The 72,089-nt window shown below is 35.9% G+C and overlaps 1 protein-coding gene across 1 annotated transcript; it reads left to right on the forward strand.

The window, feature by feature from the left end:
* Nucleotides 1-3,199: 3,199 nt before the first annotated feature.
* On the forward strand, nt 3,200-50,870 carry AHR (aryl hydrocarbon receptor). Its single transcript, XM_030822184.1, has 11 exons — nt 3,200-3,917; nt 14,528-14,715; nt 27,703-27,809; nt 32,979-33,068; nt 35,156-35,279; nt 35,957-36,087; nt 39,114-39,316; nt 40,093-40,202; nt 40,873-41,014; nt 43,666-44,914; nt 47,620-50,870. The coding sequence occupies exons 1-11, from the start codon at nt 3,853-3,855 to the stop codon at nt 47,761-47,763; spliced, it is 2,553 nt and encodes an 850-aa protein (XP_030678044.1). The 5' UTR covers nt 3,200-3,852; the 3' UTR covers nt 47,764-50,870.
* The last annotated feature ends 21,219 nt before the right edge of the window (nt 50,871-72,089 follow it).

Here is a 72,089-nt window from a genome sequence, read left to right on the forward strand (position 1 = left end):
TCTTAATGGGATGTGCACATTGGGCACTTCATAACTTCTCAAACTTTGGAATAAACTTGGAAACCGCTACCCTCATTCCTGTTCTACAGTAATTTTCCCATAGTCCTTGTGTTTTATTACAGCAATTTACAAAAACACAGCCTCACAAAGATACAATGTCAAAAGGAATGAAGTACAATTTAATGTGTAGAAGTTCTGAACTACCTCAAGATAGTGGTTTGCATGGTGTCCAACTGATGTCACTGTGTTGGCCTTGAAAATTTAAAATATCCCATGATAGTGCCCCTGTGAGTTTGTTGTGGTGCTCCTGGGGTGCCTCAGTACACAGTTTAGGAAGCATGGACTACCCTTTGTAAAATACTTCATATAGCTACAATGTCTGTTCTAAACTGTAAAAGACAATTTTGAGGGCCTGAAATAAGGAGCTGCAGAATTGAAGAGGAGATTAAAAAGTGATACATGTTCAGTCTGCATGAAATACCCCTTCCTCCCCAGGTCACCTATAAAATGCCTACCTATGCCTCAAAACTCAGCTGAAGCTCCCTCAGGGTAACCTCCCCTTACCAAGTCAAATCCACCTATTATACATTCTCAGAGTATTCATTTCACAGTACTTGTCCCAGTTGTAATTATACATTCATTTGTGTAACTATCTGGTTAATTCTTGTCTCTCTCATTAGAATGTAAGCTCTAAGAGGAAAGAACATGTCTGATATCACTACTGTAACCCACAGTGTCTGGTATATTATAGGGGCTAAAATCTTGCTTAGTGAAATGAACTGTGATAGAATAGGTTTAGCATTCATTTTCATTATTTTCTTTTATTCAAGAACAGCTGATATTTATAATAGCATTCCTAAAACATTTTTCTCATACTATTTCGCAGGAGAAAGAAACCCATACACATACAGCTGCATCTGAAACCTCAGAAAGTAGGCTCAACCCAGTTGATTAAAAGGATGTTCTTTGCATAAGGTAATCAAATGTTCACTGACTCTTATAGCCAAATTGTTATGAGAAAAAAATTATGTAACTACAAAAAAAAAAAAAAACTGCTAACAAAAAAGTTTTTAAATCTTAGCAGATGGCCACAAACCATACTTTGAGAACCATCTTCCACAGTGCCCATACAGGAAGTTTCTAGATAATGGCAGCTCATTTTTTTAAAAATGGCACTACACTATACTGTATTCACATGCTAGCAAAACTGTTAAGGTAAGTTCATGTCACTATTAAAATAAAATGAATTCTGGGAATTTTGTTGATATTCAATTTTCATCTTAATTATGCAAAGATCTATTACTTAACTAAGACTATGTAACATAATACAGCATATGACTTCTGGATAATGAAAATAATCCTAAAGTTAAACATAAAAAAAAAAAGGGTATGAAAGTCAAAATAAGGTAGACAATGACTGTACCAAATAGCCAACAACCTTAAAAAGGGAAGGATTTTTTTAAATCACTAAATTAAGATTGGTTCATTGCATTTAGTATATCTCTTTTATGAAGAGGAGTTATAAGCTACAGAATCAATAAATTGTTTTGATATAAATTTTTCACCCTTAAAGTTCCTAGCTAGGAGGAAATTATTCTTTTACACTTACACGTTTTAGATAGAATGGCTATGAGTAAGCACAGATAAATGAAGAAATTAAAGAGAAGGGAAAATGGAGATGGTTGATTCTGCCTCTGCAACTGCTAATTCATAAACATCAAACTTTCCCAGTGTACACTGTCTTCTTTGGGAATTTGCTCCATCTTTTTCCTTAAACTGAAAGCTGGCTTACTGAGGCTATCACTTTCCTATAAGTTCTCCCCAATACTGCCTAATTATTTTCTCTTATCACACACCCAGGATATAGGGTGGGTGTCCATCTACTTCCTTGTTGTCACTTCCCAGATCACTTTTACTTTATGCTCTTCTAAAATTAAAACAAAGATCATCGACCACAAAACACAGTTGTTCTTTTGTAGCTCATGCTAGAATACCCTCTTTATTACATCTCCTTCATCTTTCTGATCCAAAATTTAGTAGCCTACTATTATCTCACCCACCGTCCTTCTTTCCTCCAGCTATGGTAGAGAACTGCTCCTCCAACTCTGTGTACATTTGAATCACCTGGGAGTTCTTGTGAACTTCGGGTTCTGGTTTAATAAGGACACCCAAAGAGTCTGCATTTCTTGTAACTCTCATAAGAAGCTGTGGAGTACTCTGAATAGCAAAGCACTGTAAGTGCTGTTTCTGTTAGTATCTAATCTATTAGTCCTAATCTCCCATTTATGCTTCGGCACTCATTCCCTCCTGCTTTCACTATCTTAGTATCTATCATTCCTTCACTGTTCCCTCAGATTCCCTACATAGTTTATCTCTACCCCCTCTAAGCTGCTCAGTATCGCCCATTAAAGAACTAAACCAAAACTAGAAAACCCTCATTTAACCCTTCACTCCCCCTACATACCATCTGATATGTCTCTCATCCACAATTAAACTTGGAAGAAGAATTGTCTGCTTGAGGATGCCATTTCGTCATCTTCAACTCAATCCTGTACCCATTTCAATGTTATTTGCAGGCCCGTTACCCCACCAACACTGCATTCATGAAAGTCGTCAATGACTACACATTGAGAAGACAAGAATGACATTTTCAGTTCTCATCTAATTTGAATTTCTCAACAGCATTCAATATTGTTAATTACTCCCAATATTTTTCCACATGGTCCTCCATGACACAACACATAATAGTCCCCTTATTATCTATTTTCCTGTCTATTGTAAAGACTTCCCCCACTCCCCCCCAAAAAGGTCAAGGAAATTCCTAGCCTTCAAGTCTCAACTCAAATCTGGCCTTCTTAAGTCTCCCCAACTAGGAAAATATACAGTCCCATTGGTTGTCTACCAGTTAATTGTAATCCTTAGCCACAAGTTAGCTGACCCACCGTCTCTCAAACAGGTGAAGTTAAGCTCAGTATTTGGCATATCTTGATATACTTTGTACAGTCTAACTACAATGAGTTTGCCTATGCACGAAGATGGCTACCGGCGGGGGGCGTCCTTACGTCCTACGTCATCACGTGCCGGGATGAGGGTGGGGCCCTCAAGGAAGATGGAATGGAATCCAGATGGGCGGGGGCAAGCAGGACGGGGCGGGGCTACGCGGGATCTGGGCGGGGCGGGGCCGGTGAGGGGTCGGGGGTGCTCCTGCTATTCAGCCGGTGCGCGCGGCGGCGGGAGGCAGTGGCTGGGGAGTCCCCTAGACGCTCTGTTCCGAGAGCGTGCCTCGGACCGCCAGCTCAGACCAGGGGCAGCCGTGTAGCCGAACGGAAGCTGGGAGCAGCCGGGACTGGTGGCCGGCGCCCGAGCTCCGCAGGCGGGAAGCACCCAGGATTTGGGAAGTCCCGGGAGCAGCGCGGCCGCGCCTCCCTCACCCAAGGGGCCGCGGCGACGGTCACGGGGCGCGGCGCCACCGTGCGCGACCCAGGCCAGGATTCTAAATAGACGGCCCAGGCTCCTCCTCCGCCGAGGCCGCCTCACCTGCGGGCATTGCCGCGCCGCCTCCGCCGGCGTAGACGGCACCTGCGCCGCCTTGCTCGCGGGTCTCCGCCCCTCGCCCCCCCTCAGTGCGCCAGGCCCAGGCAGCTCACCTGTACTGGCGCGGGCTGCGGAAGCCTGCGGGAGCCGAGGCGCCGAGGCGCGGCGCCCACGCCACTGTCCGGAGAGGACGCAGGTGGAGCGGGCGCGGCTTCGCGGAACCCGGCGCCGGCCGCCGCAGTCGTCCCAGCCTACACCGGGTTCCGGGGACCCGGCCGCCAGTGCCCGGGGAGTAGCCGCCGCCGTCGGCTGGGCACCATGAACAGCAGCAGCGCCAACATCACCTACGCCAGTCGCAAGCGGCGGAAGCCGGTGCAGAAAACGTGAGTGTCCCGAGCGCGTCCTCATCGCGGGGGCTCGGCGCTCAGGCACGCGGGTGCAGGAGGCAGCCCCACCCCGCCCCCAAATCCCTGCGATCCTGGGATTAGGTCCATTCCCGGCACTGCCCGTGGAATCGAGATTTGGAGGCCGGTTGGGAGACAGAGGACTTGGATTCTCCCGTTTTCAATGATTGCACTTTAAAAATTGTCCTCCCACCCATCCTCTTCCCCCGCACCAGTGCATACACACCCTCTCACATTTGCAACTTTGTTCTCTCTGATTTGGCCCTGATTTGTTGACAGCTCTGATCTGCCTTGGGCTAATGGATTAGTTAGTATAAACCTGTCTTGAAATCTCCTTCCACTTTTAATATCCGCATGGGTTAGGTTAGAGGACGGTCTTAATTCTCGTTCTTCGTAGAGTTTGGTAGGGCGAGGTGTTTTAAAGAGCTAAACATATGCTGACTTTTACGAAGGGGCTGAGTGCCTCTAAAGGTACTTTTTGGTCCCCACCCACTGGCTTTGTGTTGCGCTCTTATTTACTTATTTGGCAGCAATTTTGTAGCGTTCATCGTGACCATATCGGTAAAGTGGATAGAAGTGGTAGCAGGTGGGAGTGGATGCAACGGACAGGATACGGTGGAGGATTTGTATTCTTCAGACATCTTTTTCGGAAGCTTGCCTATCACTTCTGGGGTGGCTTTAGGGTCTGTAAAATAAAAGATTTAGAACTGCATTTGAGAGAGGTTTTCATTCTTAACATCTACCTCTAATTCTTTTCCCCTTCAAAGTTTTCTTCTAGTTGAGTGAGTACAAACTTGCTTTTGTCGTTGTCGGTTGATTTTGGTGGAATATTTGTGTGAGATGGCAAATTTTTTGTGCATGTCAGAAAAAACTATCCGTGCTCAAAACATTTCCTGTTGTGAGGTGGTTGTATTCATGTGTTTATTCCAATTTTTTTATTTCTAGATCTCTGAGTTACTTGACCTACATGTGTTTCAAGTTTTCATAAACAATTTTAAGAACTCTTAAACGTCCTCAGACCAAATCAGAAGTGTGCATTTTGCTTAGACTCCAACTATCACTAATGGGAACCAGAAAAATAACACTTTAAGATTTATATTTAAAACCAGTTATTGGTTTAAAGTTTCATTCTAAAATTTTAATTTCCTTTCAGAATTTCAGTTATCATAGTTCTTCAGAACTATACTTATGAATTGGCATTAACAGAGGATGATAATCTATAAATAGACTGATTAAAATTTGGGAGTTTTATGGTACAGTATGTCTTAAGGGAATATTGTCAAACCAGCAGTTTTCTACCTTGGCAGTTTGAGACATCGGTTTATAATACTTTTAATTTTGTAGAATGGTTTCTTATATTAAAGTATGTTTGTCTTATTTGACATTGTCCTTGATGGTTAAAGTTGGGAGGCATCCCAAATGTCTGTTCTGTGTGTTTATTAATACAATCATACACTTAGCATCATATATAATAGGGATGTCATGGGTTTTATGTGTATGATGACAAAACATGACGATCTCCCTGATGTGTTTTTAAGATACTGGGTTTCAGTTAGGGTGTTATCAAAGGACCTGGATGGCTTTGTAAACAAAAACAAATGCCATAATTTTGTATTCATTCTACAGTTTAACATTTATGGATTTTAGTTATTTTGTGTAAAATGTACTTTTTATTAGATTATCCTAATATTATACTTACTTAGTCTTTAATATACTTGTATTAATTCCCTATAATATAACAAAAGTATTTTTTCCATTCACCCACATTTTATTTTGTTAGCGTAGATGTTTATCAGATCTCTACTGAGCACCGTATATTGCTTCTAATCATACAAATGCCTTAAATATCACCAGCTTGCTCTGAAAGAAAAGGCTAGTGCTGGCATTTTCATTATCAAGTGAAAGTGTTTATATAAATTATTTTTACCTGAATGAAAAATTGTTAACTTTATAATGCAGTTAATCAAAGTTTATTTTAGAAATGAAGTCATTAAACCTGATATTAAATTTGAGTTTTAAAATTAAACTACCAGTTTCTGGCCTAATGAGCCCCAAAACATGCCAACATTGGGGAAAATAGATCTTGTTTTGAGCTGAAAATGCTATCCAGACCTACTTAACTTTGACCTCTTAAATGAGAGCCATTTTATTTTATTTACAGATGAAATATGCTGTAGCATTATTATAGGACTGTTTAAGAAGACAGCCAATTAAATATAAATTTTATGGAATATAAGTATTCCATAAAATTTTGGAGTAAAGTAGGTGACAATTGTAACCTGAAGCTCTTTCAATCTTGAGTTGAATTTATTAAGAAAAATCAACCCCCCCTAGTGGCGGCTCTCACATTGAAAATTATCTTTATTAGTAGGAAATACATTTTAAATGTGTTCAATTTAATCCCACTGAAGTATCTCCAACATAGTAGACTCTCAGTAAATGTTTCCTGTCTTTTTGGAGTAATGAAAGTTGGGAAATTAAAGGCTCTGAAGCAACTTTACATCCAATTCATGTTCCTACCTTCAAGAAGAAAATATCAAAGATAACTTTCATTAAAGAATCTACTATAACTTTGCTTAGACTGTTGCCCCGTACTTAGTAACCCTAATCAGAAAAAGAGAACAAATCCTGTGTTTATTTTATTCTCTTTGGAAATGAAAGTGTTTATTTATTTTGTCTCATGAAGAGAGTCGAAAAGGCCATTATAGAATTAAATAGAATGTTTTTCCCTAGTGATAATTTTGGATATGTTTGTGCATTTTTAAGGTTTTAATCATAAAGAAAAAGTTGTAATGGATTTCAGCTTACCTGTACATAGAAAGTTAGCACTGAATGTTGGCAAATAATAGGTGTTGAGAAAAGGGGATCTACACTTTAAAATGATACCAGCTGTAGTGGTGATTAAGCCATTATGAAGTGTCAGAACTGGAAGTCACTTCTGAGCCTTAGCTGATCCCTCTTTAAAATACATACTGATAAAAACTTTTACTTTTATTAACATATTAATAATAATATATAAAAGCATCGTCTGTCTTGCTATTCATTCTTTTTAAATGTCATGAATTTCATATATGTAATACTGAATTGTATTACTTACATCATACTCATTAAATGTTTTATATAAATTTATGGTGCCATTTTTAAAATAGCATCTAAAATAAAAGAATGGGTCTTTTCATTTACACAATTATTTCTCCATCATTTTTCTTTCCAATAACTTGATTTAGATAGCATATACATAGTAGTTATGGACACTTGCTTATTAGAACTATGAAATGAAGTAAGTGAAAGTGTTTAGTTATAGGTAACATTAAATGGCAAAAAGGGGAAACAGGTATAAGTTGAAAGCACTGGATCTAAACTAAAAAATGAGGTGTAGTTTCTTCACTGTGTTATAGATCTGGGCAAGTTTCTTGACCAATAAAGCAGGACAGTCAGCACCTGTACTGCTACTCTCACAACTAAAACAGAACAACAACAACAACAAAAATATATATATATATATATAAACTGTGAAGACTGCTAAAGGTATAAATGAAACAGAAAGATAAATTCTATTCTTTTAGCTTACGTTATCACAGAACAATCAATTCTCCCGTGGAACAGTAAGAGGCAGTATACGATTATGTTGTCAATTACGGCTACAGCTGAAATATGCTACTTCACTGGTGAATAAATTTACATAGTACGTGCTTACTCATGTATTTAATTAAGACAGTTACTTAGAAGTAAATACCATACAAATCTTTTACAACAGTACCTTTCTACTTTTATGCTTCTTTTAAAATTGATACTTTGCTAGTGGCTTAATATGACAAAAGATGACTGTTTATTAGCACTTACTCTGATACAAGCTTGCCCAGTTCTTTACATCATTTTTTTCATTTTTATAATAGTACTAAAGAAAGGTAGTATTATTTAAGTTTATAGATAGGGAACTGAGATTCAAATTCAGAGTTGCTCAGGTAATGAAAAAGAGTTTGGATATTGGATCCCAGGTCTTTTTGCTTCAAAGCTTGTGTTCTTACTGACTTGTGTTCGTACTGTCCAGGTGAACAGATTCAGTGATGCATACAGTACAGCCATATCCTAGGGATTTTCGCTGTTTCTTCTCAGTGTTATGGCTGAAATAAATTATTTGTTATTTCCCATACATAATTTGTACTTGCTCATCCCCATACTTGTGTTTTGCGTCCTTTCCTCTTAGAGTCTTTTCTCCTGTCTTACTGATTTGCTACCTACCTCCCTTCCTCTTTAAAACATTGTTTGTTTTTAAAGGCTGCATAATACTCTGTTGTACTAATATTCTATAATTTATTTAACTGTTTTTCTTTTGGGAGGAAATTTTATTCCCAATCATTTAATACTTTAATATTTCAGAGAATACCCTTGGGACATGTAAATTTTTATGCAAATTTATTTTTTTAGGAAAAAATTCCTGTAAGGGAATTTTGGGATAGAAAGTATGTGTTGTTTTAAGGTTGAACCAAATCATACACTCCAAGAGACAGTATCAAATTAAGAAAAATTTACTGATTACATTCCATCATCAATCTGGGGATGTGACTATATCTTTGCATTTTTGCTTTAAAAATATTATTGTCAACTTCATAGGCAAAAGTGTGGTTGGTGATTAAAGTTATATGTTGGGATTGTGGTTATGTATAGGAGAAGCACTTGTATTTGCAGATTTTCTACTTAGGGTGTCCTTTACGTATTCATTTGTTTTGTCTTACATTTTTCAGTCATCTTTTAGTTTGTTCTTTTTACTTCTTTCTATTGAAATATTGTTTTAAAATGTATTCCTATTAAATAATACTGGCAGATTTCAAAAGTCAATTATATATGTGGCACATCTTAAGTATAGCATGTGAGGCCTTATCTTTTGATGTCTTACTGTGGTAGTTAGGGATTTTAGTGCTCTCTTGTCTCACTTTAACCTTTTTCACCTTCCTCCATCCTCCCAATATATTTTATCACAATTTTGGATTATATACACATTAGCGTTGTATTATTTTTGACTGTATATTGTTTACTGTTTAGCTAAGTAATATACTGTGATTACATTTTCCTTCCTGTTCTATGCTATTATTGATTTCTTTTCTACCATCTTCCTGTTTATTTGCATCTGGGTTTAGCTGTCTCTTAGGTTCATCGGAGACAGAGTTTGTGTTTCTGGCTCCTGCTTTTCTCGTTTTGGTGTGGTTTTCTGGAAGAGAAGGGTAGTTGCAGAAAGCTAGGGATTCTACCGTCACAGAAACAGAAGTGTCTTGCCTGTATTTAAGACCTGGTTGAGATGCCACATCTCCGTGAACTCTTTTATAGCAGCTGTGTTACTGAGCAATATATTATGCTTGATTTTGCCATGTTACAAAATATATTTCCTTCTAGTAGGAAAAAGAATGTCTTTAAAGATAGGACTATCATTTGTCTTTGAAACTACCAGAGCTTCCCAGTACAGTACCATGCACTTAGTACATATTTGAGATGTACTAATTTAACAATTAACTACCACTTAAAATTTTTTTGGTAATGTTTTAGTGATTCTGGTAAGGCAGATACATTTTATGCGGGTTCAAGGGAGAATAAAAACGTGTATTTGTGTAGAAGAAGGGGGAAAGGGAAACAATGAGTTTTTCAGGATTATGGAACTAATAGTGGTTTCTAGGCCATATTTCATTTTCCTGATTTTCCCTGCTAATGTCTTGTGCCAGAAACTATGCTGTTTATATCTCATCATCTCTCCTCAGGTATAGCAAACAAAAGGGAAAGGAAAGAACTCATCACAATTATAGGGCAGCAGCAGGAGGGTGGCAGAAGACTTCTGACTCATTAAAAGTGGCTTCCAGCCAGAATTCGCAGAAGTTTTTGTAGATGTTTTTGACTCATATAGGGAAATAAAATATCCAGCTGTGTTCAGCCTAACAATGAAGTTGGGATCTATTTGTGCTATGTGTCACCTCCATTACATTAAGCTCATAGTTTATGACTGTAAATATTTGAAATTTATATTCAGAGATAAATACGGATGCACTGAAGCTGGGGGAAGGAAATGAAGAATGAATGGGGTCAAGAGTTGGGCTTTATTGGGTGTAGGTAGTATGGTAGGGGGATTTTATTGAGGAATACTTCGGATTTCCTAGCTGTTGGATGGAGAGTAGCACCATAGTTAGTGCTGAGAAGCGGGTGCCCAACTCCAGGGGAATGTGAATGAAAGGGCAGTCAGGTACAGGGACTGGAAATAAAGATAAACAAGTTATGGGTAAGTAGACCAAAGCAGTAAGAGTAGATTAAATCACCCCGAGGAAAAATCCGATAGAGCAAACTCAGTACTGTGAGAGGTAATCTCTTGTGAAAAAATGTCACTTTAATCTCATAGGATTACTGAAACCATATCTTTGCATGTCATTTTGAGGTTTTATAATGAATATTATATAAAACAGGTATATTTATGAGTAAACTTGGTTAATTTTTTCAGCTTTACTTCAAACACTGGCTACAAATGATGAGCCTTATAGACTTTTTTGATGGAGATGTTAAAAAGGCCTTCAAGATAGCATTCAAACTGGCATTGGGCATACTGTTGGGCCTGGTACCACCAGCAGTTAAAGCTTGCAGGGCTTCTAAACAGAAGCATGGCATTCAGTCAGCTGGAGTCTTGATTTCATAACAATTTTGATTACAGATTGGGACAAGATTTTTGAGGTAAAGGTTTCAAAAAATAGTAAGTTACTCCTTTGCCTGACCAACATCATACGGTCTATTTCAGGAGATGTTTGAACTCCAGAGCTCCCAAATCCAATCTTACAGGGATGTTTATTTATATTTCAAACTCTTTTCCTTAAATAATGGTTAGCAGTGTCCTTTCTTATAGATTCGAAGACAGTACAAAAGTAAAAATATTAGCATAATCCAAGTCAAGTGTAGTTAATGTAAGATTACTCTATTTTTAATTGTTCTGTGTATCTTCAAGATGTATGGACAGATATTAAATATTTTCACAAAATCTGTACATTTCTCACAAAATCAGTGAAAAGGTGGTTCAAATGCGTTACCTTTGTTAGCTTTAACAATCTGACATTTTAAAAGCTTCAAATCCAGTACATCTGAATTGTTAAGTGCAGAGGGTACTTCTTAGCCCTGACCTTAATTCCTCTATGTATTTGACTTTCTTCTGTGACCTCCAAAATATTCTACCCTGGTTTTTTTCCTATCATTTCTCCTCTGTGTCTATGCCTCTTCCATAGCCCTATACCTAAATGTTGGTATTACTGAGGTCTATCCTCAAGCCACTTTTTTCCTTTTCTGGTACAGCTGTCATTAGGAAGTGTAGTTGTTCTTCCAAGCTACAAATCGCAGAACCATTTGCAACCTTTCCTCACTCAATGGTTTCCTCTTCCTTACTTCCTATAGTGAGTTAGTTTAGTTCAGTGAACATTTGAGTCTGGCTTAAATCTCTCTTCAAGACAGTCCTTTCTTAGCCTCACTGTCAGTGCCTTTGGTCAGGTTGTGATCATTTCTTTTTTTGGCACTTTTGGTCAGCAAACATTAATTGAGAGTCCACTCTGTTATGCTGGGCATTAAGGATACAAAAATGATTTAAGCTTACATAGAAATAAGGGTGTTAGGCAAACAAGTATAAGCAATTATGTTCCTTGACAATGGAAATTTGCTGTCATATTAAACATTTTACAAGACACATAGTAATACATTGGAAATGTAGACAATTTTGCATTATGAGAAGCAAGCCTCAGAATCTAGTGTGAGGCTGAATATTGCAAAGAGCCAGCACAAGACAGGCAGCAGTACCACATAGAGGGATGCCTTTATGTTACTATTAGTTCTCCCTATGTCATAGCATGTTGCCTTGTTTCAGTGTTTGTGTCACTCTCTTCTCTCCAGTGTTTCATAATCATTACTGGAAAGCTACCAAGAGTGCAGGACTGGATTGTATACACATTTTCTATTTATGTGAAGTTGTTTGTATGGAATATTCCTTAATGGAATCATTATATTAGACATTTGTATAAGAAGTCAAATGGGGCAGAGTTGCTAATCGATTGTGAGGTACGTCTGGGAGGACTTCATGAAAGTGATCTACTTGAGTGGGGACTTGAACCCAATGGGACATAACAAGGAGGTTGTATGAAAGCACTAAACCACATGTTGTAACTGTAAGTAATTTCTTAGCTCTGGGGTAGAATAGACAAAAACGGCTTCGATAGAAGAAATGAAGCCAGGGGTAGATGAAGCTAGAAAGATCATGAAGGATTTTGTGTGCTAAGCTAAGGAACATGGACAGTTCAGAGCTACTGAAGGATTTTAATCAGAGGAGTGACATAGTCAGATTTATGTTTTAGAAAGAAGTTCCTGGCGTCCCAGAATCCTAACTTCAGTGAACCCTGCCCTGCTTTCTGTATTCTCTATCACCAGAGTCAGCTTGGTGAAACACAGGCTGATCTTGTAAATCTCAGCTCACCACTTGAGAACAGATGCCTAAGTCTGATTTCTACCGTTACTTTGCTGTCCCCTCTATCTTGAACATTTTTGCATCAGACACCCACATAGCTCACTTCATTTTACTCATGTCTGCCCTGAAACATCACATCAGAGAGACCTTCCTAGGCTATCCAAACCAGCATCACGTCTGTCACCCCTTAGTTTCTTACCTTGCTTTATTTTTCTTCTTAGCACTCACTCGCCCTAAAAGTTATATGTTTATTTATTTCTCCATCCTCCCGCTAGAATGTAAGCTCCATGACAACATGAGCTTTTGTATATTTTGTTCACCTGTAAGTGTTCTGTGCTGGGCACTTGATAGGTGTTCAGTATTTGTTGAAAGAATGTGGCCCCAACCGTCTTTCTTCTTTTCTCTCTTTCACCCTGTGCTTCTCCCTTCAGATGGGGGAGTTCTTACAGTTCACCAATCCTTAGTTATGCCTCTTCATGAAACGCTGTCCCTCACTCAAGATCCATCTCAGATACCACCTTTTCTGTAAAATCTTTTTTCAAGCAGTTGCTGCTTCTGCTTAGCTCCCATAACACTTTTTGAATAGTTAGGAGAAAAGTGTTTACCTGGGCTGTCCAAGATGTGATGGATATAAATAAATACTTGTCAGCAAGTTATTAATTAACCAGTAGAGAATTACACAATGAGGTAGACAAGCATTATAGATAAAGTTTGAAATTCGTTGGTTAAGTGGAGAAATGAACTAATTAGGTGTGACTTGAAATTTGTTTGTAAATGCAGTATGATTAGGGGAAAATAGCTAGGGGAACCATCACCAATTTCTATTATATACACAGTTGTACAGACAATCTGGAGACGGTATCTGTTGATACATACATAAACACACACACACACACACACACACACACACACACACCATTTTACTGATGTATTACCGTTTTTGTAGAAGTATTTACTTTTCATCTTCTTTCTGCCTAAAGTATTACTTCTCCACATACATCATTGAAAAGAAATTATCTAGAAATGTTTTGATTGGGTCATATTAATAGCACTATGCCCAGGCCGATTTCTACTTTACAAAAGCTGATATAATTCCATTTGAATTGTCAAAAATGTCTTTGTTGTAAGAAAACGCTGGGTAATTACTTTTCTGGCTAACAGGAAGGTGTAGAGGTATAAGGTATAAATTACTTTGGTTTTCCAGTTCAGCGTGGGTATCTGATGATCTTTAAATTCACTTTAAGTGATTAATGTCTGCTGTGAAATCCTGGCTGGGGTCTTCGTGTGAAGTTATTCAACTTTTCATTTCTGAACTCATGTTCCTCTTTGACCCATAAGTGTCTTTCTTCTCAGGTGAAAATCATGCTAAATTGTTTAGGGTTTCATTGAACTTTCTAATTGAGACACAAACTATGAAAGCTAATAATGAAGTATAATTATTGTCTACATGTAAAAGCAAAAGTTGCCGGTAATCGCCATTAACCTCCAATATTTGCCAACAAGAAATGTAAATAGGAAAAGTCAAATTTATTCTTCTTTTAATATTTGAGGACCACATTAGATGGCTGGAGGACCATCTGCAGGTGCCAGAGGGGCTTTGGGACATTATCTCTAATGAGTTGAAAGTAAATAAATACAGGAAGCTGGTGATATGAAGATGAATACTTTATTTAGGGTTGTCCCTGTTTATTGACAACATCAGTGATGCTGAGATGCTTCCTGTGGAAGATAGCAAAGGAAGTATGATTTTCATATAATTTATCACAAATTTCTCTTTTTTTTTCCACCAAACAATGGCTAATGCATTTGAGAGGGGAAAAAAATCCCAGTAGATCTGTTAATTGGGAATCACTATGCTACAAATGCATGAAGTATAAGCAAACATTTTCCTATGATGAGTTCATAAGCTTTTTAATGAAATATTAGGAAGAATTTAACCCATTCCCTTGTTTTTTCTTAAGATGTGAAAGGAAGATTTTAGAAAGACTTATGTAAACTTTAAGTAGACTTTAAAAGTTTGTTGTGTTAGAGAAATATTTGAGGAGATGTTATAATGCAATAGAAATTTTTGCTTTATATTTTTTAAAGGATTTTTTATGGTATTTTGTTTGTTTTTCAGAGTAAAGCCAATCCCGGCTGAAGGAATCAAGTCAAATCCTTCCAAGCGGCATAGAGACCGACTTAATACAGAGTTGGACCGTTTGGCTAGCCTGCTGCCTTTCCCACAAGATGTTATTAATAAGTTGGACAAACTTTCAGTTCTTAGGCTCAGCGTCAGTTACCTGAGAGCAAAGAGCTTCTTTGATGGTAAGACAGAAGGGTTTAATTTGTCTACAATAACTTATAAAAAATACTTGTATTAAATATAGCTGTTTCTGTGTTAATAACTACAAAAATTAGCCATATTTGGAAAATTTATTGCTGTATAGTAAAACTTCAGTGGCAAAGCCAGATTTGTAAGTCTTAAAAAATCAATTTTCCAGTTTTATTCACCCAACAGATGCAGCCACTGAAATGATGCATGGTATCATTCTTTGAAAATCATGTATTTAGAAGTTACGCTCAAATTGATTATGTCGAATTCCAGTTTCCCTTCTACTTCAATATTTAAAAGTCTCTTTTTTAAAAAAAAAAAAAAGAAAAGATAAAACACCATCTTGCTGGATTTTCTGTGTTTTCATAGACATGTCATTTTATTTATCCCTCCAAACTTATGTATAGTTCTAATCTTTTTTTTTTTTTTTTTTTTTTTGAGGCAGATTTTTGCTCTTGTTTCCCAGGCTTGAGTGCAATGGCACGGTCTTGGCTCACTACAACCTCTGACTCCCGGGTTCAAGCAATTCTCCTGCCTCAGCCTCCCAAGTAGCTGGGATTACAGGCGCCCACCACCACGCCCAGCTAATTTTTTGTATCTTTATTAGAGATGGGGTTTCGCTGTATTGGCCAGGCTACTCTCAAACTCCTGACCTCAGGTGATCCGCCCATCTCAGCCTCCCAAAGTGCTGGGATTACAGGCGTGAGCCACTGCGCCTGGCCTATTTCTAATATTTTACATTAATTGTATACCGACTGCAAGAAATATAATTAAAACATGTTTTTCACTAGAAAGAACATTTGATTGTAAGAGTCAATAGAATTTGATTTCATTCTCTATTGTGTCACTGAAAACTATTTGTCATTAACTAAACCAGGTAGCATCCCCGTAGCTCAGTTTTCTCAGCAGTAAAGGTTAGGGTTTTGAGCTAGGCGGCTGGATGATATTTGTTACCTTTAAATTGCAATGGAAGTTTTTGTTTGCAAATGATGTTTCAGTGTATTTTCTCATGTAAAATTAATTTTTGATTTATCTTTTATCGGTCTATAAGGCAGAAATAGATTTTTTAAGGAAATGGTCTTTTTAAAATGTCGTATAATTTTACTAACCATAGCAAGTTAATGATAAAATCTCAGTGGGCTATGTCAGTCAATGCTTCTCATACACTAATGTGCTTACAAATCACATAGGGATCTTGTTAAGATGCAGATTCTTGTTCAGTAGCTTTAGGTGTGTCCCTAGATTTTGCATGTCTAACGAGCTCCGAGATGATGCTGATCCTGCTAGTCTAGGTCACTAGGAAGTGCCTAGACAACACGTTTATAGATATTCGAATGGTAATTTGTGTTTAGAATATTGCAACAGTTAATTTCCCTTTAGATTTATGTTTACATAATCTGATGTGTTTCGTCTGAGCATCTTTTTATTTATTTGCTTGCTTGCTTGCCTGTCTTTCTTTTGGATAAAAGCTATTTAGTTTAACAGTTGTGGTCTGGGCAATATACAGATTTGAGGATAGTGATTTCAGGAAAGAGTATATATTTCAAAGTTTCATAGTACACAAATTTTCTCTGACCTATATAAAAAGTGTTTGAATTTTCAGTTGCCTCTGTACCAAACCCTTCATGTTGGGAGAAGAGTTACGCAGTATTCAGTGATGGTCTGTAAGTATGTGTGTATTAGCTATAGTCATTTAGCTGACATAGTTGGAACTAGAACTCAGGTTTCTAGATTCCTTATATTGTTTTTCCTGACCAAATAATACCTATTTTTTTCTGGGAACCGTTGCATAGCAAAGCACTGAGGATTTTTTCCTAGACCTGTGGTTCTTAAAAGTGTGGTATCCAGACAGGCAGCATCAGCATCACCTGGGAACTTGCTAGAAATGGTAATTATTGGGTCCAACCCTAGACCTATGGAATCTAAGGTGGTGGGACCCTTGGTGATAGGGCTAGATGCATGTTGAAGTTTAGGAGCCAGTGCTGTAGATTGTAACTTCAGGCCTCCTCCCAGCTTCACGGAATGCTGTCCTGATCCCTAGCATTTACTCACATGCTGTGCTTAGTGCTTGACCATGTGGTGGCAGATTCTGTGATGTGTAGGAAGACATGGTTGCCACCCTTAGAGATTCTGGAGTCTAGAAGCCAAGGAGGCATTATTCCCTGACTCTGATAAAGCTTTATTGACTCGAGTCATTTTACCTTTCCATTTCTTGTTCCTTTGTAATGGGGAATCAAATTATATATGTTAAAAGAAAAAAAAGTATAGGTTTTTCCTCTGTTTAGAAGTAGTACATATGTGTGTATCTAGACAGATAAATATAAATGTGTGTGTGAAACACACATATATAAACAGATATATTTCTATATTTAATGTCTACATTATGTGTGTATGTGTGTTCATGTATCTATACACACAGACACATACATGATTAGATATGAGTCCTATTATTCAATGCTTCAAGTAAAGGAGATCTCACAGTCTATCTTATAAAGAATGTCATAGTTTAACACAGGGTTCATCACAGAATTGTTAAAAACTTTTTTCTCAGCTCTTCATTAATGAGTTTGTCTATTTTTTATTCTGGTTCAGTGTATTTGACAGTAGGATCTTATTACCTATTTGCATGATTCCTTCATCAACTACATTATCATTATCTTTAACGTTAGATTCTTTTCAAACTGCATTGTGCATAAGAATTACCTAGAAAGCTTTCTAAAATGCAAATTCGGAGGCATGCCCCTGCTGATAACAAGTAAGTTCTGTGTAAAACCCAAGAATCAGTATTTTAACAAGCATGTTACAGAGTCTGAGGCAGTGATTTAGCCTAGCCTTGCTTATGCCCTGAACAAGTTAATTTTTGTTTCTTTGCCTTCAGAATGACAAATGCAAACATACAAAATTTAAAGAAGTCTATAAATATTTTTGCTTGTGTTTTAGTGGTGTACATTCAGCCTAAGCAGTTTCTTAGATTGTTTGATACAGAAACATACAGTTAGATGGAAAATGAAAATAATCAAGTTTTTTTTTTAATCCCCAAATTTCCTCCAGACTACCAGTGGTCTGGAAAGGCAATGCAACATTTCAGAGCACACAGAGAATGAAATTATAAGGGTAACCCGTATGAACTGAAAAAATGGTAGATGCAAACGAAGAGATTTGAAACATGCTAACAACAATGGTTAGGATTTTTGTGTGCAGTTGGACCCACTCTCCCACTATTAGGGAAACAGTATAGCGAAGCGAAGGGAAGCTCAAAGTGAATAACAGGATGCAAACAGGGGGTGTGTAAATTCCTGCGGAAAGAACAATATAAACGAGTAATCATACAATCTTGTTAGAAAGGAAACTCAAGTTTTACTGTAACAATAGATATTTTTCCAAGAAAATACATCTATTTATTGCAAGTTTAAATAATCCAACTTGGATGGATCTTCTTAAAGTTTGGAACCATGACTATACTGCTGCTGCTGTCTGAAAAGCAACACTAAAGTTTTAAGTACTACATTAATATTTATCCATTTCTAATTAATTAAAACATTTTGAAATATAACTTTAAAATACTTTAACAAGGCTTAGCAATTTTTCAGTTATAAAGTTGAAAATAGTTTCTGTGACATGATTTAAGCATTACATTTAAATATATTATCGCTGAGATGGAGGGTATTTTAAAAATTTAAATAACAATGATTACAATCAATAATAGTTTATTAATAGAGACTAGGATTTGGGTGGTTACAATCTAATCTTTGGAACTGGTTGATGTGAAGAGAAAGGATTGTTTCCTCCTATATCATGTCTCTCAGAATTGTTAAACAGTGTACATTGGGCTTGTTGATCAATCTAATCAGCATCATAATGTTTCATTCCTAATTTCAGCATATCTTTAATACAATTTTTAATGAGATTTCCTTACTATTTTTTGAAATTCCCATTATTATGTAAATATTTTGTTCAAATTATTCTGTTTTTATACAGCTACCCCGAAATTAAGAATTCGGGAATGACTACTTTTGTTTTCTGTTTACATACAAATGCCTAATGAGCCTGACAAAATGGAGCTTAGGGATCCGAGTTTCTGATTTCAAAGTCTTGCATTTGCAGCTGTCATAGGGAATAGTATTATTCTAGTTATTTTTAAAACAAGGTAATGTTAGGGAAAATCTAAGTCTTGAATCATTATACACGCTTAAAATAATCACCATTTTATAAAATGTAGAATTATTTACGTGTTAGAATATTTTCGTTCATTAAGCCTAAAAATGCTGTGGGAAGAGAGGATAATAGTTATATTATGTGATGATCTAACATTTATTTGACCCCATTGTTTATCATGGATCTTTCTTGACTTTATTTTAAATTAAAAATTACAAGTGCTCTGTTCTTGGTCTTCCTTTTGCAGATGCCTTAACAGTTCATTCCCAGTTCATTAGGTTTTCGAAAGAGAGCTATTGTGTTTATTCATCTTCAGCTTGTGCATTTCTCCGAATTTCAGTTGTTTGGTATCTCTCTAGACCAGAACATTATTCTTGAAAAACAAGTATATGTACATGTGTATATGCAAAGAACAAGCTTGAACAAGCAGTAAAAATGAATTAAGTAATGCACTTTTAAGTGTTGATGTTTTATAAAATCTAATAGATTTGTATGTCTGCTTTTTCATTCATGAGAATTCTATAATTTCATCTGCTTTGTTGTAATTTTAAAATTTCTGTGTGTCAAGTAATTTACCAAAGTTTCAGTATCATAGTATCATAGCAAATGTTATTTCTTAATTCTAGGACTATCCAAAGTAGGTTTGTTTGTGTAACAGTTTAGCACATTTGAAATCACCAAATAAAGTATTTGTTGAATTTGATTTACCCATGGCGTTATCCATCTTACATGGTGATTTAACTGTTATCTTTTTTCCTAATTCACATTTTAAAACATGAAACTCTAATTACAATATTCATGATAACTTTCATAGCTAAAACTATATAAATCTAGGTTCTTTTAAAATTTTAATTTATGGACTTCATACAATAAAACCCCCGCAGATTTAAACATGAATAAATACAAAGAATAGTAGCGCATTCTTATTGAATGAATATACAAATCCTGGCTCTCATTTAATATGTGACCTCTTTGGTTCAGGAATTTAATCTCTCTTTTCCTCAGATATCCCAATTTATAATATAAGATTTATTAGGTTATATGAATAAATGTAATACGATAGAACTTTATATAGGATACTTTTATCTCTGCTTTTGTTTGCTTTGACAAGTATTTTGAAGAACACAGTGACAAATATCTGAGATTCAAACAATCTAAACTCATTGCATCATATATTATGTATTTTGCTGCTTTCCTGTCTCTTTTAAATTTACTGATTTAATGGGTTTCTCTTTGATCATTACCTAGTCTTGCATGGCTCTAGAATCCTTGCTTATTTGGCCATGAACAGGTCGTTAGTCATGAATTTTTTTCTTTTTAGGGAGACTACCATGGGCTAACATTAAAATCACCAACTTTCAGCAATTTTACTTTTTTTAGAAAATTTTCAAATACAGACATTTAAAAATCTGTAGTTAAGTCTTAAGATATTTCGTGAGGGTTTGTGATCTGGTTAATGGAAATGTACACCTTCATGTTATAGTGTTTTATAAAACATATTTACATATAATATTAATTACATTGAAGTCTGAAGAAATTTTTATTTAGTAATATTTGTATATTATTTTTAAATCTTGCTCTTACAGCCTTTTGACTTTTTGATCAATGAATTTTAATGAGTAACTCAAATTCGTTTATTTGCTTATGGCTGGAGATTTAGATTTTAGAGTCATTATATCGTCAGAATAACATTTTAAGCCATTAAAGTGAATAAAATATTCCAGGGGGAGAACATGTAGAATAAGAGGAAAAGTACCAAAGATAAGATGTTTTAAGGATGAGCAGGGGTGGTAAAAAGTGAAATCTGTGGAGTATGAACGTATGCTAAGGTGATAATGAGTTGACTTAAGATACCTTCATTTGATGTGTTCTTAAATTGGAGAACCAGAGAGAAAACTGTACATGAAAATGAAAACTGAAATGAAATGAAAGTGTAAACTGAAATGAAATGAAAGTGTAAACTGAAATGAAATGAAAGTGTAAACTGAAATGAAATGAAAGTGCAAACTGAAATGAAATGAAAGTGTGTACAGAAAAATAATAACACTAGAGAAGGTGATTTCCGTTCCTTGTTTGTCCATAGAGGCCAAAAAGCCATTCATTTGTTAGCAGTGGGAGATTAAGAGGGAGACAAATATCTGGGCTCCATGGCTCATGCCTCTAATCCCAGCATTTTGAGAAGCCGAAGCAGGAGGACGGCTTGAATCCAGGAGTTCGAGACCAGCCAGGACAATGTAGTGAGACCTCGTCTCCACACAAAATAAAAAATTAGCTGGGCTTGGTGGTGCACTTCTGTATCCCAGTTACTCGTGAGGCTGAGGTGGGAAGATATTTTGAGCCCAGGATGTCAAGGCTGCATTGAGCCGTGATCGTGCCACTGAACTGTTTCACACACACACAAAAGACGGAGACAACTAGTCTGATGGGATTGGTTGACATAAAGAACCTTAATGAATTGTACATACTGAATTCTTCGTGTATTTTCTAGCCTGAAATTTTCTCACACAATTGTCATTTTTATAGAGCATTCTGTTGTCAGCTGGATTTTTTTTTTATCGTGTCTAATTTCTGTATTATGGAGACATTTCATCTCTTTATCTCAGCATGGTAGAGGGAGATTGTGTTTTGTGATTAAAGCACTGACAGCAGGAGCTGTGGATGCTAGTTCAGTTAATGAATCTTGTGTTTTTTGATAGACTTTAACCTCACTGTTCCACAGGGTCTTCCATCTTCTCAGCATGTTTGGTAATGATGCTTGCTTTCCCTGCTGTATTAGGTTTGTAGTAAATTAATCCTAAAAATGAGAGATCTGTGAAAAAATTTTATAATTAAAATTGTTACTGTTATGGAAATCATAGTTATTTCCTGCAGAATCCTGATATTTCACTTGTTTTAATGGAGAATTTTCTGTTTTTTTTTTGAATATGCATAAGGGCCTTTACCGACCTGGTATTAATATCAATTGAGAATCCCTTTGTTTAATTAATTTCATATTTTTGATTTAGAGATGGAAATTTGTTAATAAACTGTTTTTCCCCTTTTGATATAATACATAATAATTTACTTACGTATACTGTTTTCTTTTTTCGAAAATGGTACATATTCCAAATTTGGACACTTGGAAAAGTGTGATGGCTTGCTTTGGTGAGGATAGAAATTTTGGGCATTGTATGCTACTTGCTGTATTGGGATACATGTCAAATTTTGTGTTACTGTGCTATGTCTTAAGATAGGTGCTTCAGCTTTTGTGTTTGTAAAATTGTTATTATTTCCTGAAGACATTCACAATAATAACTGTGCTTAACAGCATGGAATGATAATTTTAAGAAGTATGAGGGAATTCAATCCAGAACATACGTGAGTTATTTTCTAAATCCTAAGGTTCTAAGTCTCTGTTTCTCAAAGAGTGGCACCTCATTCTCAGCATCACTGGGGAACTTGTTACCTATGCAAACTGTAGAGCCCTATCCTAGACCTACTGAATCAGAAATTCTAGAGGTGTGCTAAGCATTGTATTTTAAGCCTTCCAGGTGATTCTAATGTCTGTGAAAGTTTAAGGATCACTGCCCTCATTGGGTATTTACATTATGTTACTTAAAATGCAATTTAAATACTACCCTTGTATATATGAAAAGCTAATTGCAACTCATTCCCCACTGAAAAGGTCAATTAACTGCTCTTGTTCCATTAATGCAGAGATTTGTCATATAGTTATAGAGGAATTGTATAAAACTGAGTGCGTACCAATGAGTAACTGGAAGAATGTTAAACATCTTTGGAAGTCAGTTTTCATGTAAGAGTTTGGATAGAACAAACTTTTAAGGACTTTTTGAGCTGGAAAATGATGTTTCCTAGATTTGCTAAAAGTACAGTAACACTAGTTTCTCAACCTACAATCATAAATATATAAACTAACATTTGCATTTTAAGAAAATTGAATATTCTTCCATTCTACCATGGTGATTAGAAATTTGTAGGCAGAAAAACAGTAGTCTCTCAGTATAATTAGAAGCTACTAGACCTTGTAGACCTAATCTCTGTTTCCTAGGAATTTAGAATATAACATAGTTTTCTTTAGTTTCTTCCCTCCTTCCCTCAAAAGAACGCTTCTTTTACAAAAGAAAACAGTGTATTGGAGTGATACATGTATGTTTTACCAGTAGGTATGTAGCAGAAGCTCCTTTTAGGGTACACTTAATATATTATTTGGAAATACCCATCATAGCAGACTAAACTAAACTGGGAATGTTTTTCTTAAATTTAAGAAATACTGCATTACTTAACCCTTTCTAATTTATAAAAGTTTATGTGGTTGGTTGGATTTTATAAGTCATCGCTGTGCTCTCCTTTATGTGTACGTGAATATGGGAATGGAATTGAATTTTCCCTGCCAAAGTAGTAAAGGGGATGGTAAATATTATGAAATTAATTGAATTTATAGCAGCAGTTAGGGACTAAAAGGGGATATGCTTTCCCTGGCAAGACTTTTATCATGTCATCTTTCTGTTTAAATGCAAACTATAGTAACAAAATACAAAATATAGTTTACCACTATTCGGTATTCCTCATGAATTTTTTTTTCCTTGACCAATTCAAAGCATGTGGTATGAAGAGATTTGGCATTAGCGAGCAGGGGAAATCTGAGCTTAGATGTCTAAGGAAGGAAAGTACCATATTAGGAAACATGGATATGGTTAAATGCATGTGGGAATAAAACTTGAGTCATCTGGTATGACCATTTGATAATGCTGTGATGTATTTGCACTCTAAATTCCATCATTTGTTAGATTAAATTCTTATTTGTATTGTATGACTCCTTCATAGATCTTTCAATGAGGAAATAGTGGAAATATTTTGGTGGCTTACTATCTTAACATTCTACTGAATGTTCAGAGTCTGATTCTCACACTTTGGAAAGTGGTACGTATCCTCACTGATGGGGAAGATTTTAACAAATGCCCATTACGGTACAGCAGATACTTCCCAGCTGGTGACCTATTTTCAGATACTACATTTTGTTTCTGTGGACTGTCATAAATTTAATTCCAGTGGTGTAATGTTTAAAGTGTCATTATGCATATAATTTATGTAACAATTTACAGTTTTGAAGTATAGTTGACCCTTGAACAATGTATTAATAACATGAACAGCCGATTAATGTGTCTTTTGTGTATGTATTATATACTGTATTCTTAAAGTAGGCCAGATAAAAGACTAAGAAAATCATAAGGAAGAGAAAATATATTTACTATTCATTAAGTGGAGTGGATCATCATACAGGTCTTCATCCTCATTGTCTTCATGTTGAGTAGGCTGAGGAAGGGTTGGTCTTGCTGGCTTGGGAGTGGCAGAGGCATGTAAGTGGACTTGCATAGTTCAAACCCATGTTGTTCAAGGGTCAGCTGTACTTTCAAATGTGTCATATAGTTATCATAGTAATCCTATTAGATACTAATTACTGCTCTCCACTTAAAGATGATAAAAATACTCAGTTACCTCCTCAGGGGCACTTTAACTGTAAGTTTCTCATCATGGTTTGAGGGTGTATAAAGTCAGCATAGACTTTGTTACCTCTGTCCTTGATTGTCAGTGATTGATTCCAGGCATTACCCTGTTATTCTACATGTTATTTTAATCTTCACAAGAATTTGTCTCAAGAGGTAGCATTGTCCTCATTTAGAGATGAGGAAACTAAAGGTCAAAGGTGGTTAGCAAAGTGGGCGGTGGTTAATAATAGCTCACACACTGAGGTCTGGCTACCTGAGTTTTTGTCTAAGCTCTGCCACTTAAATCTCTATGACCCTGTGAACATTTTCTCAATCTCCCTAAGTCTCAGCTTTCTAATATATTGAAATAACAATGTCAGTCTCATAGAACTATTATGAAGATTAAATAGGATATAATACGTGGAAAGTGCTAGGTGTACAGTGTGTGCCCATTATCACATATGATTACTAACTAAGGTCACTCCAATGGTAGGAAGCAGCTCATGTGACAGTGTCTCATGTCACTTTCTTACTCATTGCTTTCTTTCTAATCAGCGCAAGCAATATATACAGGAAAATGAGTAGTATTGATAGAGCCTCTAGTAATTTACTAAAGTAGTAGTAGGCATGAGAGCAAGAAATAGAAGAAAAACTTCTTGCAGGGGTAGGCATTACATAGTTTAGGCTGAAAGGCCGTGACATAAAATGTTTCCTGAAAAAGCACAGCAGTGTTTTTTAAATGATTTTAAAAGTCCACTCTTCTCGGACTCATCTTTGCACAATATTTACTTCAGTTATTTACCAGTGATTAACCTTAAACACAAGAGCAACAGAAATATTTGCATATTTGTTTTTGGTAGAAACCTCCAGTGATCATTCCCCCAAATGAACTTGTCACTTTTCTTACTTATGTCGTAGTTATACTATATTAAATATCATCCTTCCAACATTTGGAATTATAAGCATTGTTGTTTAGAAAGAATTTGTTCTTTTTATTTTTTCTCTACTTCAAGTTCCTGTAATACTTTAATTAAACTCTATTCTGGTACTTAGTATTTTTGACATTGTTTTCTAGTTATTTCCATAGCTTATATCCCCTACTTAAAGACAGGGTCTGACTCAAGTGTCTAATTACATTGGCTAATACCCCCAGTTCAAGCCCAAGAACAAATTATAAATTACTCTGAGATGAATGGTCTCCTTCATTGCCTAGTCATCTTCTCAGTGATCAAGTAGTTATCTCTTAATATTTATGTTTTTCTACTGCCAATGACTGTAGGTGGAACTGATATCAATTGTGTTGATTAAATATTAATTTTAAGAGATTCCGAACAATAATTTAGATATATAAAGTCTGACACTGTTATTGTCTGTTTTTAGGCTTATTTCATAATGTAAGGGTTTGGCTTTGTTGTTTTCTTTTTAAAAGCAAGTGTTACTGATGCTTCATACCAGAGCTTTTAGAAAAGTAACAGAATATAGTTGACTCTGACATTGTATGGTTTTAGTGCATTCAAGCAAATGTGACCATTAGTAAGCAAGCAACAACATAACTTACAGAATAGAAAGGGAAAAAAGGCCATTCTCTCTTCTGCCATTCTCTCTGTGTACAGATTAAACATTTCTTTTGGTCTTGATGAACCGTTAGGTCAGTTTACCTCAAACTGTTTTTTGGCCTAAGGAAATCTGTTCTCTGGCCTTTTGAAGTTATATTCAGAGACCGTGCTTTTGGCTGTTCCTTGCAAAGAGATATGTTTTAACTTCTGCAAAGGCCAGAATGGCATGAGATTCTGGTGTGACACATTCACTGATGATTTACCAGAAAATACACTGCAAATCTGAAAGACTGCAGACAGGTTTTGTATGTGGAACTCTGCTCAAACTGAGAGAAAGTCTAGTTATTAGTAAATCTCTAGTTTTTTCACTGAGCTGGATTATTTTGTCACATAAAAATATAGTGAAATAAGTGTTAAGAGGACTGCCAGAGTCAGTTTTATTTAATGGTTTCTCTTATTTAAATATCACAGGTTAAAAAAAGGTCAGAAAGTGGAAAGTATCTAAAAGATTATACTTTACAACCAGGCAATCCATAAGCTCTGAGAAATATTTCTACTAATTAAAGCTACTGTTTGTTGAACTACTATTGATCCACTATGTGTCAGAAACTTTACATATATCCTCATTACTCTTCACAACAGCCCTGCAAGATGTGCTTTAAAAAAATATTTTTAATTACCACCTCACATATTAGGAGACAGGCTCAAATAACTCCCACTTTTAGTAAATGTCAGAGGTAAGATTTGAGCCCAATTCTGTCAGTTACCAATATCCACATGCTTTTAAGTGAGATAATATTTGAAAGTGCTTGGCAAAATGTTTTAAGTGGTAGCTGTTATTATTTCTATTCAGCTGCACTTCCTCTCAGACTATAAATACATACATACCCCCCACACACACACACACTGAGAAAAAAAAAAAGAGAGAGCATATAACATGACACCTCCAATAGTAAGCATCCTATCATGCCATCAGACTTTCCTTCACATATATAATCCACAAGCAGTTAAAAGCTATACTGGAGAAGCCACTTTACAAGATATAATACCTAGGAGTAAATATAAAAATACCTGTGCACATCTTTTTTGTAGACAACTTTAAAACATTCTAGCAGGACAAAATATAGACTTGAACAAATGGAAAGAAATGTATGTTCTTGGATAGAATGATTCAAGATTATAAAGACATTAATTCTCCATGAGTTAATTTATAAATTTAACATGAACCTATTAAATAGTAACAGTAATTAACAGTTTTTACCCAAATGCTGGACAAGAATATCCCAAACATCAGAAATCCGTCTCTTAATAAGGTGCATAGTTGCTTTTTTTCTCTTCACCACCACCAGTTCCCTGATATTTAGATAAATAGATAAAAATGTTGGAATCATTTTTATAGGTTACATTATGGAGAACTTTAGTCTCCTAAGAAAGGAGGTAGGAATGGAGAGGAGTGTTTGTAACAGTGTTGTGCAGTTCTTTGAAATGCCTAAGTTTTGTGACAAAATTATATCGTGAACTCATCAAAAATTATTTTTAACAATCTGTCAGCTGACAACTTGACTAAATCCTTCAGTTTTGTTACTAGCATAGAATAAGGAACTATCCACTGGCAACAGGATTACTTACCTAGTATTTATTATACCTTGTTTTACCCAATTACTAAAAATACCAGTAGATGCTGGTATTTCAAATTGTCTTTGTTTGGTATTCAGAAGTTTTCTATTATAGCTCTTTACTCTTGCTTACTTTTAAAATCATTGTTTTTCCTTTTTTTCCGTAGTTGCACTAAAATCCTCCCCTGCTGAAAGAAATGGAGGCCAGGATAACTGCAGAGCAGCAAATTTCAGAGAAGGCTTGAACTTACAAGAAGGAGAATTCTTATTACAGGTAAATTTTAGTAAATATAGTTTCTTACACTAAGGACAGTTGTAAATGGAAAATGAATTAATAAGTCTTTTAATAATTCCCAGTTTAGTTAGGATTTGCTCAATGTTTTTTGCCACTTTCATCTGAACTGCGATAGTGAATGATGCTTAATACATGAAAAAATTGAATTATAGTCATGCACCATATAATGATGTTTCAGTTAACAACAGACCACATATGCGACAGTGGTCCTATAAGGTTATACCGTATTTTTTACTGTAATTTTTCTAGTTTAGATACAAAAATGCTTACCATGTGTTAAAATTGCCTACAGTATTCAGTATAGTAACATGCTGTACAGGTCTGTAGCCTTGGAGCAATAAGTTATACTGTATAGCATAAGTGTATGGTAGACTATACCATCTAGGTTTGTGTAAGTACACTCTGTGATGTTTGCATGATGACGAAAATCACCTAACCACATATTTCTTTGAATGTGTCCCTGTTAAAGTAATGCATGACTGTATATGAAGTAGATTAGTTAGAAGACTGGTCAACCCCTTCTGTTGTATTAATATTTCTTCAAACAGCAAGAACTCCTAGAGTATTTTAGAGGTTCTAATTTAAGACGTTGAATTTATATATATTTTTATGGAATGTATCTCTATTAAAATTGTTAAATGCATTTCTTAAATAGTTTAAAATAGTTCTTAACCCAAATTTCATCTTGCCAATATGTTATAACTTACATTTTATTTTAGCAACTGTTTGTGACTTATTAACATACTAAAGATTTTCTCAACAACTCCAATCCCTATTTTTATGCTTCAGAATTTAGTTTCTAATTTGTCTATGAAAGCATTTTGAATCTTTTCATCTTTTTTTAATCTTTTTTTTTTTTTTTAGAATTGATGCCATGATTGATTCTCACTTAAAATTCTCAGTTATTTTGTTGAAAAAAGACAGAACAAAGATGTGTGCCATGTGTGCTATCCCCGCTGTGTGATCATTATCAGTTTCACCCACTGAACTGACTAGAAAAACTTACTTCACCATTGTTACAAAAAGTAACCCTAAGTTTTGGTAGCTCCACTAGTTCATTCAGTGAATGGTGATGTGCCTAATAATATAATATTTTTATTACAATTGTGTAATCACATTCAAATTCCTGTTAGCAAAAATTAACTTACATTAAACAAAGTAAATCTTTTAAAGCATGAGTCCTCCCCCAGCCCCAACTGAGGATCTTCATGTATATGTAAACCCAAACATAAAGACTCCTTATTCAGGTCATAGGAAAGCATTTTAATAATTGTTGTTTAAGATGATTAAACACACCTCTTGGGTTATCTACTAAGGGCATAATGAAATCCTGTATTTCAGGTGAAATAGACAAATATGTACTGATTGACGTAACACTTGGCAAGTTGGTTTAAATTATGGGCCATTTTTATTTTTTCCCCCAAAACATTTAGACAAATTGTGTACATACCCTATGTCAGGGAAACAGAATAACAATAATATCAATGCAAAGCTGTAAAGCTATAATTATATGGAATATATATATTTTAAATTATCTGCAAATTGGTAACCCTTAAGAAGTTAAAATAAACTTACCTGTTTATATTGAATGCCATTTGTAGATTGCTCTCTTCATAGGAAGACTCACATTCTCTATGATTTTCTTAAGATTGTGCTTATATGTTATCTTTTTATGAAGAAGATGACTAAAAACATTATAGATATGTGAAAATGGCTGTTTGATTATATACAATTGCATAATGACATCTGACTATGTTGCAACCTACAGTTATCAGCCAATTACCACTACAGTGAGGAAGATGTTACCAGAGGTTCCGTATACCATATGGCCTAAAACTTTTGAGGAGAAATATTTTCCTTTGCTTAACAAAGGCATATAAAGAAAATGTTACAAAAATTTTTATTAAAGGCTGGGAGCGGTGGCTCACGCCTGTGATCCCAGCACTTTGGGAGGCCGAGGCGGGCAGATCACGAGGTCAGGAGTTCAAGACCAGCCTGGCCAACGTAGTGAAACTCCGTCTGTACCAAAAATACAAAAAATTAGCTGGGCATGGTGGCAGGTGCCTGTAATCCTAGATACCCAGGAGGCTGAGGCCCAAGAATCGCTTGAGGCCGGGAGGCAGAAGTTGCAGTGAGCAGAGCTCACACCACTGCACTCCAGCCCGGGTGACAGTGCGAGACTCCATCTGAAAAAAAAAAAAAATTTTATTAAAAATTTGAGACATCTTTCTAGGTTAGCTTCAATTTATTACTATTTTACAAGGAATAAAAATGAAACTGTGAATAACTGTGTCTTTATTTACGTCACATCTTTATTTCATAAGTTTAAAATACATCTCTTGCTATTTAATACTGTACTTGTTAAAATCTTGCAGCTTTGTTTTTCGGTGACAGGAGTTGAAATTTTATATAACAGTATTAATTGCAGTTTATGTTAAATAATAAGTGAGCTTAACAATTTTCAGATGTTGAGTGAATCTTTGTGACTAAGACTAAAAGAATGATGATCTCTTATTTAATTAGCATATTAATTCCTTCTGTTAATTTATTAAGACAAATTAATACAGGTAATAACCTTGTGTCTCCTGGTACTTGAGATCATTTGAGATATATAAAAATTGATATGCATCTATCCTTTCTAGATTTTTATTTCTGATAATTAACATTTGTCTAAAGAGATTTGATAACTGCACTTAAATTATCCTTCTGTCTTCTGGCATGTACACCAAGGAGTTTATTGGAATGTGACTAAATTTGTTTCACTGTTTGAAAAAGTATGATGTTCTACAAAATAATATGAGTGTGATCAATGGATAATCTTCCCTAGAAGCAGATATTTTCAGGATGAATCAGTGCAATGACGGATATATAGTGTTACTGCCAAGAGAATTTAAGAATATTCAATTTTGAGTGTGTTAATCATTAACTATTCAAGTTCTTATGGGTAGAATCACCATTGTTTATCCTAAGGGAATTGCCAGGTATTACATATATTTGCAGTCAAAAACCTGAGAGCCTGCTTGTAGTTAAAGGGACATGGATGGAGCCGGAGGCCGTTATCCTTAGCAAGCTAACACAGGAACAGAAAAACCAAATACCACATGTTCTCACTTATAAGTGAGAGCTAAATGATGAGAACACATGGACACACAGAAGGGAACAACACTCACTGGAGCCATTTAGAGGCTGCAGGATGGGAGGAGGGAGAGAGGATCAGGAAAAATAACTGATAAGTACTAGGCTTAATACCTGGGTGATGAAATAATCTGTACAACAAACCCTCATGACACACGTTTACCTGTGTAACAAACCTGCACTTGTACCACTGAACTTAAAAGTAAAAAAACAGAACAAAACAGTCAGAACCATGCACCAATTTGGGATCGATAACACATAAAGGCAGCATATCATGTTATTTAAGTGAGTACTCTTTGGAGCCAGACTGAATTTATCTCCTGGATCAGCCATTTTCTGGCTATGTGACCTTGGGCAAGTTACTTTTAAAGGTATAGTCCTTGACCTCAGTTTCTCCTGTTGTAAAACTGGAACATGGCACTTACCTCATTGGGTTTTTGGGAGAAGAAACCACTCAAATACATAAAAACATTTCGAAAAAGGAATACTAAATAATAGTTGTTATCTTTGTAGTCAAGTTCTCAGAAGTATAATATAGATCAAGAATCTTGAAGATGGAAAGTAATTGGAGTGGAAAGAGAGGCAGTCACTGTATTTCATTTATTTCATCTGATAATGAAGATATCGACTGGACTATATGTGAGCATCATAAGCACTAGGGCAAAGACTTGTTAACTCTTAAATCCCAGTACTTAGCATACATATCTCCTCTTGGGTATGTAATAGTTTATTACGTGTTGAATAAATGAATCACTATTATTTATATAGCTCTTTATAGTTCTCAAAGCAAGGTAATATAAATATTTATTTGCTCATTTCTACAACCTTATAACATTGTACCTTATTACACTGAGTGCTGGCTCTGTGCCAAGCGTTGAGTTAGGTGGGATATCATCATTATATCTACCTGATGAAGTGCCAGTTTTTGAAATAACACTGAAGCCTAAAAAGCAGTAAATACCTTAACCGAAGCCACACAGCTAGTAATAGACAGAGACAGGAGTCCAGACAAAATCTGTCTGACTACACAGTACAATTCTTAAACTAAACCATACTGTGTTCCTCCTTACATGAAAAACAGGGTGTTAGAAGACATTAGCTGTGATCACATAGTAAAGAATAGATCAAGTACCAAATTGAACTCAAGGAGAAAATAGTGAGGGCTTGTAGAATTAAAATATATGATAATAATAAGGTGATCTGTGATACTGTTGTTATCCAAGAGGAGAATAAAGGTATTAGTTGATATTGGACTTGAATTATCCAGTAATAGAAAAAGAGACTATAACTTCCAAACTAAAGAGTACGGGCTAATAAAAAATAATGGACCCAAAGCAGGCAAAACAGAGAGAAAAAGAAACATTATACATATGGATGTGCTGTGAATAAATAGAAATAACACATATAAAATGATAAATTTAGGTATATGTTCATAATGACATTAAATTTTAGTGAACTAAATTCACTATATGCTTGCTTTACATGTGTATTATATTTTAATTACATGTATATTATATATATATTGTGTTTTCCTATAAAAGTCTTAAAATGTTGTGACTTAAAATGTTAGCATCAGTGCTTGAAATGTCTTTGTACAGGAAGAGTTTTCTATTAATGTTCCCACTTTAAGAATCTAATCAACATCTTTGCCTCCTGTTTCCCTCTAAAAATAGCAGTGTGATAGACTATAGTGAATGATGTCTAGTTTGTTTTTTAAAAAATATGTACAATATATTTAAAAGAGAAAATCTGAAACATGAGGAAGAAGATGTATTCCGTATTCTACCAAAGTTATTCTGACTGAGCACTAAATTTAGCTATTTTTCCATAGACTAATCAAAAGGTATGAATAGATATTTCTTAGTCCAGGAGTATATGTTATGGCTGTGTTTGTGAAATGTGATAATTTTAACTATTTTGAAGAGAAGAATTTTCAGAGATAAAAGTAATAACCTTTATCTGATGGTCAATATTAAGTCATATTACTAATTTTAGAACTTCCTTTCCTTGTAGGCTCTGAATGGCTTTGTATTAGTTGTCACTACAGATGCTTTGGTCTTTTACGCATCTTCTACTATACAAGATTATCTAGGGTTTCAGCAGGTAAGTATATATTATTTATATCATTTATATTATTATATCATTTACTTTTTATATATTTAGGACACAGTTGGCCATTTGTATGTATAAAGTGTCAATATATGCTGTAGAATATAGTATGTATTTGTAGCTAATAATTTTTTCTAATATTAATAATTTACTGCACTATAATTCCTTTAAACCTTTATGTGATTCATGGTTACTGTGTTTCTTCTTTTGCTTATCAAGAATCTCATATATAAGAAACTTTCAGGCACATAGGGTCTAGGGGAGAAGATACAAAATTATTTGCTATCAAATAACTTATGGATAGCAGAGGATATATGACAACTATGAAATGAATGAGGTGCTGTTAAAAAGTACAAGTAAAATCCTATGAGTTATACCTTTAATTCTGATTTAATTCAAATGGTATATAATTCAATATGGTATATAAGCTGACCTAAATAATGTGTAGCAGGTGGGTGGTCAAGAAAACATAGGAATATTGAAGTACTGTAAGCATTAGACTGGAAGTCATTGAAGGAAACAAACGTGTCTGGCTTGTTTGGTGTTATTGAATGAACAATGAATAGATGGAATTATAAATATTTGATATATTTGAAGGACAAGAAGATCTTTTATGGTTTGAGAACAGATTATAACATTTGAATGCTTGCTATTCTCATATATCTGGTTCTCAAATTGTAATGTGCACAAGAATCACCTGAAGACCTTGATAAAACTTGGTCATCCCTGTGAGCTCCATTGTCAGATATTCTGAATCAGTAGTTCACAGTGGGGGCCATGAATTTGCATTTCTATCAAGCTCACAAGGTTGCTGGTCTTAATAACAGTTATATAGACTAGAGCTTCGACTATATTATATACCCAGTGGAAACCACTGAAGGGTTTTGTTAAAGGGGATGTGTATATTTCAACTTGTGTTTCAGATGCAACTTCCAGAAATTGTGTAATGGTTGGCATCAAGATGATTTAATACGAGAAGATTAGGTTCCTACGAAGATTTAAGTGTAGATGACTAAAGTAGTGGTATCTAGCTACTACTACTACCACAAAGTCTAAACTCCTGATTTCTTGCATTCTAAAGAAAATATATTAATGTCCATAGAAAAGCCTGTTTGAAGCCTAATGTATTATATAACTGTCTTAATCATGATTTGATATTGTGATTTATATTAGTAAGAAAATCAGAGATTAGCCATTTTCCAATCCATTTTTTTCTCGCATATACACATGGATTTTTTTCCTAAAAGAATATTCATATCTGACGCAAGTGGTAGATTAAGACACCATTTTTAAAACTGCAAGTTGTGACTCGCTCATGGGTATGCAGTCGAGACAGTGGATCACTATCAAACTGTTTTTTAGTTGTTTAGGATAGAATAAAATAATATAGAATACACAGTATTATCTCATCTAATAATGGTAAGTGTTTTGTGAAACTTTTCCATGTGTTTATGTCTGTGCACACAACTGTGACAGATGGAAATGTATTTTTTATCATAACTTGCAGTTAAAAGGAAATCTCTGGTTTAAGCACTAAGGGCTCAGCACCGTAGTAAATGGTGAGAGGCAAGAGGAGGAAAGTGGGTTTAATATGGTAAAGGCACAATCCCTTGCTCTTGAGGAGTCTACTTGGAGTGATAATTTTATATGAAGAAAATTTTACAGAACAGTGAAGGAAATACATAAAGAATACCATTAAGCTTAGAGAAGTCAAAGAGGCCTGGGTGGTTAGGAAAAGCTGCATGGAAGAGATAAGAATCTAAAAATTTACAAATGGATATGGAACATAAACAGATTTTAATATGTTGCATTTAAGGAATGGGGATGTGACTTATTTGAGCAACAGCATTCATGTTGGGAACTGATGACAAGTAACTTTTGGCTTATCTGTTGTAGTGCCAGTCTCTCTAGCTTTTTCTGCCTTAGGTTCTATCTTAGGTGACTAGGGAATTTTAGGAATCATTCAATTCGTATTCATCACCACTAGCAAGCACCCACTAATCTAAATAGGCTTTAAAATTAATTTAGCCATATTTTTTAATCAGTCCTTTTGTTGTATTCCTTGTATCTTTTTTCTTTAGTCTGATGTCATACATCAGAGTGTATATGAACTTATCCATACCGAAGACCGAGCTGAATTTCAGCGTCAGCTACACTGGGCATTAAATCCTTCTCAGTGTACAGAGTCTGGACAAGGAATTGAAGGTAAGAATTGATGGTACAAAAAATAGCGTTGGTAGTTTTTAAATATGATTCTGTGAAAGGAGGCTGGGAACCTGTAGGGTCATAGAACTCCATGATAGGGAAGTAGTGGAAAGATGTAAAGTCTGCAATCATAGGCCACAGCTAGGTCACAAAGAGCCTGATGAGCTAAGGAATATTTTGGCAAATGAGAGCCATTAATGAGTTTCAGGCAACAGAGTATTGCCATAGTCAGTAATGTATTTTATAAAAATAAGTAGTACCTTCATGAAAGATGGAAGGAAGGTACAAGGTTGATACCTGAGTGCATGTAAATTATTGTGTTTAAAATGCACCAAAGAAAAAATTAAGCTAGCATATGCAAGTATAAAAATGCTTTTCTCAATGCAAAAAATGTTTTTGGAAATTTGTTAGTGTTAAGAAAACAAAAATGCGTTAGAAAATATGAAAATTGTTGACAGTGATAGCTCAATAAAAATTTAAAAAATTACTCAAGTTCTATCTGATAAAAGTGATATTTAATAAACTTTTAGTTTCTTGTCATTAGCTCTTTTGAAAATGATTTTTTTGTATTCAGAACACAGACTCCAGTTTAGAAACTAATACAAATTTTACCTATTCAAATGCTTAATTTTACAGCAAAATGGAAAGTAAATTTTGTTTTGCCTTTATTTCTACAGAAGCCACTGGTCTCCCCCAGCCAGTAGTCTGTTATAACCCAGACCAGCTTCCTCCAGAAAACTCTCCTTTAATGGAGAGGTGCTTCATATGTCGTCTAAGGTGTCTGCTGGATAATTCATCTGGTTTTCTGGTAAGGTACAAAATTTTATGATACTGGCTTTTTACTATTGTTACAATAAAAGCTTGAGGCAAATTTAATTTAGCAAAATTTAATTCAGCAGAGAACTATTCCCAAATCAGGCAACCCTCAGAACCAGAGAGGTTCAGAGAGCTCACTTAAAAACATGGGCTGGAGCATTTATGAACAGAAAATGCAAGTGAGGTACAGAAATGGCTTGATTGATTACAGCTTGGGATTTGCCTTATTTGAAGATGATCTGATTAGTTGGCCACCTGTGACTGACTGAGACTCAGCTATTTGGTTACAAAAGTTTAATTCTACTGTTAGGCTTTCCGTTAGCTTATATAGTAAATGAAGTTGCAATTCCTTGGTAAGAACTTAAGGAGCAGAGGCATCTTCAGCCCAAATTTAGTTTAACATTAAGTTATAGAAAAAAAAAAAAAGTTAAGCCAGTTTTCTTTGGTTATCTTTGATTTCAGCTTTAAAAATCTGCTACCAAATAATTTGATAAAGGAAGGTAACATTTTAAAGTAATTATTTCTGATTTTGACGATCTTCTATAACTCGGAAAACTGTTCTTTAGGATATAGTAGCAAAGATTGAGTGAAATCACATGAAGCCTTGTATTTTGACTATTTTAGGATTTTTAAGGTATGAGAGAATTATGTAGCCCTTTTTTAATAGGAGGATGCTTACCATCTTGGGATTGAATGCCTGCTAGACAGAAAAATTATGGCCTTTCCATATGTTTCAAATAACTGTCACATAGAAAAACGATTGTATATTCATGATTGTGGAATCATCGTTTGATAGGAGACGCTGTTTTCTTGTTACAAAGTCTGAACACCTACATAGGAGTTGACTGTAGGGAGCAGCTTAGGATTCCTCAGAGTGGACTTGTCTGTTATCTCATTGTATCCTTAGCTTATGTCACCAAGTACAGGAGAAGAGAATAAAAGTATATTGTATATTCTTTTTGTGAATAACAAGGAATTTGAAACAGATAATCAAATCTTAAATTAACATTACCAAGCAATGATTTTTGTTTATGTGTTTATTTCTGAAGAGGATTTTGCTGACCCAGAATTAGAATTGTGCTTTGAGATAGTTTTCCCAGTATTACTGCTCATGAACAATTAGTATGTAGAGTCATGTGCTGCATAATGATGCTTTGGTCAGTAACAGACCATGTATATGATGGTAGTCCCATGAGATCATAATGGAGCCAAAAAATCCCTATCACCTAATGATGTCATAGCATTGCTCACATGTTGATGGTGATGCTGATGGAAGCAAACCTGTGTTGCCAGTCATATAAAAAGTATAGCACATACAATTATATATGTTACATAATACTTGAAAATAAAAAAAAATCACTATGTATTTACTACTAATCATTATTTTACTTTTTTAAAAATTTATTATACTTTTAATTATTTTATTTTAATCATTATTTTAGAATAAGGTTAACTGTAAAACAGGCTCAGGCAGGTCCTTCAGGAAATATTCCAGAAGAAGGCATTGTTATCACAGGAGATGACAGCTCCACGCATGTTATTGCCCCCGCAGACCTTCCAGTGGGACAAGATGTAGAGGTGGAAGATAGGATCATTAATGATCCTCACCCTGTACAGACCTAAGCTAATGTGTGGGTTTGTGTCTTAGTTTTTAACAAAAAAAGTTTAAAAAGTAAAAAAAGTTAAAAATTAAAAAATAGAAGAAAGCTTATAGAATAAGGATATAAAGAAAGAAAATGTTTTTGTATGGCTGTACGCTGTGTTTAAGTGTTATTACAAAAGAGTCAAAAGTTAAAAATGTAAAAGTTTATAAAGTAAAAAAGTTACAGTAAGCTGTGCTGGGATTACAGGCATGAGCCACCGCACCTGGCCAAAAGGAAAATATTTTTTATAAATTCAGCGTAGCCTAAGTGTATAGTGTTTATAAACTCTATAGTAGTGTACAGTAATGTCTCAGGCCTTCACATTCACTCACCACTCACTCACTAAACCAAAGCAACTTTCAGTCCTGCCTACCTTGTTTACAATAAGTGCTCTTATACAGGTATACCATTTTTTGTCTTTTATTCTTTATTTTTACTGTATATTTTCTATGTTTAGATACACAAATACTTACCATCATGTTACAATTGCTTAAAGTATTCAGTACGATAGCATGCTGTACAGGTTTGTAGCCTAGGAACAAAAGGCTATACTGTATAGCTTAGATGCGTAGTAAGCTATACCATCTAGGTTTGTGTACCTACCCTCTGATGTTCACAGGATAACGAAATTGCCTAAGGACACATTTCACAGAACGTGCCCCTTTTGTTAAATGACATGTGAGTGTATGTCTGAGGTGGAATATCTGTGTGCAGGAGGGTCTTTTCCTCCTTATGCTGCTATTATTTTGATGTCAGAACCATCCCTTGGACTGGTTGATATTGTTTTAAGCAATTAAATATATCATGTTCATGTTTAAGTTGCCTTTGTTTTCCCTGTCTTCTAAATTTCTTCCATATCTTTACTCAGTAGGGCTCTGCATTCTTTATATGTTTTCATAATGATTCATTTTAGTGTCTTAATAAAATTATATTTTGCCTCTATAGAAAAGATTATGAACTATGCAGCATGCTATGAGCTGTGATACAGTTCATGTATGCTTGAAAATGAATGTTTACTTTAGGACTTTATCACTATTCAGGAATATTGATTGCCTGGTGTGCAAGGAGCTGTGTGAGGTGAAGATGATAGGGTAATGGCAAGCTTGGAAAATGATACAGGTTTTCATGTTATGACCGTTAGGAACAAGGAGTGGTTCACTTATCCCTTCAGAATATTTTTCATATTACTCTTTGAGATAGATTTAATGGGCGTCCCGTGGAGAGAGGAATGAAAGAAACTAACAGTTCTCAGCTTCAGGAATATTTATGGAATTATCAAGAACCCTAGAGGCAGCCATAATGGAGCCTTTTAAAAAGACACTATTTTATATTGTTAATTTTAATGAACTTTTTTTTTTGTTATTGCTTTTTTAAGGCAATGAATTTCCAAGGGAGGTTAAAGTATCTTCATGGACAGAAAAAGAAAGGGAAAGATGGATCAATACTTCCACCTCAGTTGGCTTTGTTTGCGATAGCTACTCCACTTCAGCCACCATCCATACTTGAAATCCGGACCAAAAATTTTATCTTTAGAACCAAACACAAACTAGACTTCACACCTATTGGTTGTGATGCCAAGTAAGTGAGACTTTTTCACTTTTATTGGATGTACGTTATGTTTCAGTAAGTCTCTCTTAGCATGTAAAACATACAGTGTAGACTGTATGTAATATTGTTTATTATTAGATTGGCTATTATCTTATATTCTGCCAGTGTAGCCTTTTACAGTAAAATAATTTAATCAGGCTCACAAATCATCTTTTTAATTTTTTGCAATACTTATCTCAAATGATGATGTTCTTATATATTAGTAAGGTTTGTTCTTCTGACGACATTTATGTTGGTTTGTTTTACATTTTTAAATGGCACAAATGTTATTTGATTTCTAGCCCCAGAAGTTTTAGTAACTTTCAGAAAGTTGTGAGCAAGAGTCTGATATTAAGCATTTATATCATATCAAACATATCAGTGCTTTTCTCCTTTCCAATGTGGGAATGCAGAGAGGTAATTAGAAAAACCTTCTTCCCTAAAAATAGGTTATAAAAACATTCCAGATTTTTATTAAAGATGTTCTGTTACCCATACATCTGCTCTATTAGATTCATTTTTAGCGTACTAATTTCCATGGATTTATTCAGGAAAAGAAAATAGGCTGAAACTGAAATTTGCAATCATAAGCAAAGAAGAGCAGTTTACATAGATGTGTTTAATTTCACATCTACTTATGTGAAATTCTAAATGTGAACTAAAACATATTGCAGAAACTAGCGTAAAACCAATGAATTTATCTTGGTTATTTCATTTATGTTAAATCTTAATTCATTCTTATTTTAGCTTTTTTTAATTTTAAACAGAGGAAAAATTGTTTTAGGATATACTGAAGCAGAGCTGTGCACGAGAGGATCAGGATATCAGTTTCTTCATGCAGCTGATATGCTTTATTGTGCTGAGTCCCATATCCGAAGTAAGTTGTAGTTCCTTATGAACATGTCAGAAAAAAATGGCGTATACTACTGTACATGTTTCAAATTCTTACGTAATGTAAAATGTTTAAGTAAAGTATATGGATAAACTTCTACTTAGTAACATATCATTATGACTAACCAGGGTTACACTCTTTGTTCATTAACTTGTCTACACCTGCCATGTAGAAATATTGTTGTTTAGTTATTTAAAAATGACCATTTTGGCCCATGAAGTTTTGCTTGGGAATTTTTTAATTACATCGTTATCAATTCATAAATCTATGTTAATATTGTAACAATAATAATGTTAATAATTCTAGTTTAAAATTATAAAGTATTAGGCTGTAGGAAAATATTCCCTATTTAAAATGAAAATAATTTTTTAATCTTTTTTTTCCCAATTTATGTTCTCTCTATACTTTCCTGTGTTACTAGAATTCTCTGGTACATCATCTTCCCTTTAACATTTAAAATAATAAATTTAGTCTGAAATGGAAAAAAACTCTGAAAAACCATTTCCATGCCTTTTATTATTTTTTGTTTAAAATTTATTGTCTTTGGGGATAAAGGAAATACATCCAGAACTATGTCACAAGAGCTTTGTTTTAGGAATAATCTTTAATATATTGATTTGGGGTTTGATAATTTAATTTTTTAATTTTATTTTAGTGATTAAGACTGGAGAAAGTGGCATGATAGTTTTCCGGCTTCTTACAAAAAACAATCGATGGACGTGGGTCCAGTCTAATGCACGCCTGCTTTATAAAAATGGAAGACCAGATTATATCATTGCAACTCAGAGACCACTAACGTAAGCACAAATAATGTTTCCTGTTTTAACAGTTTTGTTTTCATAAGTCCTCTTATGTGAAAGCATAAAAATAATTCAAGCAGAATTTAGTCTGTAAATAAAAATTGAAAAGTTTAAGTAATGCGTCTAGAAAGAAGAGCACAGGTGAGAGACATTGAGAAGATAGAATTGACGAACTTGATTGAGCAGCTACGTGTGCAGAGCCATAGAAAGAGTAATAAAACTCTAGGGTTTTATCCTGGGCATATGAAAGACACATGAAAAGCTAGTGTCATTGGTCAAATAAAAGAAAAATATAACAATGCTTTATTTAGAATATGTTCTCTAAACCCAACAGTGATTTTAAGAGTCTCTTACATATGCTGCAGATGAGTCCTTTATCAAATATTTGTATTGCAAATGTTTCCTCCCACTCTGGAGAATTGATTTTTGTCTGTGGCTTGAGGTAAGGATTGATTCCCCCCAGCCCTTATATGTATACCCAATTGACCAGTAACATTGAAAAGGTGATTTACCGAGAAGGTCATTGTTTCCCCGCTGCACTGTATTTTGATCAGGGGATTTTGTCTGTGGTTCTCTGTCTGGATTGTGTTGTTCTATTAATAGCTCCATTAGTGCAGTTGTCTATTTTGTCTAGCATTACACTGTCTTAGTTATTCTATCTTTATTGTAAATTTCTATGTCAGAGTGTGTCTTCATTTTGTTTGTTTTGCCTTTTTTGTTCTCCTTCAAGATTGCCTTGGTTCTTCTTTGCCCTTTATAATTCCATATACATTTTAGAAAGCAGTTGTCAGAAAATCTGTTGAGATTTTAAGTGCAATTACCTTGAAACTGTAGATCATTTGGGGAGAATTAACATCTTTTTAATACTGAATCTTTGAACCCATGAACACAGTGAATGTATCTATGTGTATAAGTACCCATGGAAGTACGTGAGTATGTGTGTACCATATGTATATGAGTGCATGGGTATGCGTGTACCTCTACAAATTTGTCCCTTCTCCCTTGACGTTTCTAGAAGGCACTTTTTTAAATTAGATTTTATTAGTCTTTATTAGGATCTAACTTTTGGTTTATTGATTTTTTTTCTATTTTATACATTTGTTTTCAATTTTAATTATGTCTGCTCATTATTATTTTCTTCCTTCTACTTTCTTTGGGTATAATTTATCATTTTTTGCAACTTTTAAAAAATATATACTTGAACATATATATCGGTTTCCCTTTAAGTACAACATTACAACCCTCATCTTTTGCTATCTTATTTTTATTATTTAATTGAAAATGCTGGCTAATTTTATTTTTATTCATGAATTATTTAGAAATACAATGTTACTGTACTTTTTGGTGTTTGGGGATTTTTCTAGTTGCCTTTTTGTGATTGACTTTTAGCTTAATTCCATTGTAGTCAGAAAATATTCTCTGAATGGATTTCAGTTTTTTTGAAATTTGTGGTGACTTATTTTATGATCTAATACATGGTCTAGGTTGGCAAAATATCCCATGTAATCCTATGAAGAATACATGTTCTGTCGTTTGGGAGTATGTTGTTATTTTTATATATCAGAAGTCTAGTTTGTTAATTGTGTTCATATTTGTATACATTTGTTGATATTTTGTGTGCTTCTGTTAGTTACTAAGACATTTTATTTTCATTTATTTATTACTGAAGGGGGGCAACTTTTTACATCTTTCTATGACATTTTTCTTTTATAAATTACATTTGTATCATTTCCCTGTTTTTCTATTGAGTTGTTTGCCTGTCTTAGACTCTATTGGTGCTCTTTATTATGGATATGAAATTTTATAAGTATATTAAATTATAAATACATTACATATGTTATGAATATTTTCTTTAAGAATTCTATTGCAAAAATACAAATACTTTAATATTAAGTAATTTTCATATTATTATGCCAATCTTTGTCTTTATAGCTTCTGGGTTTTATTAGAGAGGTTAGTTGTTTCAGATTCTTAACTAATTCCTAATTTTTTATTTTTTTATTATTATTATTATTATTATTATTATTATTATTATTTTTGAGACAGGATCTTACTCTATCACCTAGGCTGGAATGCAGTGGCACAAATGTGGCTCACTGAAGCCTTAACCTCCAGGCTCAGGCAGTCCTCCTGCCTCAGACTCCAGAGTAGCTGAGACTGTAGGCATGTGCCACCACGCCCAGCTAATTTTTATTTTTTTTGTAGAGGTGGGGGTCTTGCCATGTTGCCCAGGTCTGTCTCAAAATCCTGGGCTCAAGCAATCTGCACACATCAGCCTCCCAAAGTGCTGCAATTACAGGCATGCACCACCATGCCTGGCCCCTAAATTCTCATAGTCTGTTTTTATGTGTAGATCTTTATTCCACACAAATTTATTATTTTTCTTTTTTTGCAGGGTGTCAGGTAGGGATGTAACCTGACCATGGAATTAACTAAGTTATTTTTTAAAAATTAAATCATTTAAATATGCTTGTCTGAAAAACAATTTTATAGCACCAGTCAGGAGAATAATTGAGGTGAAAATAACATATGTCCCTTTCTGAATTCAATTACAATGTATTTTGCTTTATGTTTTTCTTTTTTTAATTATTTTTATTTTAAAATGTTTGATAGAATTTTTTCTAAGACTTTTTTGTACACAATTTTAGAGATGAGGAAGGAACAGAGCATTTGCGAAAACGAAATATGAAGTTGCCTTTTATGTTTACCACTGGAGAAGCTGTGTTGTATGAGGCAACCAACCCTTTTCCTGCCATAATGGATCCCTTACCACTAAGGACTAAAAATGGCACTAGTGGAAAAGACTCTGCTACCACATCAACTCTAAACAAGGATTCTCTCAATCCCAGTTCCCTCCTGGCTGCCATGATGCAACAAGATGAGTCTATTTATCTCTATCCTGCTTCAAGTACTTCAAGTACTGCACCTTTTGAAAACAATTTTTTTAATGAATCTATGAATGAATGCAGACATTGGCAAGATAATACTGCACCGATGGGAAATGATACCATCCTGAAACATGAGCAAATTGACCAGCCTCAGGATGTGAACTCATTTGCTGGAGGTCACCCAGGGCCCTTTCAAGATAGTAAAAACAGTGACTTGTACAGCATAATGAAAAACCTAGGCATTGATTTTGAAGACATCAAACACATGCAGAATGAAAAGTTTTTCAGAAATGATTTTTCTGGTGAGGTTGACTTCAGAGACATTGACTTAACGGATGAAATCCTGACATATGTCCAAGATTCTTTAAGTAAGTCTCCCTTCATACCTTCAGATTATCAACAGCAACAGTCCTTGGCTCTGAACTCAAGCTGTATGGTACAGGAACACCTACAGCTAGAACAGCAACAGCAACAACAGCATCACCAAAAGCAAGTAGTAGTGGAACCACAGCAACAGCTGTGTCAGAAAATGAAGCACATGCAAGTTAATGGCATGTTTGAAAATTGGAACTCTAACCAATTCGTGCCTTTCAATTGTCCACGGCAAGACCCACAACAATATAATGTCTTTTCAGACTTACATGGGATCAATCAAGAGTTCCCCTACAAATCTGAAATGGATTCTATGCCTTATACACAGAACTTTATTTCCTGTAATCAGCCTGTATTACTACAACATTCCAAATGTACAGAGCTGGACTATCCTATGGGGAGTTTTGAACCATCCCCATACCCCACTACTTCTAGTTTAGAAGATTTTGTCACTTGTTTACAAGTTCCTGAAAACCAAAAGCATGGATTAAATCCACAGTCAGCCATAATAACTCCTCAGACATGTTATGCTGGGGCCGTGTCGATGTATCAGTGCCAGCCAGAACCTCAGCACACCCATGTGGGTCAGATACAGTACAATCCAGTACTGCCAGGCCAACAGGCATTTTTAAACAAGGTAAGGGTGTTATCAAACTGAATAAATCTTTCAGTGATTCTTTTTACCTTATAGACATGTTACACATTTTTTATGTCAGCTGATTTTAATCTATTATCTATAGCATTCATGGAGGCAGCATTTTTTATTATATCTGTGACTACCCTTTTTTTTTTTTTTTACAAGCCTGTACTTTTTCCAGTATGTTACTAATATATCATTCACCTGATTCATGAGGGAGAACGATATCAAGGAATGAAGCAACATGAATGTGTCCTTAATATAAGATGACCTAAATTACTAGGTGAAATTAGTTTTTAGAAGTATTATATTTAAAATAGATAATTTGGTTTATTCTTTCTGGATTCTTTAAAAATTATATGGCTATTTAAAAATTCAAACTTTAAAAAATGTATTGCAATTTTTAAGAATAATTTCTTCAAAGCTCTATTTTTTTATATATGTTTGAAATTGAGTTAAACTCAAATTTAAGTGTGCTTTCTTACAATGCCTCTGAAACCCTAGATTAATTATATCCCTGGAATTCAGTCCTAGGCACCTCCATGTTCTCTAGCTATTCCTCCACATTACCTCCCCTATCCTCATTTCATCCTTTAAGGTAGAATGGCTTTCTTTTCTGGCTTTCTTAAAAGAGGTAACTCAGCTGGCTTTCTGTCATGGAAATCAAGCTTGATAATGCATTTTTGTTGTTTAAATGTGTCATCAGAATCCGTCTGGCAGTGAGCACACTTTAAATCTAAAAATGATCACTTAAAAAAAAAAAGTTAACATAATGTCAGTAACTGCTGTCTCTGGCCACTCAGGAATACATCATGTTTGCATTTATGCTTTTTCCATTAGAAAATATTTAGTTCATTTTAAAGTATATTTAAGTTTAGTTTTAAAGAATATCTTGACTAAAATTAAGCTCCTTGACCCCTGTTTATTCTGTATTAAGAGTATAATAATTAAAAGTATGACCTGAAGCTTTATCTTTAATTGTATTTTCTGGCTTTTTCATACATCTTGCTTGTCTAATCGTATATGAGCTTTTTAATAGAAAAGGATGGTGAAAATTTTTCTTATTCTCATTCCTTACATCCTTCAGTTATATTAAAATTGAATAATATTCAGTTATAGTCTGTCTCACAAAATTGCTATGAAAGTATATTTTACTCTTGAGTAAAGCAAATTGTACAGAAGTTAATTCTGTAAAATTATATTTTGAATAAGGAGTTGCATGAGTATCACATAAGTTCTTTGCAGTGTTTTCCCCTCACTACTTTTTCTTGCTTCTTTGTAAATAACCAAATAATTCTATAGACCTACATATGCTCCAGAGTACATGTTATTGAGCTAAGACACTCAATATTGAGCCACTGAGTAGCTGTTCAGCACTTGAAATGTGGCTAGTCCAAATCGAGATGTGCTGTGTGAAATACACATTGGATTTTTGGATTTTGAAGACTTGGCTTGAAAAAAGAATGTAAAATATCTCATCTTTTACTATTGATTTCATGTTGAAATGATTAGTTTTTTCAGTAGCCGCATTACAAAAGTAAAAAGAAACACGTAAAATTAACTTTAGAAATGTATTTTATTTAATCTACTGTAGCCAAAAATTTAAGTTCTGTATGTGGCTCACATTATATTTCTGTTGGATGACACTGCTCTGTACAGTGTGTTTAAAGAGAATGGCTGACATGAATTGGGTTATGAGTAATGAGAAAAAATCATTTAAAACTCACCATTATCCGGGCAGGTAATACTAACTTTTTATTTAAAGAATTTACAGTGTTGCCATTCATTGAAGATACAGGTTATATGATTTTTACTATAGATTTTATATATGTTTTGGAGGATCTGTGAAGTAATTAACATTTTGATTACTGAAGCCAGTTATGTAGGCTCTACAAAGGTAGATTTTATTTGAAGCAATTAAGGATATGATTTTAATCTGTTTTAAAGTTTCCAGAATGTCCACTGACTAAAATATAAAGGCTCTATAATCTATAAAACTCTACAGAGCTATACATCTTCATGTCCTTCCTTTTTATTTTTCGTTTTTCTACTAGCAGTTATAGAAACCAGATTCATTGCAGAGTAAGAAAACAAGACAGAGCATTTTCTTTTGGTAACTTGATTCTGTAATTAGAACTATGCTTTCAGTAGTATTCATTAATTAAAAGTATATTATGAATAAGAAATCGGTTAAGAAAATCATACCTGTGGTGTAATATTTTAGGAATATTTACAAACATTTAGAAAATCAGAAGCTGCCTTTTTTGGAAAAGTTTTGCATTCCAATGTAAGATTACTGAATATAATCAATTCACTGACACCTATAACTTGAAACCTGGTCAAAGCAAACCTACGTATGACAGAGAATATTTAACTGTAATTCGTGACTTGTGCTGTTTGACCCATCAATTCCTACCTGACCCAAAGGCAATCTGAAATGAGACAGCTGCATCACTCATCTGTACTATGTTCAAAATTTCCTGTCAAATTAATGGAAAAACAGGTTATAAATGCAACTAATACATAATATATCCTCAGTATGTCTTCACTGTGTGAAAGATTTAAAATTTAGCAACAGTTAAAGAATTTGAAGTTTACAACTCTCAAGGGTAAGATTTTAAAAATACATGTTAATATGTTATTTAATGGCTTAAGATACTTGGAAGATCTATTCCAATAAGTTGCATCACCATTTTTGTTTTCAGTTTCAGAATGGAGTTTTAAATGAAACATATCCAGCTGAATTAAATAACATAAATAACACTCAGACTACCACACATCTTCAGCCACTTCATCATCCGTCAGAAGCCAGACCTTTTCCTGATTTGACATCCAGTGGATTCCTGTAATTCCAAGCCCAATTTTGACCCTGGTTTTTGGATTAAATTAGTTTGTTGAGGATTATGGAATAATAAAACTGTCACTGTTGGACGTCAGCAAGTTCACATGGAGGCATTGATGCATGCTATTCACAATTATTCCAAACCAAATTTTAATTTTTGCTTTTAGAAAAGGGAGTTTAAAAATGGTATCAAAATACATACACTATAGTCAAGATAGAAAGGGTGCTGCCACAGAGTAGTGAGATACTGTCTACATTTCACATTATTCTGAGCACCACAAAATATACAAAACTTTATCAGGGAAACTAAGACTCTTTTAAATTAGAAAATATTCTCTATTTGAATTATTTCTGTCAGAGTAAAAATAAAATACTTTGAGTTTTGAACTACTGGATTCTTATTAGTTCCCCAAATACAAAGTTACAGAGCTAAACTAGTTTTTCCTATCATGTTAACCTCTGCTTTTATTTCGGATGTTAAAATGAATGGTTTGGTGCTTTTTATAAAAAGATAATCTCAGTGCTTTCCTCCTTCACTGTTTCATCTAAGTGCCTCACATTTTTTTCTACCTATAACACTCTAGGATGTATATTTTATATAAAGTATTCTTTTTCTTTTTTAAATTAATATCTTTCTGCACACAAATATTATTTGTGTTTCCTAAATCCAACCATTTTCATTAATTCAGGCATGTTTTAACTCTACTACTTACCTACTTTCTTCAGGTAAAGGGCAAATAATGATTGAAAAAATAATTATTTATTACATAATTTAGTTGTTTCTAGACTATAAATGTTGCTATGTGCCTTATGTTGAAAAAATTTAAAAGTAAAATGTCTTTCCAAATTATTTCTTAATTATTATAAAAATATTAAGACAATAGCACTTAAATTCCTCAACAGTGTTTTCAGAAGAATATACCACTCTGTACCTTTATTGAAATCTCCATGATGATTGTTGAATCTTGCAATGTGAAAAATCTGCTGTTAACTGCAACCATGTTTATTAAATTGCAAGAAGCTTTATTTCTAGCTTTTTAATTAAGCAAAGCACCCATTTCAATGTGTATAAATTGTCTTTAAAAACTGTTTTAGACCTTTAATCCTTGATAATATATTGTGTTGACTTTATAAATTTCGCTTCTTAGAACAGTGGAAACTGTGTTTTTCTCATATTTGAGGAGTGTTAAGATTGCAGATAGCAAGGTTTGGTGCAAAGTATTGTAATGAGTGAATTGAATGGTGCATCGTATAGATATAATGAACAAAATTATTTGTAAGATATTTGCAGTTTTTCATTTTAAAAGGTCCATACCTTATATATGCACTTAAATAATTTGTTGAGGCTTTACATACTTTATCAATGTGTCTTTCTAAGAAATCAAGTAATTAATCCAACTGCTCAAAGTTGGTATTAAAAAAAAAAGCCAACACATAGTTCGTTTACCTTCAAACTTTAGGTTGTTTTTAATGGTATACTGATCTTCATTACCAAAAGGCAGATTAATCACCCTACCAACTTTACTGCCCTAACAGGGCTTAAAAGAAAAAATGACACCATCTTTTATTCTTCTTTTCTTCTTCTTCTTTTTTTTTTTTTTTTTTTTTTTTTTGAGACAGAGTCTCACTCTGCCGCCCAGACTGGAGTGCAGTGGCACAATCTTGGCTCACTGCAACCTCTACCTCCTGGGTTCAAGTGATTCTCTTGCCTCAGCCTCCCGAGTTGCTGGGATTACAGGCATGTACCACCACGCCCAGCTAATTTTTGTATTTTTAGTAGAAACGGGGTTTCACCATGTTGGCCAGACTGGTCTCAAACTCCTGACCTCAGGTGAGCCTCCCACCTCAGCCTCCCAAAGTGCTGGGATTACAGGCGTGAGCCACTGCACTCAGCTCTTCTTTTCTTTAGATATGAGAGCTGAAGAGCTTAGACACATTTTGCATGTATTATTTTAAAATCTGATGGAATCCCAAACTGAGATGTATTAAAATACAATTTTCGGCGGGGTGCAGTGGCTCACGCCTGTAATCCCAGCACTTGGGGAGGGCGAGGAGGGTGGATCACGAGGTCAAGAAATGGAGACCATCCTGACCAACGTGGTGAAACCCCGTCTCTACTAGAAATACAGAAATTAGCTGGGCATGGTGGCGTGAGCCTGTAGTCCTAGCTACTCAGGAGGCTGAGGCAGGAGAATAGCCTGAACCCGTGAAGCGGAGGTTGCAGAGCCGAGATCGCCCCACTGCAATCCAGCCTGGCAATAGACTGAGACTCCATCTCCAAAAAAAAAAAAAAAAATTTTTTTCTTTTACTTTTTTTAGTAAATTAATGTATATAAAAATGGCTTTGGACAAAATATCTCTCAGTTCTCTGTATTTTCAGTCAAAACTTTAAACCTGTAGAATCAATTTAAGTGTTGAAAAAAATTTGTCTGAAACATTTCATAATTTGTTTCCAGCATGAGGTATCTAAGGATTTAGACCAGTGGTCTAGATTAATACTCTATTTTTACATTTAAACCTTTTATTATAAGTCTTATATAAACCATTTTTGTTACTCTCTTCCACATGTTACTGGATAAATTGTTTAGTGGAAAATAGGCTTTTTAATCATGAATATGATGACAATCAGTTATACAGTTATAAAATTAAAAGTTTGAAAAGCAATATTGTATATTTTTATCTATATAAAATAACTAAAATGTATCTAAGAATAATAAAATCACATTAAACCAAATACACGTTTGTCTGTATTGTTAAGTGCCAAACAAAGGATACTTAGTGCACTGCTACATTGTGGGATTTATTTCTAGATGATGTGCACATCTAAGGATATGGATGTGTCTAATTTAGTCTTTTCCTATACGGGATTTTTCTTACAATACCTGAAGACTTACCAGTATTCTAGTGTATTATGAAGCTTTCAATCATTACTATGCACAAACTAGTGTTTTTCGATGTTACTAAATTTTAGGTAAATGCTTTCATGGCTTTTTTCTTCAAAATGTTACTGCTTACATATATCATGCATAGATTTTTGCTTAAAGTATGATTTATAATATCCTTATTATCAAAGTTGTATACAATAATATATAATAAAATGACAAATATGAATAATATGTTTTAATGTAAATTCTTTCTGGTCCACGTAAAGGAAATTATTTATACTATAGTATTATAACTATGTTAGATGAGGGCAATCTACAATACTTAGGGGTATGTTAAGTCAGTAATTCATAAACTTCTTATACAATTTTGCCCCCCAGTGTTTGACCTTTATCTGGATATAAAAAACACTCTCAGTAGCTTCATAAATTAAAATGCTTCTGAAATGAACTTTTTTAAAGCCCTGTGTTATCAGTGTAGTAGTGTATCTTAGATTAAAATCCAAAATCCTGTTTTAATATTTTAAGAATATTTCTGAAGAAATTCGAAATAACCCTTGTTAGGCGTATTTTGTGCTTAGTTTAGAAAAACCATTGCCCAAACTTAGTATTTCTGTTTAATAAGTATAAATGATACAGAAGCCTTTGGCCTTAAATTCATAACTGTTGAACATTCATGAAAAATTCTGCAATTAGAATTGATTGAAGAAAAATTCCTGAGAAAATGTTTTCATTCTTGTGACAGTTATTTTTCTATTAGTTATATATTTGTTCTTTACAATTAGGCATTTTTCTCGACTAGCATATCATAAGTTAGCATCATACTTAATTCTGAACATTTTAGACTAATCCTGAGTCTTTAAGAATTACATAAAATATTTAGTTTTAAGTGTTTGATCTGAAAAAAATCAAGTAAAAATCCAGATAACCTGAGTGCATCTCTGCTTGCACTTAGGTGATTTCTGTCACCATGAATGACTCTAGCTTGTCCAATTTTACCAGCTCTACCAAACACCGACCCAGGGATGTTGGCCACTGACAGGGCTGGATGACATCCCTAATTTCTTTCACTGTCTGCAGATGACCTTGCTTCCGTTTTTACTAATAAAATCGAGGGTATCATCCTAAGTTTGTACCTTCACCTCAGCAATTCCTCTATCCTTGGACTTAACTCCAGTATGTGAGGAGGAGAGGTTCCTGAACTCCAGGGTTAGCCCCTGTCTTCTCTCGTTCTCATGCACACAGCTTCGACACCTCCTTTCTGAGAGGCTCTCCTTCTCAGTAGGATTCCCTGTGAATAGGTCCTCCTCCATCCTGGAAGAAAATTACTTGAACCTGCACTTTCTTCTCTATTAAAGTACTTCTTTACCTTCTTCCTTTGTAACAGTTTTTATCTCCTGAGATCTGGTTTTGTTTTCCATCCTTCCATTATACTGCAGTGTTGCGGTTCACTAAACTTCTTAACCATAGGCTCCTTTTCTATGGCCCTGCAACCAAACTGATTACACTTTCAATGAACTTTTTTCTTCCCTTCCATGACATTAGTTGTCCTATAAGTTCCTATTATCCCTTCTCTTTCCTTTGTTAACCACTCTTTCCTCCTCCCACCTGGCAACAGGCTTAGTTTTGACCATTTGTGGCTCTTTCTGTACATACTGTCTAAGAAGAAGTGATTCAATGCCTTACCTCTGATTGACATTTGTGGAGCAATTCTTTCCCTGAGAGAGCAGCATAGCATAGCCAAACTAAACACATAGACTTTGGAGTCACACTACTAGGTATAAATCCTGGCTTCGCCACAGATAAGATATGTCATTGGGAAGGTTTCTTACTTTCTCTTAGCCTAAGATTCCTTTTCTGTAAACTAAGGCTAACAGTACCTGCCTCACTGGATTGCTGGAGGATTCAGTGATTTATATAAAATCACTTAGCTGCCAGTAGCCAAAACTGGAATAATTTGAGCAACTAAATAAGTGATGATAGCATTAGATTACAGCACAAAAAATAAAGTAAATATCCATGAATCCATACTGATATAAATAAAATGGTTGAAAAATAAATGGGGGAGAAGGAGCACATCTTTCCTATAGAAGAATCCCAAATAATATTGGTAGCTACTATGCCCTCTCATGCATGAGCTTAGTTCTCCTCCCCTGGAAGTATGAGCTAGACTTAATGACTTGCTTTCAAGGAACAGAGTACAGACAGAGAAGAAACTAACTTTACATTGTTGAAATCTGGCAAGCACTACTTTAACCAAGTAATCAAGGTTAACATCACCAATGAAAAGTCATGTTGATATAACATGAATTACCTGATATGATACTTTGTGAAGTGTACATCTCAAAGCTCCCTGATTTTCTTAAAAACACATAGCCTCAGTCTAATTATGAGAAAACATCAAACGCAAATTCAGGGACATTCCACAAAATTTCTGAGAGGATTTTTTTAAAGTGTCACTGTCACAGAAAGAGACTGAATAATTATCACAGAGCAGAGGAGGCTAAGGAGGCATGATGACTGAATTTAATGTGATATCTTGGATTGCACCCTTCATAGAAAAAGGGCATTACTGAGAGTCTGCAGAACTCTAAGTCTAGTTAATAGTACCGCATCGTCGTTAATTTTTTGGTTTTGACCAATGTGCCATGGTTATATAAGACGTTAGAGGTACCTGGCTGAAGAGAATAAAGGAACTCTATATCCTTTCGACTTTTCTGTAAATCTAAAATTATTCCACAATAGATTTTAATTACTTTTTTATAAAAATACAGTTTTTTTATTGCCACATAGCAAGTATCTTTATGTCTCTCATTACTATTTTCCTGTATCTTCACAACCTCCTCTTAGTTGGAGGTAAAGCTATACATTGACATCAGTCCCCATTAACTACTGATTTGATGAATTTTTTTTTAATTTAAGTTCTGGGGTACATGTACAGAACGTGCAGGTTTGTTTCATAGGTATACACGTGCCATGGTGGTGTGCCGCACCCATCAACCCATGATCTACATTAGATATTTCTCCTAATGGTATCCCTCCCCTAGCCCCCAACTGGTGTGTGATGTTCCCTTGCCTGTGTCCATGTGTTGTCATTGTTCAACTCCCACTTATGAGTGAGAACATGCAGTGTTTAGTTTTCTGTTCTTGTGTTAGTTTGCTGAGAATGATGGTTTCCAGCTTCATCCGTGATCCTGCAAAGGACAGCAACTCATCCTTTTTTATGGCTGCATAGTATTCCATGCTGCCAGTTTTCCCAACACCATTTATTAAATAGGGAATCCTTTCCCCATTGCTTATTTGTGTCAGGTTTGTCAAAGATTGGATGGTTGTAGATGTGTGGTGTTACTTCTGAGGCCTCTGTTCTGTTCCATTGGTCTATATATCTGTTTTGGTACCAGTACCATGCTGTTTTGGTTACTGTAGCCTTGTAGTATACCACATTCTCTTTCTCCAGTCTGTCATTGATGGGAATTTGGGTTGGTTCCAAGTCTTTGCTATTGTGAACAGTGCCGCAGTAAACATACGTGTTCATATGTCTTTATAGTAGAATGATTTATAATCTTTTGGGTATATACCCTGGAATGGGATTGCTGGGTCAAATGGTATTTCTAGTTGTAGAACATCGAGGAATCATCACGCTGTCTTCCACAATGGTTGAACTAATTTACTCTCCCACCAACAGTGTAAAAGCATTCTGATTTCTCCATATCCTCTCCAGCATCTGTTGTTTCCTGACTTTTTAATGATTGCCATTCTAACTGGCATGACATGGTATCTCAGTATGGTTTTGATTTGCATTTCTCTAATGACCAGTGATGATGGGCTTTTTCTCATGTGTTTGTTGGCAGCATAAATGTCTTCTTTTCAGAAGTGTCTGTTCATATCCTTCTCCCACTTTTTGATGGGGTTGTTTGGTTTTTTTCTTGTAAATTTGTTTAAGTTATTTGTAGATTCTGGATATTAGCCCTTTGTCAGATGTATAGATTGCAAAAATTTTCTCCCATTCTGTAGGCTGCCTGTTCACTCTGATGATGGTTTCTTTTGCTGTGTAGATGCTCTTTCGTTTAATTAGATCCCATTTGTCAATTTTGGCTTTTGTTACCATTGCTTTTGGTGTTTTAGTCATGAAATCTTTGCCCATGCCTGTGTCCTGAATGGTATTGCCTAGGTTTTCTTCTAGGATTTTTATGGTTTTAGGTCTTACATTTAAGTCTTTAATCCATCTTGAGTTAATTTTTGTATAAGGTATAAGGAAGGGGTCCATTTTCAGTTTTCTGTTCCATTGGTGTATATATCTGTTTTGGTACCAGTACCATGCTGTTTTAGTTACTGTAGCTTTGTAGTATAGTTTGAAGCCAGGTAGCATGATGCCTCCAGCTTTGTTCTTTTTGCTTCGGACTGTCTTGGCTATGCGGGCTCTTTTTTGGTTCCATACGAAATTTAAAGTAGTTTTTCTAATTCTGTGAAGAAAGTCATTGGTAGCTTGATGGGGATAGCATTGAATCTATAAATTACTTTCAGCAGTATGGCCATTTTCACAATATTTATTCTTCCTATCCATGAGCATGGAATGTTTTTCCATTTGTTTGTGTCCTCTCTTATTTCCTTGTGCAGTGGTTTGTAGTTCTCCTTGAAAAGGTTCTTCACATCCCTTGTAAGTTGTATTCCTAGGTATTTTATTCTCTTTGAAGCAGTTGTGGATGGGAGTTCACTCATGATTTGGCTCTCTGTTTGTCTATTATTGGTGTGTAGGAATGCTTGTGATTTTTGCACATTGATTTTGTATCCTGAGACTTTGCTGAAGTTGCTTATCAGCTTAAGGAGATTTTGGGTGAGATGATGGGGTTTTCTAAATGTATAATCATGTTATCTGCAAACAGAGACAGTTTTACTTCCTCTCTTCCTATTTGAATACGCTTTATTTCTTTATCCTGCCTGATTGTCCTGGGCAGAACTTCCAATACTATGTTGAATAGGAGTGGTGAGAGAGGGCATCCTTGTCTTGGCCTGAAATTTTCTTTTTTTGTTGTGTCTCAGCCAGCTTTTGATATCAGGATGATGCTGGCCTCATAAAATGAGTTAGGGAGGAGCCTCTCTTTTTCTATTGCTTGGAATCGTTTCAAAAGGAATGGTACCAGCTCCTCTTTGTACCTCTGGTAGAATTCAGCTGTGAATCTGTCTGGTCCTGAACTTTTTTTGGTTGGTAGGCTATTAATTACTGCCTCAATTTCAGAACTTGTTGTTGGTCTATTCAGGGATTCAACTTATTACTGGTTTAGTCTTGGGAGGGTGTATGTGTCCAGGAATTTATCCATTTCTTCTAGATTTTCTATTTTATTTGTGTAGAGGTGTTTATAGTATTATCTGATGGTACTTTGTATTTCTGTGGGATCAGTGGTGATATCCCCTTTATCATTTTTTATTGCGTCTATTTGATTCTTTTCTCTTTCTTCTTTATCAGTCTGGCTAGCAGTCTATCTATTTTGTTGATCTTTTCAAAAAACCAGCTCCTGGCTTCATTGATTTTTAGAAAGGTTTTTTGTGTCTCTATCTCTTTCAGTTCTGCTCTGATCTTAGTTATTTCTTGTCTTCTGCTGGCGTTTGAATTTGTTTGCTCTTGCTTCTCTAGTTCTTTTAATTGTGATATTAGGGTGTCGATTTTAGATCTTTCCTCCTTTCTCTTGTAGCTATAAATTTCCCTCCACGCACTGCTTTAGCTGTGTCCCAGATATTCTGATACATTGTGTCTTTGTTCTCATCGGTTTCAAAGAACTTCTTTATTTCTGCCTTAATTTTGTTATTTACCCAGTAGTCATTCAGGAGCAGGTTGTTCAGTTTCCATGTAGTTGTGCTATTTTGAGTGAGTTTCTTAATCCTGAGTTCTAATTTGATTGCACTGTGGTCTGAGAGACTGTTTGCTATGATTTCCATTCTTTTGCATTTGCTGAGGAGTGTTTTACTTCCAATTATGTGGTCAAGTTTAGAATAAATTTGATGTGGTGCTGAGAAGAATGTATACTCTGTTGATTTGGGGTGGAGAGTTTGTCTTGCAGTTGTCTATTAGGTTCGCTTGGTCTAGAGCTGAGTTCAAGTCCTGAATATCCTTGTTAATTTTCTGTCTTGTTTATCTGTCTAATATTGACACTGGGGTGTTAAAGTCTCCCACTATTGTGTGGGAATATAAGTCTCTTTGTAGGTCTCTTGCTTTATTAATCTGGGTGCCCCTGTATTGGGTGCATATATATTTAGGACAGTTAGCTCTTCTTGTTGCATTGATCCCTTTACCATTATGTAAATGTCCTTGTGTCTTTTGATCGTTAGTGGTTTAAAGTCTGTTTTATCAGACTAGGATTGCAACTCCTGCTTTTTTTGCTTTCCATTTGCTTGGTAAATATTATTCCATCCCTTTATTTTGAGCCTATGTGTGTTTTTGCATGTGAGATGGGTCTCCTGAATATAGCACATGGATGGGTCTTGACTCTTTATCCAATTTGCCAGCCTGCGTCTTTTAATTGGGGCATTTAGCCCATTTACGTTTAAGGTTAATATTGTTCTGTGTGAATTTGATCCTGTCATTGTGCTGCTAGCTGGTTATTTTGCCCGTTACTTGATGCAGTTTATTCACAGTGTCAATGGGCTTTACAATTTGGTACATTTTTGCAGTGGCTGGTACCAGCTGTTCCTTTCCATTTTTAGTGCTTCCTTCAGGAGTTCTTGTAAGGCAGGCCTGGTGATGACAAAATCTCTCAGCATTTCCTTGTTTGTAAAGGATTTTATTTCTCCTTCACTTATGAAGCTTAGTTTGGCTGGATATGAAATTCTGTGTTGAAAATTATTTTCTTTAAGAATGTTGAATATCGGCCCCCACTATCTTCTGGCTTGTAGGGTTTCTGCCGAGAGATCCGCTGTTAGTCTGATGGGCTTCCCTTTGTGGGTATCCCAGCCTTTCTCTCTGGCTGCCCTTAACATTTTTTCCTTCATTTCAACCTTGGTGAATCTGATGATTATGTGTCTTGGGGTTGCTCTTCTCAGGGAGTATCTTCGTGGTGTTCTCTGTATTTCCTGAATTTGAATGTTGGCCTGTCTTGCTAGGTTGGGGAAGTTCTCCTGGATAATATCCTGAAGAGTGGTCTCCAACTTGGTTCCATTCTCCATGTCACTTTCAGGTACACCAATCAAATGTAGATTTGGTCTTTTCATATAGTCCCATATTTCTTGGAGGCTTTGTTCATTCCTTTTCATTCTTTTTCTCTAATCTTGTCTTCATGCTTTATTTCATTAAGTTGATCTTCAATCTCTGATACACTTTCTTCTGCTTGATCAATTCAGCTATTGATACTTGTGTATGCTTCACGAAGTTCTTGTGTTGTGTTTTTCAGCTCCATCAGGTCATTTATGTTCTTCTCTAAACTGGTTATTCTAGTTAGCAATTTGTCTAACCTTTTTTCAAGGTTCTTAGCTTCCTTGCACTGGGTTAGAACATGCTCCTTTAGCTCAGAGGAGTTTGTTATTACCCACCTTCTGAAGCTTACTTCCGTCAGTTCGTCAAACTCATTCTCCGTCCAGTTTTGTTCCCTTTCTGGCGAGGAGTTGTGATCCTTTGGAGCAGAAGAGGTATTCTGGCTTTTGGAATTTCAGCCTTTTTGCACTGGTTTCTCCCCATCTTCATGGATTTATCTACCTTTGGTCTTTGATGTTGGTGGCCTTCGGGTGGGGTTTCTGTGTGGACATCCTTTTTGATGATGTTGATGCTCTTCCTTTCTGTTTGTTAGTTTTCCTTCCAACAGTCAGGCCCTTCTGCTGCAGGTCTGTTGGAATTTGCTGGAGGTCCACTCCAGACCCTGTTTGCCTGGGTATCACCAGCTGAGGCTGCAGAACAGCAAAGATTGCTGCCTGTTCCTTCCTCTGGAAGCTTCACCCCAGTGGGGCATACACCAGATGCCAGCCAGAGCTCTCCTGTGTGAAGTGTCTGTTGGCCCCTCCTAGAAGGTGTCTCCCCATCAGGAGGCACGGGGCTCAGGGACCCACTTGAGAAGGCAGTCTGTCCCATAGCAGAGCTCGAATGCTGTGCTCAGAGAACTGCTCTCTTCAGAGCTGGCAAGCAGGAACGTTTAAGTCTGCTGAAGCTGCACCCACAGCCGCCCCTTCTCCCGGGTGCTCTGTCCCAGGAGATGGGGGTTTTATCTATAATCTCCTGACTGGGGCTGCTGCCTTTTTTTCAGAGATGCCTTGCCCAGAGAGGAGGAATCTAGAAAGGCAATCTGGCTACAGTGGCTTTGCTGAACTGAGGAGGGCTCCACCCAGTTGGAACTTCCCCATGGCTTTCTTTACATTGTGAGGGGAAAACCACCTACTCAAGCCTCAGTAATGGGGGGCACCCCTTCCCCAACCAAGCTCGAGCATCCTGGGTCAACTTCAGACTGCTATGCTGGCAGTGAGAATTTCAAGCCAGTGGATCTTAGCTTGCTGGGCTCCGTAGGGGTGGGATCCGCTGAGCTAGACCACTTGGCTCCCTGGCTTCAGCCCCCTTTCCAGGGGAGTGAATGGTTCTGTCTCGCTGGTGTTCCAGGTGCCACTGGGGTATGAAATACAAACAAAAAACCTCCTGCAGCTAGCTCAGTGTCTGCCCTAAAGGCCACTCAGTTTTGTGCTTGAAACCCAGGCCCTGGTGGCGTAGACACCCAGGGGAATCTCCGGATCTGTGGGTTGTGAAGACCATGGGAAAAGCATAGTCTCTAGGCGGGAGTGCACTGTTCCTCATGGCACAGTCCCACATGGCTTCCCTTGGCTAGGGGAGGGAGTTCCCTGACCTCTTGCATTTTCTGGGTGAAGTGATGGCCCACCCTGTTTCAGCTCACCCTCCATGGACTGCACCTGCTTTTTAACATCCTAAAACGTTCCTTTCTTCTTTGATCTCCTAACATCATCCTTATCAATGGCCCTTCTTGGTTTGTTCTCATAGCTTCTACACATCAACTATAATAACCTATTTTTCTGTTCCAACTAAGTACAGCCACACCTCAGACTTTAAGCATTTGTAACTGCCTTACCTCTATCAACTTAGTGTCTCCTTTTCCAATCTTTTCTTCCTTGTTCAACTAGCTCTGCACCCTCCTTGTGCTCCTTGAGTATACATTGTTTTTTCATAGTCCATCAGCCTGGACCTCAGTTTCAGGATTTCAGAAATATTTTTGCTTATATCCTGGATGTTCTCACTTATTAGTAACTGCTGATCCAGTCCATGGCCCTGGCCAAAAACACTCTGTTTTCCTGATATGCAGTCTTGCTAGAGAAAGTCACAAAACAGAAATAATTGGCTTCACCACAGAGTCTTATCGTGTCAGTGGCAGAGACTGACAGTTGCCTACAGAGATATCTTCCCTTCCTTAGTAAGAGAACCCTGACTGTTCACTGGTTACGTTGAGGAAATAAAAGACTACATTTTCCAGCCTCCTTTGTAGATACGCAGAACTAACATAACTTCTGCCCAAATATATGAAAGCAAAAATTTTATAGAATACTTCCAGGAAGGCTGCTTAAAGGGACTTAATACAACTAAGATGAGCAATTTTAGCCTTTCTGCTTTTCCTCTTTGTAACCAACACATATGTATCTAGAGAGCCACCAGCCACTTTGAACCATGATGACAGTAGCCATGAACTAGGATGGTGAAGAAAAAATAGAATGAGCCTGGTTTCTCAAGACTTGGAAATACCAGTCAGTCCCTGGTCTGCCTACTACCTCTGCGCTTCCTGTACATAAGAGATAAACAAAGTCTCTGCCCCACCACCCCTAGGTATCTTCATCTTCTCACTCTAGAATGACATTATCTCCAACTTGACTGAAAACAATCTGAAATAATCTTCAGTTTTCTACTTATGCCATTTGTATTCCTATCAACTATCTCCTCAGATTTTCCTTACCTCTGACTTTTTGTTGCATCTTCTGCCATTAAATACATGAGTTTCTTCCTCTTTTTTTTTCTAAAATGTGTTCTTATTATGGTTTTCTTCTTCTATAATGGCAGAATATCTCCAATTTTTATATTTTTATTTTTTCTGTTTTTTAATTGATATATAATAAATGCAGACATTTTCAAGGTCCATGTAATAATTTGATGTATTCATATAACCACATCAGGATAATTGGGGCATCCATCATCTCAAATATTTATCTGCTCTTTATGCTAGAAACGTTCAAGTTGTTCTAGCTATTTTGAAATGTATAATAGTGCTAACTATATTCACCCTACTGATCTATCAAACACCAGGTCTTCCAACTGTCTTCTAAAAGCGAAATACAACTACCACTAGATTTTTCTTTCTTTTTTAAGTTGCTATACATTTGAAAGAGCAGCTGACTAAGACACTTTCTTTACTTCCTTACCAACCTCTGTTTCTTAAACCTTCGCAGTCTGAATTTATTCCCAATTTTCTAGGTACAAATGGTCTATTAAGTCAAGAAATCTTCATTCCTTGAGACTCTCTTACCTTGGCTTCTGTAACATTGTACTCTCCTTTTTCCTGATTTCTGATTTACTTTTGGCCCTCTTTCTGTAATTCTTGAAAATCATTAGTATAATCTTAAAATGCAATTATTAGACTAAGGAGGCCTGCCCCAGACTACACTGTGACCCTGACCGCACTTCGACTCTCACCTGAAAAGCAAAACTGCCTCCATTAGGCGAACTGCCCTTCTCTCCTAGTCTCCTAGTAGACCTTTAAGATATCAAAACTTTCTGGATAAAGTTGGCCCCAATAGCTCTCCTGTGCTGTTGAGTTTAGGTTTAAAACCCTATCCTAGGCAAAGCCAGTCCTGTCTGCAGTTCTCACCCCCACCTACAGCCCCACCACCACCATCTTGGGCAGATCCACAGACCCTAGGGCTCAGTTTCTGACACTAGTCCCTCCATCTCCAGCAAAATTTCTCAAGGGGTAAGATGGACTGAACTCTATGTGTGATGTCTAAAGTATACAGTCAAGCATGAAACAACTCATATATTTAAAAAAAAAACCAACCAGAATTGTGGAGAAACAAATTCATACATATAAGAATCTTATAATTCATACATTATAAGAACCAGTGATTAATATATTGAAAAAGAGAAGAGTGATCTGTGATATGATTACATCCTTCAAATAACTGATATTCTAGCATGGAAAGTGAAGATTCTCATTTGGGGCCCAGAAATTAAACCAGGATCATTGATAAAAGTTAACAGACCTTTACCTTAATGTAAAGAAAACTATCACTGAGAGATGACTGGAGATGAAATAACCTGCTTTATAATGTAATGATCTTGTTTCTAGAAATGATCACTTAGAATTCATAAGAAAATAATTCAAAATTCTAATGTATGTTATACTTTATCACTGCTATGTATCCTTCTACTTCTGAGAGTATACAGTTGCATTAACTTCCATCTTAGATGTGATCTTTGAGATAATGTATTTTACACCCCCAACGTTATGTTTGAAAAATACAAAGGCCTAGAGACTGTTTTGTGCAAGTATCATTGTCTGTGATAAAATTATCTCATGAATTCTCAGCTTGGGTCTGAGTATTCATTCCACAGCACAAGAAGTTGGCTTTATTCTTAAGGAAAACAACATATTCACACAATTTTATTTTTAGCTTTGATAAATAAAATTTTTGTTTTCCTTTTATTCGGAATTATGGTTTCACCCTCCTTTCAGGTAAAGCTGAGCATCCCAATGCTTGTGGAATGTCTACAAATTTATCTTCAACTCTATTTTCCCACAGTGCTGTATGGTTACTTAATATTTTTTACTAAAAGGTTAATGTCCTTTAAACATTTTTAAACCACGTATTTCCTGACATCTTACAGTATCAATATCTAACTTGGGGACTTCAGCATAAAGATTAGACACTGTGACTAAAACTTGTGTTTCAGAATTAGGTTAGCTTAAATTCTTTTTTCAAGTGTATTAATTTCTACTGTCTTTGAAGACATTTGTCTTCCTCCTTATGGAATCAACTGATATGTAGAAAATTCAGACTATCTTTGAATAGGAAGATTCACTGCATGTAGAAGAAAATAGAAAATCTTACCTTATTGTGAAGAGCTATGGAGATTTTATCCTACTTTGAAGATAGCAAGTTAGCCAGTCACAGTTTGATGGATGCTAGCAAAATGGCATGAGACTGTGGTATCAGAGGCAAAGGAAGTTTATTACTCACAGCAATAGCATTGGTGTTGATTCCCCACAAGGCAACACAAAGACGGCCAGGTGGCATCTACACATGCAATTCCAGGAGAGGAACCCCGAGGTTAGGCTTTTGTAATGGGCAGAATGCATACCTGATCCTTTGCTCCGAAGAGGGATACTATGTCTGTCTTTTAAGGCTGCTTACTATACAGACATCCTTGAAAAGTTTGCTCAGATGAAAAGCAGTCCCTCTGCTCACAGGATGTGCAGAAACACAAGAGATTCATGGGGAATTGTCTCCATCTTTTATCATGACTGGCTCTGTCTGCTCTTTCAACTAAAATTGCCAACCTATCCTGCTGTCTTGACTGCATCCCAGTCTAGACTCCAGAGGCAACTGTTATTTGAGATAAATAGCATGGCGAATCTGATAAAATTCTCTGTTTTCAGATTACACCATTCTTACTCCCCATGGAAAAACCTCTGAAACCCTGACTTGAACACTTTGCTCCAAGTCTTTATAAAAGGCGATATGCCATGATATTTAAGATTCAGGGAAGGGTATGCTGGGTTTGAATCAGGCTCTGCTCCTTTGCTAGATATGTGATTGGGGAGTTTATTTAACTGTTCTGTGCCTTTGTTTCTTCTTCTGTAAAAAGAAGATGATAAAATGGCCCTACTTTATAGGATCTTTATGGGAACCAAATGAGATAATGCGTTCAACTTGCTCAGCACAATGACTGGTACATGATAATTGGTGCTAAAGAATTGTGAGCTCCTGTTATTCGGGGAGTCTGTATTAGAGTAAAGCCAATCTGGTATAATGAGATACCAAAAAAATGCATTCTTTAAACATTAGGTGTCTATTTGTTTGATGTAGGTGGCCTCTGCTCCACCAAGCAAATCCAGGTGGTGAGGCAACTCTTTCCTTGTCAATAGGCTCCCAATACTGCCTTTTCTAACCAGGAGGAAGGAATGGGAGGGATGTGTGCAGGCCAAGGAGCTGTGAGAGAACAAGTAAGACCTTGGTACATATCACTTCTGCTCACATTCTGTACCCACGAACATAGTCCCATGGTCATACCTAGCGACAACCATAGGCCTAACTACCATCTGTCTGTGGAAAAAGAAGAAACAGACTTTAGTGGAGAATTTAAAGGGCCCTCAAAACTAAGTAGCACCCCTCTTTTTATTTGAATTTTGAAGCTTTTCAGAAATAACTTGACAAAGCATAAACAGATAAAGAAGGGGGAGAAAAAAGTCATTATTTTAAAAACACGTCATCATTATTAAACATGTCACCATAACTTAGCCCGAGAGCCAAAGGAGGATGGCCCACCCCATTCCCCCAGCTCCAATCTAAACCTAAGAACAGACTATTCTGGGATACTCTGACTGGAAAGAGCCAACCTACTTTCCATGTCACTGACTCCTACAATTCTAGATAGACAAAAGCGGAGAAAGAGACCAAGTTCTTCATGCCCAATACCATTGATAGATTTGCCTCACATATTTGAGCAATGTGGACAGTGGCTGCCACCCACTTTGGCCTTCTACCATGGGGAGAATTAAGTGATGATGAGAAGGGCTGTTTCCCTAGACCCCTTCATGGGACTCGTGAAGGGTAGGCTCATTTACTCAGCCCACAGCTCTGAACCTCTCATGGAAGGGGGAGCACGCGGGTCAGCAGGTGCAGGAGCAGGAGTGAACGAATGCTAGAACCAGCCAGCTGCTCCTCTCAGGCGGAGGCAGGTTCTGTGCAGGCCCTGCAGCAGCATCTAAGTGTGTTACAATGCTCTTTTAGCTCTGCCATCCAGGAGGGGCTATCTGTGACCCTGGGACCCCAGAGGGCCTGTGTTACAATCAGTGCTCTTTCAGCATTTGCCATCCGTGGAAAACTAAGCATTAACTGGCTCAGTGGAGGTTCAGGGTGGCAGCCTTTTACACCCTGCCCTCTTGGTGCCCACGTTCTTGTCTGACATCCAGGAAGAATCAGGTCACACAAATGAATTGAAGGGTGGTGTATGTGGAGGATTTTATTGTGTGGGAGAAGTGGCTCGCAGGGGCACAGGAGATGGAATGGGAATAGAGTGGAAAGATAGTCTTCCCCTGGAGTTCCATCACCCCTGGCCAAACTCTTCTCTAAAGTCCCACCGTCAAGCCATTTATCTGACATCTGGCTGCTCCTTCTCTTCTTTCCTTCTCTGCCACTCCTCTCTGCTCTCCTGCCAGTGGAGCTTGGGGTTTTTATGGGTACAGGGTAGGGAGTGGGGCAGGCCAGGGTGGTTTGGGAAAAGGCAACATTCAGGTGGGAAAGCAAGGATGTAAAGTTCTCATTTAGGGCTGCGGGTTCAGGCATGAGAGTGGAACCCTTGTCGGGGACCCCACCCTTTTCTACTTAGTATTTCTCTGCCTGCTGTCCTTTTTAATGAGTCAAGAGGCTAAGAAAATTTATGCTTCTTCATGGAAACCTCATAATAGGAAAAATGCTTTTCTATCAAAAACATCACCTCCACCACCACCACCATCATCATCATAATTATAACGCAAATGTATAGTTTTACCCATTGAGTAAAAACTTTTCCTAAGGGTTCTTTACATTGCCCATTATTCTATGAGGTGCAGAAGTAAGTCAGAGTTCAGACTTAAAATATACTTGTCCTTTCTGGAAAAATTCTGTATAATTTGCTTACTTCTTGTACACTTCCAGGAAGCATAGAATTCAGTTTTTTACTTATATGCAGCAGCTTCCTTCTGCCTTTATTTCAGGCAAAAGTATGTGTGTTTCTGCCTTACTGCTATTCCTGCTTCATTTGTTACATCCCTCTTGATATCACATCCTTTTTTTGAAGTTTTAATGTAAGCTGCCACATATTCTTTTATGGTAGGATTTAAATTATCCAAACAAGGATGCAGAAAGTAAATACAATGATGTAGAGAGAATATTGGAAGGGAACTATGCTATCCCTGAGTGCTGTTAGATAAAATGTTGGCAAATAAAGCTTTGCAGCCTTTACAGGAGATGAATTGGCTCAGTGTAGAAGTAGTGCCTCAGTAATGGGATGATGGCTATGAGTAATGGTTTCAATCCTGCCTTTCCAGAGGCTGTCATTTAACTTATGGTTATTTGCAATGTCTATGAAATTCTTTGCTTTTTGACTTCTTTAATTTTCCCAGTCACAGTTGTCTTAAATCATCTGTTATTTCCTATTCCTATTATCTGTTTTCCTTGCTGACCAGAGTAAACCAAAGCGGCCCCAATTGGAAAGACTGGAGAGAGTTCACTGGGTGAATCCATATGAAGCATCCTCTTAATACCTTTATAAAAATAAATGGGCGAGACTGTGGGGAGGTTGTAAGTCCTTCCTTTCATAGGTGAGGTCATATTAAAACTTGAGTCATTATTACCAATTCTCACAGGGTGATGGGAAAATTCAAGTTATACACTTAGAGCTGAGGAAACGAAGGCCAAAAAAGCAAAGTAGCCTGTTCATGTCACGCAGGTAGTGGTGGAGACAGATCTAGGCTTTGCACCTGCTAACTAAGAGCTCTTTCAGAGAGTAGACCTAAGAGCATCATGTATGTGCTTTGCTCTGTTTTTCTGCCAGTTGCTTAATTCAGGTTATTTCATTTACTCACTACATCCACATGAGGTTAATACAACTATCCTAGTCTTACACATGATTAAGTTAGAAATACTTTTTTAAAAAAGAAATCTTACGTTTAAAAGGCAGTTTTTCAAAAAAGCCATAAAGATGACTAAGATAGCTGAGGTAGACAGAAGAGGTACTTAGCATGTGTGATTAAGTTAATGACATTGAGATGGGGAGGTGCTAATAATAAAGGTCCTTATAAGAGGAGGGTGGAGGAGAGGATGTGATAGCAGAAGAAGAGGTCAGAGAGAGAGAGAGAGTTGAAGATGCAATGACGAAGGCCTTGAAGATAAAGGGTCACAAGCCAAGGAATGCAGGCTGCCCCTAAAAGCTAGAAAAGACAAGGAAACTAATTCTCCCTTAGTGCCACCGGCACACAGCTCTATCAGCACCTTGATTTTAGTACTGTTAAGATAATACATTTGGGTTTTTTAAGCCACTAAGTTGTGGTAAGTTGTTACAGCAGCAATGGGACACTAATACAATAGTTACAGATCTTAACGAAGCCAAGAGATGCCTTTACTCCTCCATTGCTAGAGAAAAATAGGAGAGCTGTTTTCTGTACCTCTCCCTGGCTTTGATAACTTCTGCAGGGGAAGACCAGGAAGATCTGGCAGCACTTCCTGTCCCTCCTCTCCACTCTCAGATGCCTTGGGACCTACAAAAGAACCTCCACTTGACGAGGCTGACAGTCGTGCCTTCTGGGCTCCAGCCTTGCCTTGGTATTGCAAAGAAATGTGGAAGAATAGCCAACTCACAGTTTCATTACAGGCTTGCCTTGAACAGATGTTTAGCTCATGTCAGAAGCCAGGAAATGCATTGCTTACAGCCCCACGTGTGTTTCTACAAAAGGGTCCTGATAAATGTCTGGTCTTTGCAAATAATCCTACTAATTGGCCTGATTCCTGGAAGAAAAATGGCTGTATTACAGTGGGTTAGACATTACATAAACAATGTCAGTTACACATCTTTAAGTGTTAGTTCTGCATTTAAAATTAACAAAGCTATTTTGGGGACACTTTTTACAGCTATACATCTTAAGATGTTTGTATATGAAAAAAAAAACCAAGTTTGTACCTATATCATCATATTATCATCCAGTAAGATCTAAGAAAAGACAATTAAAAGAGAAAAGTGACCCAAAACTGTCACAAAAGCTCTTCTTTTCTGGACGTAGTGCAGCATATATTTGTTCAGAATTTTATTTGCACAGAAATTTTACATCTATTATCAGAATTGATTCTGACTACTACACTAGAAGGTGAGTTCTTATGAAAATGGGTGAATCCAACATTATTAAGTACCACACAGCTAGTAACTGATGATATCTTTTTGTTTGTTTGTTTTTTTGATGGAGTTTTGCTCTTGTTGCCCAGGCTGGGGTGCAATGGCACAATCTCGGCTCACCACCACCTCTGCCTCCTGGGTTCAAGCAATTCTCCTGCCTTAGCCTCCCGAGTAGCTAGGATTACTCAAGTCATCTGACTTCCAAGTTCAAACTTTTAAAATTATCTCATGGTGGTCTTTGACAGGATACCATAAGTATTGAACTATTGGTTTAACTACATGCATCAAGGATATACAATTTCCCTTAGTTTCTATGTTCAACTATGGGCTAATCCCAAGGAATAAGGCAGGATTACTGTTGTAGAATGTATTGAGGAGTTATTATTCCCATGGTTGAGGAAATTGAGACTAGAATGTGAGATAATTAATGCTTATTCTGTCTAAAGTGCCTCTCATTTGTATAGTAAATTAATATAACAAAATTTTAGAATGATTTGGCCATTTGGCTGACCAATCTTTCAGGGGGTTTCTCTCCTTGATTCAAGTAAGATATGAAATTAAATGTCTGTCATTGGACATCAGTGCCATCTATTATAGGATATTCAAGATGACTCTCTTTGTTCTTTCCAGAATTCCATCTTTTCTGGAAAATTATATGTGCCTCTGTTACTTACAAAATTTACCCTTACATTTGTGTACATATCAAAGAAAAAGCTTAAATTACAAATTGGATATTTAAAAAGTTATGAGAATAATTCAGTTTAAAATGAAAGTAACACAATAGTTGGATAATAGACTCCCATATTTTCCTTCAATTTGCAAACTACAGCATTTAAAAATTCACTTCAAAATCAAATTACCCAATGTATTTTATAGTATAGAAAGGAAATTTCACTTCTGAGTATCACCCATATGCCAGACATTTAATAGATAGTAAATTTTTACCGGCTCTTTGGGGTTTTGAGGAGGCCATACTTCCACTGTACACTTGTTTGAAGTGTAGATATACCAGAATTCTATTCTGGCCCTGGGCGTGCAAGAACACTGAGTTAATGTCTACTGTTCCTGTAACATTTTTCACTATGACATTTTCTTGGTGATTTTAATCTCAATAGTACATTGAGTCAATATCTTCAGAAACATTCTACAAAATGTTTTTCAATATGTGTTTTACAGAATATCAATCACACAAGATGTTAACATGCAGATTTCATTATCAAATAAGTTTGGGAAACACTGGGTAAATAAAAGTTAATCAGATTCCTTTTCTGCAGTTCTCTAATGTATTAATATGTGTTGTAATTTTCCAAAAAATGGAATTTGGTATGCAATATTTTTAAAACCCATTTGACACTAAAACCATTTTCAGAGCTTATCACATGGTGCTAGCATTCCAAGGAAAATACTTAAATAAAACCTGATTTATGATAAAAGATCCCAGGTTCTTTTCTTGTATGATCCCTGTGGCCCAGAGTTCTTATTTAAGATAGTCTTTGGAATACAAATGATGCATCTGTCCACGTTAAACTTATCTGACATTTCTCTGCCTAAGCACACAGATTTATAAGAATTTCCTATACTCTTCTACCCTATCCCCTAATCTAGCTTTTCACTATGTGGAAGAGTTTAATGTTATCTCCACACCTGAAGTGTATAATCTTTATAAGTGAAATGGTCATTTCTCCATATCACTTATAAAGATATTCTTAAAATTTCTTTCACTCAAACTTGACTATCAGATAACTCTTTGTGGTTCAGCCCTATCATTTGGGCCATCTGCAGAAAGTGTTTCACTGAGGTTTGTTGTGTTGTTTTTATCTTAGTTTCCTTATGAGACATAATACTCTATTTACTCTAGGGTACATAGTTAAACCTCTTAGAAAAGATCCATAGGCCTTTTATTTAAGTGTTAGAACTCAGAAAACAGGCTGTTTTCTCCCTAACAAATTGTAAATGATTCCCTTTTTATTTTGAACACCAGGAAGCCCAAAACCAAATCAGGACACAATTAGAGTAATGAATTATGTCCTTACAAGTCTGCACAATTGTGTTATCATTTCACCTTTCACTAGCTTGTGTTAACCTGCTACTCTCCATTTTCTCTGCTGTTATTTTGCATTTAGATCTTCTGTTCATGCTACATACAATTTTTTTTAATGTATTCTTGTTCTAATCAAATTCAAGTCCTTCTCCATCCCTTCCACCCCCAAGACATACGCACACTTTTTGAGAATGATTTAGAAAAAAGAACACACCAAAAAATGTAAAGAAAAGAAGAAAAATCATTCTGGTCCCAACCCTGACTGCTAGAAGCTGTGGTACTAGATAAAACTGATGCTGAGAGAGCATTTAACATTCATAGTCAATTTGGAATTCATGTCAATAAAGTTCATAGTAGCTGATTCTTTTTCTGATTTTATGATGGTGGCAATATACCCATTAAAGGATCTAGAACCTCCAATTCTCCTTAATTGCTTTAGTTAAAAATCCATAAGAATTTAAAAAGTTTGACACAAACCATCAATACAGTTATGAATAGTACAAGCTGATTTTATGAGGCAAGCATAGCATTTCCTCACCACTTAAAAGGAATGCCCCTTTCATCTCTGTGTAGAGCGAGGGTTTTCATCATCAGCACTATTTGTGCTAGAGAAGTCTTCTGTGTAGAGAAGGCTGTCCTGTGCGTTGTAGGACGTTCAGCAGCATTCCTGACTTCTACACCTATAGATATCAGTAACACGCCCACCTCCAGGTGTAATAACCAAAAAATGTCTCCAGACATTGTTGAATGTTTCCTTGGAATTGAGAGGAAGTTGCCCTTAGTTGAGAGCCACTAATAGAAGAAGGAGCACTTCCAAAAGGACAGTTTGCTGTGTTGAAGAAAGTCCAGGAAATGGACTTAAGTGGTAGTTTTCTGAGAAGTCCTGTGTCACGTCTGTGTCTTTCTCTTTTCCAACTGCCCCCATGAAATTAGTAAATGGCTGCTTACTCTGTACAGTCGATCACCTGGCAGAACGTGGCAGTTAGAAGGAAGCCACTTATTCATTCAGAGTCCAGAGAAGGAAGGCCTTTGATACAATAAATTATATGCAGTGAATAAGAGTTTGTAGTATGTTGATGACCAAACAGTGGTAGGATTGGTAATATTATATAATCAAATATTGTTCATCTTTATTGTTTCAGCTGACAGAAATAATATATGTCCACTGTACAAAGTCAAGCATTAATAAACATTCAAAAAAATCTACAAAAGTAGCACTTGCTGTTGCAAAAATTTCAGAGTAAAGGAATGTGCAAAACAAAAAGCAAGGCCGGGCATGGCGACTCACACCTGTAATGCTAGCACTTGGAAGGCCAAGGCAGATGGATCACTTGAGGTCAGGAGTTTGAGACCAGCCTAGCCAAAATGGTGAAACCCCATCTCTACTAAAAATACAAAAAATTAGCCCGGTGGGGTGGCACATGTTTGTAATCCCAGCTACTTGGGAGGCTGAGGCAGGTGGTTGGTTGAACCCAGGAGGTGGATGTTGCAGTGAGCTGAAATCGTACCACTGCACCAGAGTGAGATTCCATCTCAAAAATAAATAAATAAATAAATAAATAAATAAATAAAGTGAAAGTACCATCTCCCTAAGCCACTCTTCAAAGGTAGCCATTTTGAATGACCTGTGACTGATGTATTAATACATACCTTCATATTCTATTTGTAAGCAATCATTTCAATGTAGTGTGTGTGTGAGACGTGTGTGTGCGGGTGTGTGTAGCTTTTTCACTGTTAAGGTGTTGATTGCATGATTGTATATGTAATTCAAATTTTTTTACAAGAATGTGGATAGTGATTTAATGTATTCCTACAACAAAAATTATGCAATCTATTCCCTATTAATGAGAATTTAGGCTGTTTACATTTTTTTACTATTTGACAATGCAGAAATAATTATCTTTGTATGTGCATCTTTGTGCACTTTTGGAGACATTTTGGGTCATTAAATTCTTAGTATCAGCATATCAGCAACAAAGGATATGTATATTTAAAATATCTAAAAATAACTGCCAATTGCTGTCCAGTTTTGATTGTAACAAAGCAAACTCCCAATACAGTGCTTAAAAATTCATCAAGTAGTAATGATTGCTTTATAATTTTTACCATTGTGATAGAAGAAAGACTGAGATTCTGTTTTTAAACATATTTTACAAATTAAATAATAATAATTACAGTCTCGGAGAGATGATTATTTGCCCAAGTTGATAGGAATAGTGAGTGGCAGAGCTGAATCACAATCCTGGGCTATTTGACTCCCAAGTACGCGCTTTTCTTTTCTCCAGTGATTCCCAAGC

The sequence above is a fragment of the Nomascus leucogenys genome, chromosome 11 (assembly GCF_006542625.1).
Source record: "Nomascus leucogenys isolate Asia chromosome 11, Asia_NLE_v1, whole genome shotgun sequence".
NCBI classification, from domain to species: domain Eukaryota; kingdom Metazoa; phylum Chordata; class Mammalia; order Primates; family Hylobatidae; genus Nomascus; species Nomascus leucogenys.

Bases quoted from the DNA above. Each gene is read 5' to 3' on its own strand.
- AHR (XM_030822184.1), top strand. From the start codon at position 3,853: ATGAACAGCAGCAGCGCCAACATCACCTACGCCAGTCGCAAGCGGCGG. The intron at 14,716-27,702 runs GTAAGACAGAAG...TTTTTTCCGTAG, and splicing joins AGCAAAGAGCTTCTTTGATG to TTGCACTAAAATCCTCCCCT. The intron at 41,015-43,665 runs GTAAGCACAAAT...ACACAATTTTAG, and splicing joins GCAACTCAGAGACCACTAAC to AGATGAGGAAGGAACAGAGC.